Source organism: Ylistrum balloti, unplaced genomic scaffold (assembly GCF_031769215.1).
Source record: "Ylistrum balloti isolate Yb309-2 unplaced genomic scaffold, AGI_CSIRO_Ybal_v1 Utg371528, whole genome shotgun sequence".
In the NCBI taxonomy this organism is placed as follows: Eukaryota; Metazoa; Mollusca; class Bivalvia; order Pectinida; family Pectinidae; genus Ylistrum; species Ylistrum balloti.
Window position 1 is genome coordinate 1 of NW_026782788.1, and position 65,247 is coordinate 65,247.

The window sequence follows — 65,247 nt, forward strand, 5'->3', positions numbered from 1 at the left end:
AGCTATAATCACTATGCTCAGGTGATCTGTACAACGTTTCTACAAGCTATAATCACTGTGCTCATGTGATCTGTACAACGTTTCTACAAGCTATAATCACTATGCTCAGGTGATCTGTACAACGTTTCTACAAGCTATAATCACTGTGCTCATGTGATCTGTACAACGTTTCTACAAGCTATAATCACTGTGCTCAGGTGATCTGTACAACGTTTCTACAAGCTATAATCACTGTGCTCAGGTGATCTGTACAACGTTTCTACAAGCTATAATCACTGTGCTCATGTGATCTGTACAACGTTTCTACAAGCTATAATCACTGTGCTCAGGTGATCTGTACAACGTTTCTACAAGCTATAATCACTGTGCTCAGGTGATCTGTACAACGTTTCTACAAGCTATAATCACTGTGCTCAGGTGATCTGTACAACGTTTCTACAAGCTATAATCACTGTGCTCAGGTGATCTGTACAACGTTTCTACAAGCTATAATCACTGTGCTAAGGTGATCTGTACCACGTTTCCGGATTACAAGCTATAATCACTGTGCTCATGTGATCTGTACAACGTTTCTACAAGCTATAATCACTGTGCTCATGTGATCTGTACAACGTTTCTACAAGCTATAATCACTGTGTTCAGGTGATCTGTACAACGTTTCTACAAGCTATAATCACTGTGTTCAGGTGATCTGTACAACGTTTCTACAAGCTATAATCACTGTGCTCATGTGATCTGTACAACGTTTCTACAAGCTATAATCACTGTGCTCAGGTGATCTGTACAACGTTTCTACAAGCTATAATCACTGTGCTCAGGTGATCTGTACAACGTTTCTACAAGCTATAATCACTGTGCTCATGTGATCTGTACAACGTTTCTACAAGCTATAATCACTGTGCTGAGGTGATCTGTACAAAGTTTCTACAAGCTATAATCACTGTGCTGAGGTGATCTGTACAAAGTTTCTACACGCTATAATCACTGTGCTCATGTGATCTGTACGTTTCCGGATTACAAGCTATAATCACTGTGCTCAGGTGATCTGTACAACGTTTCTACAAGCTATAATCACTGTGCTCAGGTGATCTGTACAACGTTTCTACAAGCTATAATCACTGTGCTCATGTGATCTGTACAACGTTTCTACCAGCTATAATCACTGTGCTGAGGTGATCTGTACAACGTTTCTACAAGCTATAATCACTATGCTGAGGTGATCTGTACAACGTTTCTACAAGCTATAATCACTGTGCTCATGTGATCTGTACAACGTTTCTACAAGCTATAATCACTGTGCTCAGGTGATCTGTACAACGTTTCTACAAGCTATAATCACTATGCTCAGGTGATCTGTCTGTACAACGTTTCTACAAGCTATAATCACTGTGCTCATGTGATCTGTACAACGTTTCTACAAGCTATAATCACTGTGCTCAGGTGATCTGTACAAGGTTTCTACAAGCTATAATCACTGTGTTCAGGTGATCTGCACAACGTTTTTACAAGCTATAATCACTGTGCTCATGTGATCTGTACAACGTTTCTACAAGCTATAATCACTGTGCTCAGGTGATCTGTACAACGTTTCTACAAGCTATAATCACTGTGCTCAGGTGATCTGTACAACGTTTCTACAAGCTATAATCACTGTGCTCATGTGATCTGTACAACGTTTCTACAAGCTATAATCACTGTGCTCAGGTGATCTGTACAACGTTTCTACAAGCTATAATCACTATGCTCAGGTGATCTGTACAACGTTTCTACAAGCTATAATCACTGTGCTCATGTGATCTGTACAACGTTTCTACAAGCTATAATCACTGTGCTCAGGTGATCTGTACAACGTTTCTACAAGCTATAATCACTGTGCTCATGTGATCTGTACAACGTTTCTACAAGCTATAATCACTGTGCTCATGTGATCTGTACAACGTTTCTACAAGCTATAATCACTGTGCTCAGGTGATCTGTACAACGTTTCTACAAGCTATAATCACTGTGCTCAGGTGATCTGTACAACGTTTCCGGATTACAAGCTATAATCACTGTGCTCAGGTGATCTGTACAACGTTTCTACAAGCTATAATCACTGTGCTCATGTGATCTGTACAACGTTTCTACAAGCTATAATCACTGTGCTCAGGTGATCTGTACAACGTTTCTACAAGCTATAATCACTGTGCTGAGGTGATCTGTACAACGTTTCTACAAGCTATAATCACTATGCTGAGGTGATCTGTACAACGTTTCTACAAGCTATAATCACTGTGCTCAGGTAATCTGTACAACGTTTCTACAAGCTATAATCACTGTGCTCAGGTGATCTGTACAACGTTTCTACAAGCTATAATCACTGTGCTCAGGTGATCTGTACAACGTTTCTACAAGCTATAATCACTGTGCTCAGGTGATCTGTACAAGGTTTCTACAAGCTATAATCACTGTGCTCAGGTGATCTGTACAACGTTTCTACAAGCTATAATCACTGTGCTCAGGTGATCTGTACAACGTTTCCGGATTACAAGCTATAATCACTGTGCTCAGGTGATCTGTACAACGTTTCTACAAGCTATAATCACTGTGCTCATGTGATCTGTACAACGTTTCTACAAGCTATAATCACTGTGCTCAGGTGATCTGTACAACGTTTCTACAAGCTATAATCACTGTGCTCAGGTGATCTGTACAACGTTTCTACAAGCTATAATCACTGTGCTCATGTGATCTGTACAACGTTTCTACAAGCTATAATCACTGTGCTCAGGTGATCTGTACAACGTTTCTACAAGCTATAATCACTGTGCTCATGTGATCTGTACAACGTTTCTACAAGCTATAATCACTGTGCTCAGGTGATCTGTACAACGTTTCTACAAGCTATAATCACTGTGCTCAGGTGATCTGTACAACGTTTCTACAAGCTATAATCACTGTGCTCAGGTGATCTGTACAACGTTTCTACACGCTATAATCACTATGCTCAGGTGATCTGTACAACGTTTCTACAAGCTATAATCACTGTGCTCATGTGATCTGTACAACGTTTCTACAAGCTATAATCACTATGCTCAGGTGATCTGTACAACGTTTCTACAAGCTATAATCACTGTGCTCATGTGATCTGTACAACGTTTCTACAAGCTATAATCACTGTGCTCAGGTGATGTGTACAAAGTTTCTACAAGCTATAATCACTATGCTCAGGTGATCTGTACAACGTTTCTACAAGCTATAATCACTGTGCTCATGTGATCTGTACAACGTTTCTACAAGCTATAATCACTATGCTCAGGTGATCTGTACAACGTTTCTACAAGCTATAATCACTGTGCTCATGTGATCTGTACAACGTTTCTACAAGCTATAATCACTGTGCTCAGGTGATCTGTACAACGTTTCTACAAGCTATAATCACTGTGCTCAGGTGATCTGTACAACGTTTCTACAAGCTATAATCACTATGCTCAGGTGATCTGTACAACGTTTCTACAAGCTATAATCACTGTGCTCATGTGATCTGTACAACGTTTCTACAAGCTATAATCACTATGCTCAGGTGATCTGTACAACGTTTCTACAAGCTATAATCACTGTGCTCAGGTGATCTGTACAACGTTTCTACAAGCTATAATCACTGTGCTCAGGTGATCTGTACAACGTTTCTACAAGCTATAATCACTGTGCTCAGGTGATCTGTACAACGTTTCTACAAGCTATAATCACTGTGCTCATGTGATCTGTACAACGTTTCTACAAGCTATAATCACTGTGCTCAGGTGATCTGTACAACGTTTCTACAAGCTATAATCACTGTGCTCAGGTGATCTGTACAACGTTTCTACAAGCTATAATCACTGTGCTCAGGTGATCTGTACAACGTTTCTACAAGCTATAATCACTGTGCTCAGGTGATCTGTACAACGTTTCTACAAGCTATAATCACTGTGCTCAGGTGATCTGTACAACGTTTCTACAAGCTATAATCACTGTGCTCAGGTGATCTGTACAACGTTTCTACAAGCTATAATCACTGTGCTCAGGTGATCTGTACAACGTTTCTACAAGCTATAATCACTGTGCTCAGGTGATCTGTACAACGTTTCTACAAGCTATAATCACTGTGCTCAGGTGATCTGTACAACGTTTCTACAAGCTATAATCACTGTGCTCAGGTGATCTGTACAACGTTTCTACAAGCTATAATCACTGTGCTCAGGTGATCTGTACAACGTTTCTACAAGCTATAATCACTGTGCTCAGGTGATCTGTACAACGTTTCTACAAGCTATAATCACTGTGCTCAGGTGATCTGTACAACGTTTCTACAAGCTATAATCACTGTGCTCAGGTGATCTGTACAACGTTTCTACAAGCTATAATCACTGTGCTCAGGTGATCTGTACAACGTTTCTACAAGCTATAATCACTGTGCTCAGGTGATCTGTACAACGTTTCTACAAGCTATAATCACTGTGCTCAGGTGATCTGTACAACGTTTCTACAAGCTATAATCACTGTGCTCAGGTGATCTGTACAACGTTTCTACAAGCTATAATCACTGTGCTCAGGTGATCTGTACAACGTTTCTACAAGCTATAATCACTGTGCTCATGTGATCTGTACAACGTTTCTACAAGCTATAATCACTGTGCTCAGGTGATCTGTACAACGTTTCTACAAGCTATAATCACTGTGCTCAGGTGATCTGTACAACGTTTCTACAAGCTATAATCACTATGCTCAGGTGATCTGTACAACGTTTCTACACGCTATAATCACTATGCTCAGGTGATCTGTACAAAGTTTCTACAAGCTATAATCACTGTGCTCAGGTGATCTGTACAACGTTTCTACAAGCTATAATCACTGTGCTCAGGTGATCTGTACAACGTTTCTACAAGCTATAATCACTGTGCTCAGGTGATCTGTACAACGTTTCTACAAGCTATAATCACTGTGCTCAGGTGATCTGTACAACGTTTCTACAAGCTATAATCACTGTGCTCAGGTGATCTGTACAACGTTTCTACAAGCTATAATCACTGTGCTCAGGTGATCTGTTCAACGTTTCTACAAGCTATAATCACTGTGCTCATGTGATCTGTACAACGTTTCTACAAGCTATAATCACTGTGCTCAGGTGATCTGTACAACGTTTCTACAAGCTATAATCACTGTGCTCATGTGATCTGTACAACGTTTCTACAAGCTATAATCACTGTGCTCAGGTGATCTGTACAACGTTTCTACAAGCTATAATCACTGTGCTGAGGTGATCTGTACGTTTCCGGATTACAAGCTATAATCACTGTGCTCATGTGATCTGTACAACGTTTCTACAAGCTATAATCACTGTGCTCATGTGATCTGTACAACGTTTCTACCAGCTATAATCACTGTGCTGAGGTGATCTGTACAACGTTTCTACAAGCTATAATCACTGTGCTCAGGTGATCTGTACAACGTTTCTACAAGCTATAATCACTGTGCTCAGGTGATCTGTACAACGTTTCTACAAGCTATAATCACTGTGCTCAGGTGATCTGTACAACGTTTCTACAAGCTATAATCACTGTGCTCAGGTGATCTGTACAACGTTTCTACAAGCTATAATCACTGTGCTCAGGTGATCTGTACAACGTTTCTACAAGCTATAATCACTGTGCTGAGGTGATCTGTACAACGTTTCTACAAGCTATAATCACTGTGCTCATGTGATCTGTACAACGTTTCTACAAGCTATAATCACTGTGCTCAGGTGATCTGTACAACGTTTCTACAAGCTATAATCACTGTGCTCAGGTGATCTGTACAACGTTTCTACAAGCTATAATCACTGTCCTCAGGTGATCTGTACAACGTTTCTACAAGCTATAATCACTGTGCTCAGGTGATCTGTACAACGTTTCTACAAGCTATAACCACTGTGCTCATGTGATCTGTACAACGTTTCTACAAGCTATAATCACTGTGCTCAGGTGATCTGTACGTTTCCGGATTACAAGCTATAATCACTGTGCTCAGGTGATCTGTACGTTTCCGGATTACAAGCTATAATCGCTGTGCTCAGATGATCTGTACAAAGTTTCCGGATTACACGCTATAAGTAAGCTATTTTGTTTCTTCCTGTATATCGTTTTCCTTGATATAAGATTACAATTTCAGGCAGAAATTGTTATTTTACTTTTTATATCCAACAGGTTTTCTATCCTGCTGTTTTTTCTTTTGGTAAGTTTAACATATCATCTTGTTGAAACTTATCATATTACTTGTACTGTTTGAAGTATCTTACCAAAACATAATGTCATTCCTTGGATGCACATTTTTGAAAGGTAAGCACCACTCTTATCAACACTTCCATTTCTAGGATATATTTATGTGTTTACAAGTATGCCAACAACATGTTCTGGATGCAAATGGTGCTATGATTTAGGGTAATGAGGTATGAGAGAAATGGAGGATATTGATAAACGATTCCTCTGTCTGATATAATATACTGATAAACGATTCCTTTCTTATATAATATACTGATAAACGATTCCTTTCTGATATAATATACTGATAAACGATTCCTCTTTCTTATATAATATACTGATAAACGATTCCTCTTTCTTATATAATATACTGATAAACGATTCCTTTCTGATATAATATACTGATAAACGATTCCTCTTTCTGATATAATATACTGATAAACGATTCCTCTTTCTGATATAATATACTGATAAACGATTCCTCTTTCTGATATAATATACTGATAAACGATTCCTCTTTCTGATATAATATACTGATAAACGATTCCTCTTTCTGATATAATATACTGATAAACGATTCCTCTTTCTTATATAATATACTGATAAACGATTCCTTTCTTATATAATATACTGATAAACGATTCCTCTGTCTGATATAATATACTGATAAACGATTCCTCTTTCTTATATAATATACTGATAAACGATTCCTTTCTTATATAATATACTGATAAACGATTCCTTTCTGATATAATATACTGATAAACGATTCCTCTTTCTGATATAATATACTGATAAACGATTCCTCTTTCTGATATAATATACTGATAAACGATTCCTTTTTCTGATATAATATACTGATAAACGATTCCTCTTTCTTATATAATATACTGATAAACGATTCCTTTTTCTGATATAATATACTGATAAACGATTCCTCTTTCTGATATAATATACTGATAAACGATTCCTCTTTCTGATATAATATACTGATAAACGATTCCTCTTTCTGATATAATATACTGATAAACGATTCCTTTTTCTGATATAATATACTGATAAACGATTCCTCTTTCTTATATAATATACTGATAAACGATTCCTCTTTCTGATATAATATACTGATAAACGATTCCTCTTTCTGATATAATATACTGATAAACGATTCCTTTTTCTGATATAATATACTGATAAACGATTCCTTTCTGATATAATATACTGATAAACGATTCCTCTTTTTGATATAATATACTGATAAACGATTCCTCTTTCTGATATAATATACTGATAAACGATTCCTTTCTGATATAATATACTGATAAACGATTCCTCTTTCTGATATAATATACTGATAAACGATTCCTCTTTCTGATATAATATACTGATAAACGATTCCTCTTTCTGATATAATATACTGATAAACGATTCCTCTGATATAATATACTGATAAACGATTCCTCTTTCTTATATAATATACTGATAAACGATTCCTCTGATATAATATACTGATAATCGATTCCTCTTTCTGATATAATATACTGATAAACGATTCCTTTCTGATATAATATACTGATAAACGATTCCTCTTTCTGATATAATATACTGATAAACGATTCCTCTGATATAATATACTGATAATCGATTCCTTTCTGATATAATATACTGATAAACGATTCCTTTCTGATATAATATACTGATAAACGATTCCTCTTTCTGATATAATATACTGATAAACGATTCCTTTCTGATATAATATACTGATAAACGATTCCTCTTTCTGATATAATATACTGATAAACGATTCCTTTCTGATATAATATACTGATAAACGATTCCTCTTTCTGATATAATATACTAAGACAAATCAAAGTGTTTTCAATTTATTTATTTCTGAAAAAAATCAATGTCTGAATTCATCACTGACAGAATATCTTTTAACAGTCTTTTTCCACAAAATGGACATCATACATGTTTGGAAATCTCTAACACAATGATCAACTGAAGTAGACACCACACTTATGCCTGATAGGGATCAAGGACTGTTCAAATTCAATAAACAATATGGAATCTGGCAAAATAAAACATTTTGACCCATTTTTTTGTATGCAAATAAATCTACATGAAAGTCACGAAAAAATCTGTCATAGCAAATTAAAATATTTGTAACACAGAGAAGTGACAAACAGTACAATTTCAAACAGTGCATGAACATAACACAAGTCAAAAATGAACTTGTTAAAATAGAAGGGATTGTGTATAATATCAATTATATTGTTTATTACAGATGATGTGGTTTATTAGGCAGACAAGGTAGTCACTCTTAGAGTGAGCAGTTCTTCCATCAAGGTGATATCTGGTCTTCTAAAGCAAGTGGTAAGCTTCAACTATGAATACTTCTGGACACAGTAAGTGTATTGAGGAAAGATCATCTGAAATTATGTCGCCTGTTCAAACTTGTAACTTGGAAAATTGGTCACCTGTTTGGGCTTGAAACCTTGAAAATATGTCATCTGTTCCAACTTGGACTAGGTGAAATCCTACCTTAACTTTCTAAATCATGTTGATTATAAAAGATTATGGACATTTTTTGTGTCATTAAACTATCTTGAGACTGTGTTTCACACCTGTATATCACATTAAAACCACTGATTTGTATGTTTTCTGACCAGCAGATAAATTAACAGTGGCAAACAATATTCTATATGAGAACAAAAGCACCTTAACCATACAAGGTCAATTATGTTGAATTTCTGTATTGATTGCACATACCTAGCACATTCTACTTCTCTGCACTATAGTGGCAAGTTTGATAATACATGCTACATCAGCTCGGTATTTCACACCAGATCATATGTAACATGTGTGTGTGAAAATGACCTATTTACACTTATCATTAATGAGGTACACAAATGACACTCACACAGAGTACTTTTACATTAAATACACAATGGTGTGATTCTCATACTATCTCGCAAACAAAGAATATATACAACTCAAAATATCATATTTACAAAATATAAAAATCAAATTACAATCAATCATATATATGAACATCATAAATGGCAGGAACCAATACAACTAAAAATATCATTAATCACGTAACATTGCATTTCACATAAAATCATCAATACAAAGTGACTCCTAATGTGTACTGTATAGGGTCTAACACTAACACACATGTACTGTATAGGGTCTAACACTAACACACATGTAGTGTATAGGGTCTAACACTAACACACATGTACTGTATAGAGTCTAACACTAACACACAGGTACTGTATAGGGTCTAACACTAACACACATGTACTGTATAGGGTCTAACACTAACACACATGTACAGTATAGGGTCTAACGCTAACACACATGTACTGTATAGGGTCTAACACTAACACTAACACATGTACTGTATAGAGTCTAACACTAACACTAACACATGTACTGTATAGGGTCTAACACTAACACACATGTACTGTATAGGGTCTAACACTAACACTAACACATGTACTGTATAGAGTCTAACACTAACACTAACACATGTACTGTATATGGTCTAACACTAACACTAACACATGTACTGTATAGGGTCTAACACTAACACTAACACACATGTACTGTATAGGGTCTAACATTAACACACATGTGCTGTATAGGGTCCAATACTTATACTAACACATGTACTGTATAGGGTCTAACACTAACACTAACACACATGTACTGTAAAGGGTCTAACACTAACACACATGTACTGTATAGGGTCTAACACTAACACATGTACTGTATAGGGTCTAACACTAACACTAACACATGTACTGTATAGAGTCTAACACTAACACATGTACTGTATAGAGTCTAACACTAACACTAACACATGTACTGTATAGGGTCTAACACTAACACATGTACTGTATAGGGTCTAACACTAACACTAACACATGTACTGTATAGAGTCTAACACTAACACATGTACTGTATAGAGTCTAACACTAACACATGTACTGTATAGGGTCTAACGCTAACACACATGTACTGTATAGAGTCTAACACTAACACTAACACATGTACTGTATAGGGTCTAACACTAACACTAACACACATGTACTGTAAAGTGTCTCACACTAACACACATGTACTGTATAGGGTCGAACGCTAACACACATGTACTGTATAGGGTCTAACACTAACACACATGTACTGTATAGGGTCTAACACTAACACACATGTACTGTATAGGGTCTAACACTAACACTAACACACATGTACTGTATAGGGTCTAACGCTAACACACATGTACTGTATAGGGTCTAACACTAACACTAACACACATGTACTGTATAGGGTCTAACACTAACACACATGTACTGTATAGGGACTAACACTAACACACATGTACTGTATAGGGTCTAACACTAACACTAATACACATGTACTGTATAGGGTCTAACGCTAACACACATGTACTGTATAGGGACTAACACTAACACACATGTACTGTATAGGGACTAACACTAACACACATGTACTGTATAGAGTCTAACACTAACACTAACACACATGTACTGTATAGGGTCTAACACTAACACACATGTACTGTATAGGGTCTAACGCTAACACACATGTACTGTATAGGGTCTAACGCTAACACACATGTACTGTATAGGGTCTAACGCTAACACACATGTACTGTATAGGGTCTAACGCTAACACACATGTACTGTATAGGGTCTAACGCTAACACACATGTACTGTATAGGGTCTAACGCTAACACACATGTACTGTATAGGGTCTAACGCTAACACACATGTACAGTATAGGGTCTAACGCTAACACACATGTACTGTATAGGGTCTAACACTAACACACATGTGCTGTATAGGGTCCAACACTTATACTAACACACATGTACTGTATAGGGTCTAAAACTAACACTCACACATATGTACTGTATAGGGTCCAATACTAACACTAACACACATGTACTGTATAGGGTCTAACACTAACACTAACACATGTGTGTTTAAGGTCTGACCTCATCACCAACAGAAAGACATGTGCAGCTTTCTAAATAAAGTTAAGATGCAGATTTTAACACGTTTTTCAAATCATAAATTAAAGATATTTACAAATGGACATTTATCCAGCTTCCTGCTACATTTGACATTTTTGGTATCACAGACACTCCTTCACTAACATGTAATAACTAAAGTACATCATACATCACAACAATTTACATTTCAGAAAACTACTGTTCAAAAATTGAAAAAAAATCTGTAGATATATTCCAAAAAGATTTACCAAGATGTCTAGTACACGTGTACATAATCTGTATAATCTTAGATGTCTAGTACACGTGTACATAATCTGTATAATCTTAGATGTCTAGTACACGTGTACATAATCTGTATAATCTTAGATGTCTAGTACACGTGTACATAATCTGTATAATCTTGATTGAGGAGTTTCTGTATGGTTGTCAGTGAGAAATAAAATGCTTATCTCCAACTTTTGTGTATGTAAGAAATGTAAACATGTCTACATTATAGAACACTGAGAAACTCCAACCCATGTAGATACCTCAGAGACCTTCATGCAAGTATTTACTGTAAATGTACTTTATTTGGCCCAGTCAAATTTCAACACATTTTCACATTTTAGCAATTTAGTGCAATGATCACCTTACACATCCACAATAATTCCTATATAAACATCATACATAAACAGCAATTAGCATACTCCTGTTTTAGCGTACTCCTGTTTTTCACATACTCCTGTTTTAGCGTACTCCTGTTTTAGCATACTCCTGTTTTTAGCATACTCCTGTTTTTATCATACTCCTGTTTTTAGCGTAATTCTATTTCAGTGTACTTATATTTTAGCATACTACTTTCATTGTAAATGTACTTCAAGATCACCAGTAATATATATTTGTTTACACTTTCTTTTTTAATCTAAATATCAACAGAATGTGACCTCATATTGATGTGATACTTGATAAAATTGACATCTTGGTCAGGTGAAAAATCTCTAATAATTCAAAGAAACCTGTGGCATCTGCAGAATTTAATAGAAATGAGCAATCATTAAACAAATGTTCAAATTGGTCTTCAATGATTTGTATACAATACAGAACACTAAGTAAATTATTATCCTCACTGTCATGTGTAGTAATTTTCCATAAGTTTCCAGATAAGAGGTGGGACAAATTGTAAGCAAAAAGGATTGGCTAATTCTGGAATCACAAGGTTCTTACCTGACTGCTAGCTCCATGGGTGGAACATCTTGATGCCTCTATCTACAGAAGACTTACTTGGTAAATCTGATCAGAATATCTCTGAAAGCCTCATTTTCAAAACTTCCTGGAACCTGCCACAGACTACCGACATTCACCAGTAAGATGTGTGTCAGATTCAATACTATTGAACTGAATGGACTAGATTGGAACAAAGAAGAGGGAATCCTGTCAGATCTAGTAGACCATCACTAGTCAACACATGGGACTGATGGGATACTTGGTTTGTAGAGTCTGAAATCATTGAACATCACTGATGACAGAAATATAGCTGAACAACCATGCTTTCAGCTCTCAATGGTTTATACTTGTGAGTTAGTCATCATTCATCACAGATCAAGCTTATCATCATCAGACACCACATCCGACGGAAGAAGTCCCTGGGAACTGCTAGCACTGCCAAAGCTTGATACCTCAGTACTACTACTGGAGGCTACTGGCAGGGATAAACTATTTCTCACATGGAGAGGTGTGTACCCATCATTGTCTGCGTTCACCTCATTAGCACTTCTACTCAGTCCTTTGATGTATGTCACTCTTCTGTCCTCATAGTCTCTAACATGACCCACTTCTGCCTGACTTGAAGCCATCGATGCTGTGCATTCTTCCCCACTTTCCTCGTCCTGGCTCCCTACAGGAAAAACAAATCAACATCACTCATGTATCCTTATATCAGGAAGCACTGTTAACATATTTCTCTGTAGTTAGTAAACCCTAAACAATAAAGATTTTATGTTGCTTGTTACATCCTTATACATTCATGACTCAATGGAAATCTAAAAGCTGTCAAACCCTTATACATTCATGACTCAATTTAAACCCAAAAGCTATCAAACCCTTATACATTCATGACTCAATTTAAACCCAAAAGCTATCAAACCCTTATACATTCATGACTCAATTTAAACCCAAAAGCTATCAAACCCTTATACATTCATGACTCAATTTAAACCCAAAAGCTATCAAACCCTTATACATTCATGACTCAATTTAAACCCAAAAGCTATCAAACCCTTATACATTCATGACTCAATTTAAACCCAAAAGCTATCAAACCCTTATACATTCATGACTCAATATTAACCCTAAAACTGTCAGATACATTTGCATTCATGGCGCAATGTACCCCATGACACTATCAGATCCTTATACATTATTAAAACTATGACTAATAACAATTATGATTCAAGTAATGCCCTTTAGCTAGCAGCCTGTAAACAACTATAACTCAATGTTTACCCTCAAGTAAATGTAACCTGATGTTTAACCTCAAGTAACAACTGTTATTCAGTGTATACCCTCAAGTAACAATTGTAACTCAATGTTTACCCTCAAGTAACAACTATAACTCACTGTTTACCCTCAAGTAACAACTATAACTCAATGTTTACCCTCAAGTAACATCTATAACTCAATGTTTACCCTCAAGTAACATCTATAACTCAATGTTTACCCTCAAGTAACAACTGTAACTCAATGTTTACCCTCAAGTTACATCTATAACTCAATGTTTACCCTCAAGTAACATCTATAACTCAATGTTTACCCTCAAGTAACATCTATAACTCAATGTTTACCCTCAAGTAACAACTGTAACTCAATGTTTACCCTCAAGTAACATCTATAACTCAATGTTTACCCTCAAGTAACAACTGTAACTCAATGTTTACCCTAAGGAAGACAAGCCTTATCATTGTTTTTTTCTGAACAACCAGGACTGAGTATATCCTATAGATATCAAAAGATGTTGTACATTACTGATGGCATCATTCACTACAGCTTGTCCCAAAGTGAACTATCTGAAACAATTCTTAATCTGATCAATACATACTGTAGACTTTCTAATTAATAACTTGATCATTAGTGGTGTCATCTGACAAGAAGCCTAGCGACCTTGACCGTCACCTGAGATAAGCAAAATGAATATAAAGGTTAAAGGATAGTGTCATGAAACAGAAATTGTGACACTGATATAGTAGGCCAGAGTCAATACACGCATACCATCAAAACTTAATTCTTACAAAGTTATTTCCAGTGGGAAATAACAAACAATATGCTCAAAAATACAATTTTTCTGAGAATTACAATAAATTCTAAAAAATATTCCTCCCCAGGAAGAAATGTGAGACTAATTTTGGTAAAGCACCTTAAGATGCTTCCATTCATGAAGAGCATTTGCTTATACCTTATCTGGGTTTTTGAGAAGAAGTCGAAAGTGTTAAATTGTTTACGGATGCACAATGCACGACGCACAACGCCAGATGATTGGTATTACAATAAGTCACCATGAAACTTTGTCTCTGGTGACCCAAAAATAGACATCAGCATCTATTGACCACTGTAGAATGTTACATGATATCAATGGCTCTGATATACTCTATACTCTATGACATTAACATTCTACGAACCACCAGTGCAATACATCAGACTTTAGATTATAGTGTTGTTCACAAAATCTGCTTAACTGCTTAGAGTTTCACAATGCCAGGCATTACTCTGTGATGTTTGTTAATGATAACCAGCCAGGAGTAAAGCTTGCTCAGAACATTGCACCACAAAATGTCAACAAAAGATGAAATACAGACTTTAGACCTAGTATAATGAACTTATACATATCAGTTAGCAGCTACACATCTTCATTGACATGCATAGATACAAGAAAGTGGGTAGATAGATGTAGATTCATATTTGCCATACAGTGCTATACACATGTAGTGGAAAATAGGGTGATTTTCAAAGTGAAATGAACAAAAGTGTTAAAAACCCATCTATTTAAATGCTTTTGTGAAACAAATGAAATTTCAATTCATTCAAGATGTAAGTGCACAATTTACTGGTCAATGAATTTCTGAAAGCACCACACAACACAACGTATTGTCAATAATTCTAAACATGGTAGGTTTATCCCCAAATCATAAAAGTATTCTAAGTAAGATTTTATTTATAATCATGACATATAAGGAAAATTAATTATCAGGAAATCAGATCCCAGATAACATCTATTTCATTAGGTTGAAAGTAAGAAAGCCTTTGTACAGTTGTCTATGATTTTAAACTTAAAACTGTTTTGGAGTAGGAAAGCAAAACCAATGAAAACTATTTTCATTTTCACTAGATTAATTAATTTTACACAAATATGATTCAATTAACATCTATAATACACAAACTGTACATCTATATATAGTACACAAACTGTACATCTATATATAGTACACTGACTGTACATCCATATATAGTACACAGACTGTACATCTATATATTGTACACAGACTGTACATCCATATATATTACACAGACTGTACATCTATATATAGTACACAAACTGTACATCTATATATAGTACACTGACTGTACATCCATATATAGTACACAGACTGTACATCTATATATTGTACACAGACTGTACATCCATATATAGTACACAAACTGTACATCTATATATAGTACATAAACTGTACATCTATATATAGTACACAGACTGTACATCTATATATAGTACATAAACTGTACATCTATATATAGTACACAGACTGTACATCTATATATAGTACACAGACTGTACATCTATATATAGTACATAAACTGTACATCTATATATAGTACACAGACTGTACATCTATATATAGTACACAGACTGTACATCTATATATAGTACATAAACTGTACATCCATATATAGTACACAGACTGTACATCCATATATAATACACAGACTGTACATCTATATATAGTACACAGACTGTACATCTATATATAGTACACAGACTGTACATCCATACATAAAACACAGATTGTAGAAATATATTTAATACACAAACCATACACCATTAAATAAGGAAATTTGTGACAGTATAGAACCAGACAAAATCATACAGAACTATGCATAATTCAGGTACCAGATTTTGTAAATAAATAAATGAAAGTGATGATTTCAACTGAAATTTTTGGATACCAAAACAACACTTGAACATAATCATGCTTACCTGCTACCTGAATTGATGCAAATAAAGCAAAGTAAACATATGGTAAAAAAGGGATCAACTGGAAACACTACACTACAAAGACATGCAGCATTAAATATGTATCACATGGAGGCAACTTACATCATTATATATATACTGGGGAGACTGGCTACATCATTATATATATACTGGGAAGACAGGCTACATCATTAAATATATACTGGGAGACTGGCTACATCATTAAATATATACTGGGAGACTGGCTACATCATTAAATATATACTGGGGAGACAGGCTACATCATTAAATATATACTGGGAGACTGGCTACATCATTATATATATACTGGGAGACTGGCTACATCATTAAATATATACTGGGGAGACAGGCTACATCATTAAATATATACTGGGAGACTGGCTACATCATTATATATATACTGGGAGACTGGCTACATCATTAAATATATACTGGGGAGACTGGCTACATCATTATATATATACTGGGGAGACTGGCTACATCATTATATATATACTGGGGAGACAGGCTACATCATTATATATATACTGGGGAGACTGGCTACATCATTAAATATATACTGGGAGACTGGCTACATCATTAAATATATACTGGGGAGACAGGCTACATCATTAAATATATACTGGGGAGACTGGCTACATCATTAAATATATACTGGGAGACTGGCTACATCATTAAATATATACTGGGAGACTGGCTACATCATTAAATATATACTGGGGAGACTGGCTACATCATTATATATATACTGGGGAGACAGGCTACATCATTATATATATACTGGGAGACTGGCTACATCATTAAATATATACTGGGGAGACAGGCTACATCATTAAATATATACTGGGGAGACAGGCTATATCATTATATATATACTGGGGAGACAGGCTACATCATTATATATATACTGGGGAGACAGGCTATATCATTTTACTTATATAGGGGAGACTGGCTACATCATTATATATATACTGGGGAGACAGACTATATCATTTTACTTATATAGGGGAGACTGGCTATATAGAGTAGTTTTAAATCCATTGTCTCTGCAAGAACAGCTCTTCTATCCTAGATTTTTTTTATCTGTAAGATTTGATGCTTTTGGTATCACAGAATCACAATCTTCAAGTAACTTTAATGTTGTATAACACTAATTATAAAATCTAAGGCCTCATGATATATGATCTACCCATATTCTTAAAATTCCATTTGATAGCTTTTCTTTCAGTAATCAAATTAACACCATGGTCAGACTTCAAGGACATTGAACGCTTTTAACCTCAAATGTGAGTCAAATTCTTTTTAAATTCCATTACTCTAGTAAGCTACAGATGAATTAAAAGCTTTAAGATTGATGCAGAGCTAAACATGTTGAGAGGAACCACTTAGTGCGGAGGCTGTAGTAGAAATAAATCTACAATCACACTGAATTTCTATGTTTCTAATAGTTAATCACAAAACATCAAACAGAGAGTATAATCCGATAATTACACAGTGTCTTACTTTCTGTTTCATTGTTGATGGCATTGTCGTAGTCTGGATCTGGCTCTGGTTCAGCTTCTGAACTGTCTTCCCTCTCGTCATCGGCAAGGTCTTCAGCTGACAAGTGACTCTGCTTCACCTGAATAGGCTTCAATTCATAGTCACTGTCAGCTTCAGACTCTCCCAGGTCATACACCTGTAGGCCCTGTGAAAATGAACTCAGGTTTAGTATTCTGAAGCCCTTTCTACAATTGACTACTTCAACTAAAAATTTTGATTCCACAGACAGTGACATTGTTGTCATTCTCTTATTGAAGAAAAATATCAAATACGTGTCTTTCTTATAACGCTTTAACACCACAGTTTAGCAAAGGTCAGCTAAATTTCTTATAACGCTTTAACACCACAGTTAAGCAAAGGTCACCTAAATTTCTTATAATGCTTTAACACCACAGTTGAGCAAAGGTCAGCAAAATTTCTTATAACGCTTTAACACCACAGTTGAGCAAAGGTCAGCTAAATTTCTTATAATGCTTTAACACCACAGTTAAGCAAAGGTCAGCTAAATTTCTTATAATGCTTTAACACCACAGTTGAGCAAAGGTCAGCTAAATTCCTAAGTTCTTAAAACTTCAAATTCTTTCGAACCTAGGCATTTCCCTTGCATATGAAATTACCTTCCCTTGGAGACAGGCAGTTGTTACATGTAGAGAAAAAACAACATCACACTTCATTTACAGACTTGACATCAACACGAGTGCTTTCAGAACCAAAATCAGAAAGGCCCTAATAATAGTTGTCTCCTACATCTACCCTGGATTTGATGGGAGTTGTCTTCCTTACACAGGCCTCAAATCACAGGTAGGGATGTCACTCCAGATCACCATAGAGAAAATCACAGGTAGGAATGTCACTCCAGATAACAATAGAGAAAATCACTGGTAGGAATGTCACTCCAGATCACAATAGAGACAACTTCCTTACACAAACCTTTCTATCCTGTATGTACACATACCTTTCTATCCTGTATGTACACATACCTTTCTATCCTGTAAGTCTATCCTATATGTACACATACCTTTCTATCCTGTATGTACACATACCTTTCTATCCTGTAAGTCTATCCTGTATGTACAAATACCTTTCTATCCTGTAAGTACACATACCTTTCTATCCTGTAAGTCTATCCTATATGTACACATACCTTTCTATCCTGTATGTACACATACCTTTCTATCCTGTAAGTCTATCCTGTATGTACACATACCTTTCTATCCTGTATGTACACATACATTTCTATCCTGTATGTACACATACCTTTCTATCCTGTAAGTCTATCCTGTATGTACACATACCTTTCTATCCTGTATGTACACATACATTTCTATCCTGTATGTACACATACCTTTCTATTCTGTAAGTACAAATACCTTTCTATACTGTAGGTTTATCCTATATGTACACATACCTTTCTATCCTGTATGTACACATACCTTTCTATCCTGTAATTACACATATCTTTCTATCCTGTAAGTCTATCCTATATGTACACATACCTTTCTATCCTGTAAGTACACATATCTTTCTATCCTGTAAGTCTATCCTGTATGTGCACATACCTTTCTATTCTGGAAGTACAAATACCTTTCTATACTGTAGGTCTATCCTGTCTGTACACATACCTTTCTATCCTGTAAGTACACATATCTTTCTATCCTGTAAGTCTATCCTGTATGTACACATGCCTTTCTATCCTGTATGTACACATATCTTTCTATTCTGGAAGTACAAATACCTTTCTATACTGTAGGTCTATCCTGTCTGTACACATACCTTTCTATCCTGTAAGTACACATATCTTTCTATCCTGTAAGTCTATCCTGTATGTACACATACCTTTCTATCCTGTAAGTACACATATCTTTCTATCCTGTAAGTCTATCCTGTATGTACACATACCTTTCTATCCTGTATGTACACATACCATTCTATCCTGTAGGTTTATCCTGTCTGTACACATACCTTTCTATCCTGTAAGTACACATATCTTTCTATCCTGTAAGTCTATCCTGTATGTACACATACCTTTCTATCCTGTATGTACACATACCTTTCTATCCTGTATGTACACATACCATTCTATCCTGTAGGTTTATCCTGTCTGTACACATACCTTTCTATCCTGTAAGTACACATATCTTTCTATCCTGTAAGTCTATCCTGTATGTACACATACCTTTCTATCCTGTATGTAAAAATACCTTTCTATCCTGTAAGTCTATTCTGTAATTACACATACCTTTCTATCCTGTATGTACACATACCTTTCTATCCTGTATGTACACATACCTTTCTATCCTGTTTGTACAAATACCTTTCTATCCTGTAAGTCACATACCTTTCTATCCTGTAAGTCTATCCTGTATGTACACATACCTTTCTATCCTATATTTACACATACCTTTCTATCCTTTAAGTACACATACCTTTCTATCTTGTGAGTCACCATCTTTAGATGCTTTCATCTCATCAGAACTTTCATCATACCTATTGAAAATAAATATACAGTACACACCATACATCAATTTGTCCACTTGTCATCTTATAAAAATTCATGATGATAAAAATTTCCTTAAAAGTTTTGTGAAAACCAATTTTAGTGCTTAATCACTTTTTGACAAGTAATCCTAATAATAACAATTAGCATAAAAAACATGAATTAGGACAATCATATTGTAGAGCAATACTTTTAGCATGAATTAGGACAATCATATTGTAGAGCAATACTTTTAGCATGAATTAGGACAATCATATTTTAGAGCAATACTTTTAGCATGAATTAGGACAATCATATTTTAGAGCAATACTTTCAGCATGAAGGCACGGATACAAGAATTCTGCTAACACATGTACATTCACAGTATTTCATTGAAAACTAGAAAATGGTCAATTGAAATTTTTTCTCATAAAACGTGAGCTGAAATTTCCATTCTGAATGCTTTTTCTTCAAGAAATCTTTTTATTGTTTCAATATATCACCATCCACATCAAAATCTATTACATTCTGTGATACTGCTATCCATAACATCATGTTTCACAATATTGCCATCCATATCATGACGTAGTTTGTAGGAATTTCAATCCATATCCTTTTCTAACATTAGGATGTCCCTGTGTGTATTTTAGTGTTTGCCCTAGGTCTACCTACAATGGTTTGTTGAGATCCTTTTTCTTTGGAGACTTGGCTTGCTCTGAATGGGCCATCATTACAACCTGGGGTTGGTCCTGGGATTCTCGTTCCTCCTCCTCTAACATTTTTTTGTCGTCAGCTCGGAACACCACATTCTGTTGATTATCTTTTGCTGAGTCAACTGCGATCACATTCCTATAAACAAATGGTTTTATAGAGGATCTAGTTTTCCTTTCCCTATTTCACATTCTATAAATCATACAGAATGAAAACAAATTCGTCAAATTTACCCTGACCATCGTCGAAAATTATTTTGACAATTCATTTTTAACAATTTTATTTACTTATTTTATGCCCAGACCAATCAAAACCACAGTAATCTATACCTATTGCAACCATGTATAATAAGAGGATATGAATTCTGTGATATCTCCTAATAACCAAGAGTTTGAACAGTTACATGATGACGACAATCCCTTCCTCAATCCTAAAAAATTATTATAAATTTGATGTGAATCAAGAAACATTTGTGAATTTTGATAGAAGAAGATCAATAAATCATAATTCATCAAACTTTACTGATATGTGTGGAGGACAACAGTAACTTTATTGATATGTGTGGAGGACAACAGTTACTTTACTGATATGTGTGGAGGACAACAGTTACTTTACTGATATGTGTGGAGGACAACAGTAACTTTACTGATATGTGTGGAGGACAACAGTTACTTTACTGATATGTGTGGAGGACAACAGTTACTTTACTGATATGTGTGGAGGACAACAGTAACTTTACTGATATGTGTGGAGGACAACAGTAACTTTACTGATATGTGTGGAGGACAACAGTTACTTTACTGATATGTGTGGAGGACAACAGTAACTTTACTGATATGTGTGGAGGACAACAGTTACTTTACTGATATGTGTGGAGGACAACAGTAACTTTACTGATATGTGTGGAGGACAACAGTTACTTTACTGATATGTGTGGAGGACAACAGTAACTTTACTGATATGTGTGGAGGACAACAGTAACTTTACTGATATGTGTGGAGGACAACAGTAACTTTACTGATATGTGTGGAGGACAACAGTTACTTTACTGATATGTGTGGAGGACAACAGTAACTTTACTGATATGTGTGGAGGACAACAGTAACTTTACTGATATGTGTGGAGGACAACAGTAACTTTACTGATATGTGTGGAGGACAACAGTAACTTTATTGATATGTGTGGAGGACAACAGTAACTTTACTGATATGTGTGGAGGACAACAGTAACTTTACTGATATGTGTGGAGGACAACAGTAACTTTATTGATATGTGTGGAGGACAACAGTAACTTTACTGATATGTGTGGAGGACAACAGTAACTTTACTGATATGTGTGGAGGACAACAGTAACTTTACTGATATGTGTGGAGGACAACAGTAACTTTACTGATATGTGTGGAGGACAACAGTAACTTTACTGATATGTGTGGAGGACAACAGTAACTTTACTGATATGTGTGGAGGACAACAGTAACTTTATTGATATGTGTGGAGGACAACAGTAACTTTACTGATATGTGTGGAGGACAACAGTAACTTTACTGATATGTGTGGAGGACAACAGTAACTTTACTGATATGTGTGGAGGACAACAGTAACTTTACTGATATGTGTGGAGGACAACAGTAACTTTACTGATATGTGTGGAGGACAACAGTAACTTTACTGATATGTGTGGAGGACAACAGTAACTTTACTGATATGTGTGGAGGACAACAGTAACTTTATTGATATGTGTGGAGGACAACAGTAACTTTACTGATATGTGTGGAGGACAACAGTAACTTTACTGATATGTGTGGAGGACAACAGTAACTTTACTGATATGTGTGGAGGACAACAGTAACTTTACTGATATGTGTGGAGGACAACAGTAACTTTATTGATATGTGTGGAGGACAACAGTAACTTTACTGATATGTGTGGAGGACAACAGTAACTTTACTGATATGTGTGGAGGACAACAGTAACTTTACTGATATGTGTGGAGGACAACAGTAACTTTACTGATATGTGTGGAGGACAACAGTAACTTTACTGATATGTGTGGAGGACAACAGTAACTTTATTGATATGTGTGGAGGACAACAGTAACTTTACTGATATGTGTGGAGGACAACAGTAACTTTACTGATATGTGTGGAGGACAACAGTAACTTTACTGATATGTGTGGAGGACAACAGTAACTTTACTGATATGTGTGGAGGACAACAGTAACTTTACTGATATGTGTGGAGGACAACAGTAACTTTACTGATATGTGTGGAGGACAACAGTAACTTTACTGATATGTGTGGAGGACAACAGTAACTTTACTGATATGTGTGGAGGACAACAGTAACTTTATTGATATCTGTGGAGGACAACAGTAATGGACAGTTATCAATACAATCAATTCCAACCTATGATACAACTTTTGGTGTGAATCAGACCTCTAAGGATACGAACAAATTTCATAAAACGTACTCATTCATTAAATATGAAGTTAAAGTGTTTAGTAGTGTAGGGCAGACCTCAAACCTTGTCTTTGATATAGCTCAGATGTCGTAATGCATGTTAGAGTTGCCTACTTATGAATGTATGACATTCCAAGTCAACAAAGTGAACCAATTCCACAAGTATGAAGTTCCAGTGACATGTAGTGTCAGAGATAGAGCTGGGCTAACTTTTTCTTTTGATGTAGGTCAAAGGTCAAAATGTAGGTCAGAATGTAGTGTAAGAGATAATGCCCAGAGGATGGACACAACTATAACTGCCACCAGTAAGATATTAATTGCTGTAAACATTACTCTGAGTTGAAATGTTGGTATGATGAGGGTACCTACCTTTTTGATGACCGTTTCTTTTCCCTATGGTAGGTATCTAGGTCACCTGGCTGCATCATCCTCATAGACACTGGAAACCCTTTAAGTTAAATTTCAGTACAATAGTTTAGTTTCAGTAATATTTCTTTTGTCATATGCAGACTGCAAGATGAACTATGATTTTACAGTGTTTGGAATGTGGTCATATAAATAAGGATTGGGATTTCCAGATCTTTTTCATGAAGTAGAGGTTTACTGGACTGACAGAATTTGAATTTTTACTATGTCAAGACAAAAGTATCACTAGTTACAGGCATCAACTATCTAAAGCAACAAAGAGTGATTTGCTGGCCAATTTTGTTTCTTTTAACATATTGCAGTAAAATTAAATTTGTTTTAACTTATGACAGATTTGTTGAGAAAGCTCACCATCACCTGGAGCAGGGAAGAACTGATTACAGGGACCATTGAGGGCCTCAATGAGGGAAACAGCCTCATAACCTGGAGGTACCCCCTCCTGACTGACAGGGTTCTCGTCATTGCCTTCTGTCTGAAATTAATAAATGTGGAAGATTATGTGTATGTACTTAACCAGACAGATTGAGTTGAGAACACAATATTTCACAACCAAGTTAATCATTTTTATTATAGTAGGTAATTGACCTTGATATCTGCCCATATTCAGACAAGTTCTGAGAGTGACTGTGATCTTTGATCTACAGCAAGTGTGGATAAGTTTGGTCATAATATCCATATTCTAAACTTATAGGGATGTTATTGTATATGTTTGTTTATAATAATACAGAACATAAATCTGTAAACAAGCCTTGTTTACCTGCTTGTACAACAAAATGATATATCTGCATCATAATTACACAAAACTTGGCACAGTGCCAACTGCTGTACTTGTAAACAACTTCCACTCATTGCTAACACAGAATAATGTATGTAATCATCTGATGTCTAACTGGTACACAGTTTTACTGGTAAATAATAGGAGCTGGATTAAATACCTGTCACACCTGTGGGAACAGAGTTATGCATGAGAGAACACTGTCCTTTTAATTCAATGACAATACAGCTTTAGTCCCCTTACATACCACACATAGTGCATAGACAGATTACTGGACATCTACAGACAACTTGACAGCTACAGAGATAACTTGACAATCACAGACAACCTGACAGTCACAAAGAAAACTTGACAGTCACAGACACCCTGACATCTACAGACAACTTGACAGTCACAGACAACCTGACAGCTACAGAGATAACTTGACAGTCACAGACAACCTGACAGTCACAAAGAAAACTTGACAGTCACAGACACCCTGACAGTCACAAAGATAACTTGACAATCACAGACACCCTGACATCTACAGACAACTTGACAGCTACAGAGATAACTTGACAATCACAGACAACCTGACAGTCACAAAGAAAACTTGACAATCACAGACACCCTGACAGTCACAAAGATAACTTGACAATCACAGACACCCTGACAGTCACAGACAACTTGACAGCTACAGACAACCTGACAGTCACAAAGAAAACTTGACAGTCACAGACAACCTGACAGTCACAAAGATAACTTGACAGTCACAGACAACCTGACAGTCACAAAGATAACTTGACAGTCACAGACAACCTGACAGTCACAGACAACCTGACAGTCACAGACAACCTGACAGTCACAGACAACCTGACAGTCACAGACAACCTGACAGTCACAAAGATAACTTGACAGTCACAGACAACCTGACAGTCACAAAGATAACTTGACAGTCACAGACAACCTGACAGTCACAAAGATAACTTGACAGTCACAGACAACCTGACAGTCACAGACAACCTGACAGTCACAGACAACCTGACAGTCACAAAGATAACTTGACAGTCACAGACAACCTGACAGTCACAAAGATAACTTGACAGTCACAGACAACCTGACAGTCACAGACAACCTGACAGTCACAAAGATAACTTGACAGTCACAGACAACCTGACAGTCACAGACAACCTGACAGTCACAGACAACCTGACAGTCACAGACAACCTGACAGTCACAAAGATAACTTGACAGTCACAGACAACCTGACAGTCACAAAGATAACTTGACAGTCACAGACAACCTGACAGTCACAAAGATAACTTGACAGTCACAGACAACCTGACAGTCACAGACAACCTGACAGTCACAGACAACCTGACAGTCACAAAGATAACTTGACAGTCACAGACAACCTGACAGTCACAAAGATAACTTGACAGTCACAGACAACCTGACAGTCACAAAGATAACTTGACAGTCACAGACAACCTGACAGCTACAGACAACTTGACAGCTACAGAGATAACTTGACAGTCACAGACAACCTGACAGTCACAAAGATAACTTGACAGTCACAGACAACCTGACAGTCACAAAGATAACTTGACAGTCACAGACAACCTGACAGTCACAAAGATAACTTGACAGTCACAGAGATAACTTGACAGTCACAGACAACCTGACAGTCACAAAGAAAACTTGACAGTCACAGACAACCTGACAGTCACAAAGAAAACTTGACAGTCACAGACAACCTGACAGTCACAAAGATAACTTGACAGTCACAGACAACTTGACAGTCACAAAGAAAACTTGACAGTCACAGACAACCTGACAGTCACAGAGATAACTTGACAGTCACAGAGATAACTTGACAGTCACAGACACCCTGACAGTCACAGACAACCTGACAGTCACAGACAACCTGACAGTCACAGACAACCTGACAGTCACAAAGATAACTTGACAGTCACAGACAACCTGACAGTCACAAAGATAACTTGACAGTCACAGACAACCTGACAGTCACAAAGATAACTTGACAGTCACAGACAACCTGACAGCTACAGACAACTTGACAGCTACAGAGATAACTTGACAGTCACAGACAACCTGACAGTCACAAAGAAAACTTGACAGTCACAGACAACCTGACAGTCACAAAGATAACTTGACAGTCACAGAGATAACTTGACAGTCACAGACAACCTGACAGTCACAAAGATAACTTGACAGTCACAGACAACCTGACAGTCACAAAGATAACTTGACAGTCACAGACAACTTGACAGTCACAAAGAAAACTTGACAGTCACAGACAACCTGACAGTCACAGACAACCTGACAGTCACAAAGATAACTTGACAGTCACAAAGAAAACTTGACAGTCACAGACAACTTGACAGTCACAGACAACCTGACAGTCACAGAGATAACTTGACAGTCACAGAGATAACTTGACAGCTACAGAGATAACTTGACAGTCACAGACAACCTGACAGTCACAGACAACCTGACAGTCACAGACAACCTGACAGTCACAAAGATAACTTGACAGTCACAGACAACCTGACAGTCACAAAGATAACTTGACAGTCACAGACAACCTGACAGTCACAAAGATAACTTGACAGTCACAGACAACCTGACAGCTACAGACAACTTGACAGCTACAGAGATAACTTGACAGTCACAGACAACCTGACAGTCACAAAGATAACTTGACAGTCACAGAGATAACTTGACAGTCACAGACAACCTGACAGTCACAAAGAAAACTTGACAGTCACAGACAACCTGACAGTCACAAAGATAACTTGACAGTCACAGACAACTTGACAGTCACAAAGAAAACTTGACAGTCACAGACAACCTGACAGTCACAAAGATAACTTGACAGTCACAGAGATAACTTGACAGTCACAAAGATAACTTGACAGTCACAGACAACCTGACAGTCACAGAGACAACTTGACAGTCACAGGTAACTTGACAGTCACAGACAACCTGACAGTCACAGACAACCTGACAGTCACAAAGATAACTTGACAGTCACAGAGATAACTTGACAGTCACAGACAACCTGACAGTCACAAAGAAAACTTGACAGTCACAGACAACCTGACAGTCACAAAGATAACTTGACAGTCACAGAGATAACTTGACAGTCACAGACAACCTGACAGTCACAAAGAAAACTTGACAGTCACAGACAACCTGACAGTCACAAAGATAACTTGACAGTCACAGAGATAACTTGACAGTCACAGACAACCTGACAGCTACAGAGATAACTTGACAGTCACAGACAACCTGACAGTCACAAAGATAACTTGACAGTCACAGACACCCTGACATCTACAGACAACTTGACAGCTACAGAGATAACTTGACAATCACAGACAACCTGACAGTCACAAAGAAAACTTGACAATCACAGACACCCTGACAGTCACAAAGATAACTTGACAGTCACAGACAACCTGACAGTCACAGACAACTTGACAGCTACAGACAACCTGACAGTCACAAAGAAAACTTGACAGTCACAGACAACCTGACAGTCACAGACAACCTGACATCTACAGACAACCTGACAGCTACAGAGATAACTTGACAGTCACAGACAACCTGACAGTCACAAAGATAACTTGACAGTCACAGACAACCTGACAGCTACAGAGATAACTTGACAGTCACAGACAACCTGACAGTCACAAAGATAACTTGACAGCTACAGAGATAACTTGACAATCACAGACAACCTGACAGTCACAAAGAAAACTTGACAGTCACAGACAACCTGACAGTCACAAAGATAACTTGACAGTCACAGACAACCTGACAGCTACAGAGATAACTTGACAGTCACAGAGACAACTTGACAGTCACAAAGATAACTTGACAGTCACAAAGATAACTTGACAGTCACAGACAACCTGACAGTCACAAAGAAAACTTGACAGTCACAGACAACTTGACAGCTACAGAGACAACTTGACAGTCACAGAGATAACTTGACAGTCACAGACAACCTGACAGTCACAAAGAAAACTTGACAGTCACAGAGATAACTTGACAGTCACAAAGATAACTTGACAGTCACAGACAACCTGACAGTCACAGAGACAACTTGACAGTCACAGGTAACTTGACAGTCACAGACAACCTGACAGTCACAGACAACTTGACAGTCACAAAGAAAACTTGACAGTCACAGACAACTTGACAGCTACAGACAACCTGACAGTCACAAAGATAACTTGACAGCTACAGACAACTTGACAGCTACAGAGATAACTTGACAGTCACAGACAACCTGACAGTCACACGTAACATGACAGTCACAGACAACCTGACAGTCACAGGTAACTTGACAGCTACAGACAACCTGACAGTCACACGTAACATGACAGTCACAGACAACTTGACAGTCACAGACAACTTGGCAGTCACAGATAACTTGACAGCTACAGACAACCAGTTCTTAAGATGACATCCCACGTGGTCTTATGATAATGACACAGTACAACAGGCCATTAGGATGACATCCAACATGGTCTTATGATAATGACACATTACAACAGGCCCTTATGTTTACATCCAATGTGGTCTTATGATAATGACACATTACAACAGGCCCTTATGTTTACATCCCATGTGGTCTTATGATAATGACACAGGACAGTCAGTCCTTAAGATGACATCCCACGCGATCTTATGATAATGACACAGGACAGTCAGTCCTTAGGATGACATCCCACGTGGTCTTATGATAATGACACAGGACAATCAGTCCTTAGGATGACATCCAACATGGTTTATGATAATGACACAGGACAATCAGTCCTAAGTTCCAGTCCATTAAAAGTTGAAACTACTTGAAGGGAAAAAAATATTAAATGTTTATCCATACATAATTAGTCCAGACCTGGAAGAGATTCCTAAAGGGAGACAATTTATGATGACTTACCTGATGCAGAGGAACCGACTGTTTTTTCCTCATAGCTCTTATCTGAAGCAGGGCCCTGAAAGGTGAGCGACAAATTGGACAGCTGCTGGCCTGGTACCTGAGAGACTCTGCACAGGTACTACACAAACATAAGTGACGACAAGGCAGGATAAGTGTGTCCCTCATATCTGACATACAGATCACACATTCTGCACCACTGTCCTCCAGGTCATCATCAGGGTCAAGCTAAAATGACAAGGATTATTATTCTGGTTTCACTCATATTGAAATTTTCACACTTTGATTTACATAACATTAATGTTTACCAGGTAAGTTTAAATAGGTTCATAGAATAGGTTTCATTAAAACATTACACTAAGCTACTTTCACTGATCTGAGGAGCCAAAAGGGCCAAAATTGTGTCACTTCAGTAACTTCAATAAGTCTGGGTTGTGGGTCTTGAAATCAAGTTGAGGCTTCAATGACCAACGTAACTGGTGCCACTGAAGTTGAAACTACCACATATATAACAAACTTCATTTCTAACAAACAAAGAAGTTGTGACCCTTCAATATTGTGATACGATACTTTCCATGGAATCTGGATTATACTTGTCTGTGTTACCGATACTCTTGAACGACTGTCCATTTCTGTGTTACCTAGCAGTCCTGATTAGGCAGCCTTCTGTCCATGTCACCTATTAGTCCTGATAAGGCAGTCTGGTTGTTCTGTCTGTGTTACTTGGTAGTCCTGATAAGGCAGTCTTGTTGTTCCAACCATGTTACCTAGAAGCTCTGATTAGACAGTCTGGTGGTTCTGTCCGTGTTACCTAGAAGTCCTGATTAGACAGTCTGGTGGTTCTGTCTGTGTTACCTAGAAGTCCTGATTAGACAGTCTGGTGGTTCTGTCTGTGTTACCTAGAAGTCCTGATTAGACAGTCTGGTGGTTCTGTCTGTGTTACCTAGAAGCCCTGATAAGACAGTCTGGTGGTTCTGTCTGTGTTACCTAGAAGCCCTGATAAGACAGTCTGGTGGTTCTGTCCGTGTTACCTAGAAGTCCTGATTAGACAGTCTGGTGGTTCTGTCCGTGTTACCTAGAAGCCCTGATTAGACAGTCTGGTGGTTCTGTCCGTGTTACCTAGAAGTCCTGATTAGACAGTCTGGTGGTTCTGTCTGTGTTACCTAGAAGTCCTGATTAGACAGTCTGGTGGTTCTGTCTGTGTTACCTAGAAGTCCTGATTAGAGTCTGTTGGTTCTGTCCGTGTTACCTAGAAGTCCTGATTAGACAGTCTGGTGGTTCTGTCTGTGTTACCTAGAAGCCCTGATTAGACAGTCTGGTGGTTCTGTCTGTGTTACCTAGTAGCCCTGATTAGTCAGGATTACTTACCTTTGAGCGGTCAGTCTGTTTGTTCTCGATTCCGTAAATTTCCTGCAGGAGGTAAGGCAGTCCATCTACAAATTGCTTCTGTTTAAGTGGTTTGATCATGTAACTTCCATCCACAGAGCTCCTTTCTACCACAGCAAATGTCATGTGGGAGTGGTTTGAGTGGTCTGTAAGGAAAACAATTGGTGAGAATGATAAATATTACATAAGGGTGGTTGGAGTGGTCTGTAAGGAAAACAATTGGTTAAGATGATAAATGTTACATAAGGGTCGTTGGAGTGGTCTGTAGGGAAAACAATTGGTGAGAATAATAAATATTACATAAGGGTGGTTGGAGTGGTCTGTAGGGAAAACAATTGGTTAAGATGATAAATATTACATAAGGGTGGTTGGAGTGGTCTGTGAGGAAAACAATTGGTTAAGATGATAAATATTACATAAGGGTGGTTGGAGTGGTCTGTGAGGAAAACAATTGGTTAAGATGATAAATATTACATAAGGGTGGTTGGAGTGGTCTGTAGGGAAAACAATTGGTGAGAATAATAAATATTACATAAAGGTGGTTGGAGTGGTCTGTAGGGAAAACAATTGGTGAGAATGATAAATATTACATAAGGGTGGTTGGAGTGGTCTGTAAGGAAAACAATTGCTGCGAATGATAAATATTACATAAGGGTGGCTGGATAAGTGTTAACTATAATAACTATTGATGATTGTCCAATATTCAAATTTAATTCATTAATTCTGATTCAGTACATTGTTCAACTAAAAATTTAACATGAACTTTCTCTTCCAGTAATACACGAGAAGCGAATGTAGTGGTACCTACCATCATCTTCTACTACAGCATGTATCACTACAGGAATGGTCTCCTTCAGTGGGTCATACTGCCACTATCAATATAAAAGGTACTTATTTCACTTATATAACAGATAGTACTAACACTTCAATGAGGGTTTGTATTTGGATTCACTATACATATCTATACATACGTATATAATATGGATATAAAGACACTGTTAAAATCTGTATTGATTTGTAGAACTATACACTGATGTATTGAATCATTATAAACCTACATTCTATAGGTTATACTTCAAGGATGTTCTAACAGATTAATCTTAAAAAGATCTTAAGATGTTGTAGGAGTTGTATATACCTCATCATCCAAGAACTTATTGGGGTCGATGATGTGGGTGGGCTGAGAAAAGACTTGATTGGCTCCTCTTTTGTAGTGGAATGTCTCAGAGTTCATAGATTGATCTCGTGGGCGATATCTGTGTGAAGAAGCAGCCGTGAAAGCTAGTCAGTCAATGCTTAGATAGTAAATAAAATAAAACTAACCATCAAGTGACTTTAATCTTGCTTATGGTGAAAGAAATACATATGATGCCTATGTTAGCAGCATTTGCTCTCTATTTCATCAGATGATATGTTTTCTTGTTGATTTCAGAAGCATGTATTATGAATATAAATATCTTCTCCTTATCCATCAGAAATCATAATGAGACATAGGATACGTACATCAGTTGACCATTGCTGATTTCCTCCGAAGCAAAGTAGTAGATGGTGATAGCACAACGTACATCACAATCAAATGTGAACTCTATATTGTATCTACAGCCCGATGATTTCCTAGTCTTTCCATCATCTGGTAGCTGAGCAGCATCAGCTTCCTCTACTCTGTCATAATAAAATTAGTATTTTGTTTTTAAAAATGAGCTTCTACAGAATGTTTATCAGCTTCGTACACCAGATGATCATGTTGCAACTTTTTATCTTTTTTTTAAGCAAATGGGTGAAAAGTTACATATCAAAACATTTAACTATATTAGATACTGCAAAAGATATTTTACAATAATCTACTCATTTAATAGGATGTAAATGTAAATTTTATGTAGAGAAGTTTAATGGAAACACTTCTGTCTGATAGATGTAATGTAAACATGTGTCAAACACATTGTGTAACACAAATGTAATGTAAATACAGGTGTCACACAAATACAATGTAAACACTTGTCACACAAACGGTGTCATACACATGTACACTACAGGTAAGAAGATATTTCCCCCCTGAGATTTTCTGTGGTGGTTTTCTGTAATGAAGTTGAAACACATAGTAGATAGCAGTAAGAACTTAGGTCTGGGATCAGTATTAAGCTGACAACAGAAGGATGTACTAAAACCTTGTGCTACACCAAACTCATACATACTTAATTTGGATTGATTCTTGCTGACAATTTGTTGGAAATCCACTGATATGTTTTATCTTAGAACCCAAACTGTCCATTTATATGTTAGCTTAGTTTTTTTACCTGACAAATCGGAGGGAATCTTTCCTGATATTGACAAGACTCTTCAATGTCTTGGTGGGCTCATTTCCCGTAGGTGGAGGATACGGGAACTACAAGTAATGATAAATGAAATCAAAGCAGAGTCAAATATACAGCGTGCATTTTACACATGAAAGGCAAAGTGATGAAATGTATATAAAATATCTAATGAAGATTTCTTTTCAATTACAATAAATTCAAGCATTATCATTGAGTTGGTTCTTTACTTGCCTCTGATTTTGTCTCCAGTTGTGAGACTTAATCCATTTTGATGATTCTACCACTGATGAAGAATGTGGCTAGATTTTACATTGTGGTTTCAATGTACCCGAGCAATGTATTAGACAGTTATCTGGACCAGAAAGCTGATGCCTTTACTAACAAACGTTATATTACCAGACCGCTTTACTAAGTAAAACAATTTTCTGACATGCATGTTTTATTGCTTGTAAGATAAACATTTGTTTCAAACTTTGGTCATTTGGTTTACAAAAAAATATTATAATATTTTGCTACTACAGTTTCCTATCCACTTGAAAAACAGTTTCCAGGACCCTGTTTTGCATGATATGGGATAAGACTTTTTAAAAATCATTTTGGAATTTGATTTATTGGTAAGCAACTCAACAGGATTAAACTGTAAGTTGAATGCATGAATATTTGATGACAGGACTCACTACAGAAACTCTTACAAAAATTAATGATCTTTAAGTCAAAGAGATAAAGCTTTACATAATCTGAAAGAAATCTTTTAAAAGCTGACAGATGATCTTAAGACACGGTTAACATTATGAAAACAACAAGGGGCTGTAAATACCGTCAAATCAAACTACTATTCAGGACAATACATCTCCACAGTGATTTTTAGGACTCAAATACTTGAATCCTGGACCAATGCTTTTCCTTTGGGATTTTCTCATTGTATCTCTTTGTAACTAGAATCATCAAAATTTTGGAAATGCTCATTGCTGCTCAGGGCTCACTAACAAAAATCATATGAAAGTACTCATTAAGCCTACCAAGTTCGAAAGAAATCAGATGAAAACTGAGAGAAATCTTGACACAAGACTAACGTCAAGCAAAAAACAAGGGGCATTAATTCTTCCAAATACAGTTAAATCAAACTGCCATTTAGGAAAACACAATTCATTTTATGGCGATTTTGCATAACAAATTTGAAAATATTTGTTTGAAAACTATGGAAGGAGATCATCGTACAAATTCAAATTAATTACTGACCTACGGACAGACAAAAATTTTTCACATGCATATAAAAAAACATGGCTTAAGCAGCTAAGTGCAATACAATGATGTGTAGTATGTTTGTCAAGAATGAAATGACTGCAAATTACATAAGATACATATTTTTTTTTCTATAAGAAAAATTTATAAATTGTTCTGATACAGATAATTCCTTTAAACTATGTTTTTTCTTACATGTGCATCCATATTAAGGAAACTGCTTAGTCTACTCACCGGTATTGGTTTACTTCCAAGAAAATTCAGGTCAGAATTCTCTCCAAACAAGTATGCCTCAGGTTGACTCATGTCAAACCTTTCTCCACCCATTATAAAGTGAGAACCAAAATAATTACCTGTAAAGAAAAAAAAACTAATTCTGCTGAAACTTAAACCCAGGACCTCTGCTTTACTAAGTATAACATAGGGCAGCATACCTTGCCTCACAAATGTTTGTCAATAACATAGGTAAAAGGTATACTGGGTCTTGAATGTAAAATTCTTTTTCCTGGAGCATTCATGAAGGTATAAAACCAAAACACAGGATTTGTTACAAACCATCATATTATATAGGACCAAATAAGAATCATTTTTGAATGCCGTTAAAAAAAATCCAGGTGAGATTATACAACTGCCTGCAATATTCCAAATCTCTTGAGTTATATTTGTGCAATTTTCTCTAAATATTTAATATTAAAATGCCAAACTGCAGGTCATTAGGGACTGCCGAAAAAGCAAACCAGTTTATCATGATGTATGTGAAATATAGCTCGTCTTTTAACATGATCATGACCTACATGTGATACAACATGTATGCATCATCAAATAATAATGAAATGACATCTCTTTCCAGAAAAAATATTTAATGGACATGACAAAAAATTATGAAAATTAAATACCTTGGAAAATAAAGCAATATCCATTTGACAAAACAGATACTTTTAACTGTCATTCTTTGTTCACAACTGAACACTGATATTTTCTTATAGTGTTGCTTCTAAGTATGTTATTATTGCTGCTTACATAAAAGTATGATTTCTTTCACCATGATGCAGGTTTTACAACCCTTTCCATATAATCACATTGCATTATAAAATGCTATGGCCTTGCCAAGGCCAAGGTATAAAAAGGGGTGTTAATTTAACATCTCGAACAGTCAAACTGATTTGTTTCCAGAGGTGTGCTACATTTTTTCTCTCAGTAGGTACTGGTCATGGGGATCTTTTTAGTAGGTGATCATTGTTGTATCATGTGTAGTGGGAACACTAATGACACGATAATGTACATGACCCAGTTTCAGGGGAAGTTTCAAGACTATTAATTAGTGGGTGAGAGTTTCATTGTAAATATTTTATCATCATACACAAATAACTCTTGTTCAACTCCATATAATGAGTCTATTATCACTGCATTAGCTGACAGCTTTTTTTGTTACCACCTACCGAACCTAGGTTGACAACATAGGCCATAACAGACTTCGAAATCACAAATTACAAACTGGTTCCTTTGACCACTGCAAGGGACTTGATATGTTTCCATGGATATATCCAACCTGGGTTCTTGTCTTTGGGATAAAAGACTAGATGTTACCTGGGTTATCAGTGTCTTCAGGGTCAAAGACTTTGCAAAGAATGGAATAGTGTAGAAGCCGTTGAAAGTCTCTGAAGTAAAGCAGTAGAGTGTCTGGCTATAGACTAATGGAATAGGGCATTTTCTTAATGCCTTCCTTTTACAGTCACAAATGTTAGCACAATCAATTTGAATTGTTTAAGCTTACTATTACCGTTTATTATGAAAAGAAAATTCATGTATTTTATAAGAAAACTGGTTTATAAACACAAGGCTTAGTTAACTCTTAACTACGTCGGTAAAGCGTTGCAAAGAGATACAGACGTTTTCTTATCCCTCTGTATTAAACGTCCCTAAGTATTATATTGAGTATTTAGACGTGCGAAACAGCGATTTTCGGAACTCGGACATTTAAGTCCAGGACTCTTTTTTCTGTGGGGCTCAATGAAGTTTTGATAATCAACTAGATCTTTTAGTATAATGGAGCTCATCCAAATTTCGGAATTGGTGTTCTGGACTCGTCTGAAAAAAGGATCTCACAAAAACTGCCCTATCAGACAGAAATAAACATAATAACCGTGATTTTTACTAGCAACGAATAACCCTGACACCTCACCCATTTTCGGAGGATAGCGATATGCATTGTTAGAAGCATAGTCGACTTCTTCCACTCCATCATTATTTCTACTGGTAAAGGCACCCATCCTTTAATGATGGAGTGCAAAAATACCACAAATTTGGTCTTTTCTTCTCCAACAACTCGTCAAAATGGCGTGTATTATGATTCCGGTCCACTTCCATGTGTATGACGTCATGGGAACTTGCTGTAAACATAATGAATTCGCATATTTTTTTCAAACATAAGTTATTTTTTAACGGAAAATTAAAATGGCTCATAAATAAAAAGTAATCACTACTGAAAACTATAATTCATCATTATTCATTTGTGTACTCGCATTTTTACACATAGCCACGCCTTTGTTTCGAGGAATCAGCCAATCAAATCAATAATCTTGGTGACGTTTGCCTGTCAATCAAGCGAGCTCCCTTTCAACTTCCCCGATCGAACAACAACATTGGATCTATCTCGCTAAGGAAGCTGTGTTTATTTCACGCAATACGACAAATATGGAAAATTTAAAAGAACAAGTTATGATAAACCACTTTATTTCAGCGACAGGCTGCCATGTAGAGCAAGCTAAACAGTTGTTAACAGCATCAAAGTGGCAGTTTCAGGTAATGTTTTGGTGCTCTCAGGGGTTATGAAGTATCATGGCGCATGTGTTTACTTTTTAAAACGAGGTCATTGTGCCCTTTAGTCGTTTTGTTAACCATTGTTTATGCTCCTATCAACTGACGAAAACTTATATTTGTTTATTTTCAGACGGCTCTTAGTATGTTCTTTCAAGAATCGGCCATTCCTTCGTGTCGAACTTGCAACGGAAACCATACAAATGCTCACTATCCGGTAAGATCATAATATCACCCGTCTGGAGTCCATGTTGATGACATCATCATTCCTGTTGTTGTATTTACAATTTCATGTTTACAAAATGAAAAAAAAATGGTTTAGTTATAACTAACACACAGACAACAAACAGTTTGTTATCCGGTTTTTCTCTTAGTAGATTTCCTTGTCTCTCGTAGAGTAATCATAGGTTTAGACTTGGGTTATTAATGTGTTTTATTTCACTGGAACGTTCGGTTCCCGTGGAGTTGCTAGCATCTCGCTTATACGTAGAATCAAAATCGAAACCACATTGATTAAAATCTCACTACAACAATTTGAATAAATGAATGACTAACTTCTAAGAAGTCATATGTTTGTTCTCTCATGAAAAATTCTGATATATATATAGACAACAACAACTGATGATTCATTACTCATTTCATGATTACCATAACGCTTTCGGAAAAGAATTAGACTTGTCGACAGTTCTGTCACGTGGTTATATATGTATTGATACTGACTGTATAATCATATTTAAAAACTGTGGGCCAGACAACTGGCATTGTTCAGACTAAATACAATTGCTCAAAATATAAAACAATCATAAAAAAATTTAATGTGAAAGCAACTGCAAACTCATCAAAATTATTGTACTTCTAAAGATCACTTAAGAACCAAAACAATTCAATGTTTGGTGGCTGGGTTAAAATGGGAATCATGCATTTGTAGCACATTGAGAAAGTGAAGGCCAATTCAATGTAGTCATTGAGCTAATGATTATAGTATTGACATTTTGTTGTCATGTATACGATACTATGAAATAATGTTTTTAGAAGTGTTTATGTGATGTTAAAAATACAGTTTTAAGCTCAAAGAAATTTGTCCTGTTATGGTGTAAATGTGGCAAGCCTATCAAAATGGAAAGAAGAAAGAAATGTAGTTTTAAAAGATTTTGCATGTTAATACAGAATCAGTAGAGGTAGCCACATTTCTCCTTGGAAGTTTAATTTTGGGAATTAATTCAGTATTATTGTTAGTTTTAGTCTTCTTCTGAATTTTGTTAAACCTAGAGATGTCTTTGGTTGCAAAAATACATGATGTCAGTCTGTGTTGTTTGTGCAGCTGACTTGAGCAGCAGGGGCATGATCACCTGTTTCCTGATTTAGGCCTTACAAACCTTGACAAACCTTGATCAGCTGTTAACTTTGACTTTGAATAAATCAAGACGTTTAATTCAGATAAATGTCCTTCCAATTGTGTAATGTAATAATACATTGGGGTATGGTATTAAGTAATGGATTGTATAGGAAAGACAGCTATTTTCTACATTGTAAGTGCATAATGCATGGTATTTTATTGTTATTGTAGTAAATCACAAAGAAAAATAATGACAATGTTAGCCTAGGACCTCTGTACATGCATATTACAGTGTCAACATCATGTCATCCATTAAAACATCCTATAGATGTGGAAAAGTATAGGTTATTATGTCACATTTCAATAGTATATCTTATATTTAGGTTTTGTGGGGCTTTTGGCTTCAGATCCTATGGAAGTTGCAGCTCTCTTCAAGAGCCTCTTGTCACTTTTACAAGCAGTAACAATATATATCTCTGAAATAAAAAAGATTCTACCATTTTATCCCTGTACAAATTAAGATGATAAAGTATTATTGTTATTAGAACCAGTGAAGAGATGTTTTTATGTTATGGACATCTGTCACTTTTTGGTTAGGGCATACTAGGGAAGGTACCTACCCCTGTTGCTGTTTTTCAGTGGTGAATAATTAATGGAATAAATTAGTTGATCGCCTTAAGACTAGTGACCTGTCGTGGGTGTTGTCTGTATTAACATAGTTAGCAATGGCTGCCAGCAACAATATGCAAATTTAAATTTTGAGTTGAATTTGTTGTCTGTATGAAGTTTTAGAAGTAACAAAAGTGAAAATTTTCCTTTTTGTAAAAGTTAAATAGAGAGCATAGCTCAGATTTTACTATTTTACAATATAGTATTATTATTCTGAGGAAGACTCTTCAACTCTTACATTGTTTTTTTTTTTTTTTTTTTCTCAATGGTCATCAGTATTTTGTTACAGTTAGTGTACAGAAATATTGGTCTTCACATCTATAGGGAGTCTCCTAGTGTCTTCATTGTGGCCTATATAAAAGAACACTCCACTATACTGGGTATATCAGTATGCATTTTTTTTTCAAATCATTATTATTCAGTTGACAATGCCATGCCATGTGGATTTTCAAAACATTTGTTTACTATCATGAATGTGTGGCTTTGTTGTACCAGATAATATCTGCATTACAAATTTATGTAAATTGAAATAATGTCGTGATAAACTTCCTGGTTATGTTTATTGCATTTGAACTTTATAGGTTAAACCAACTCAAAATTATTCTGCTTTATCAAAATTAAAATTTCATAAACATTTAAAAGTTAATAAGATATTGTTACAGCTAGGTTATGATATCTGTAGAAACAAATGGGGGTCTTTGTTAAAAGGCATATTAAAGGAACTAAAATGATTCATTAATCAAATACTTTATATATCCATTCTCAGTATGCCTACTCAAGGAGGTTTGGATTAATCATGCCTGTTAGTGTGTCTGACACTTGGTATGACGGACATGGACACGTGTAACTTGTTCTAGTCTGGGTCAGGATCAATATGGCCTCCAGATAGAACTCACATTCATACTGTTGTTTATACTTCAGTACACAATCATACCAATCCAGTGTACTGATCATTTGGTGGTGTAATATATACATTTCTGATCAGTGATCAACGTTTGAAGAGAAGCGAAAAACACGTGTGTATACATTGTATATGCAAAAAAGTCTTCATTCACTCAAATTGTCATTATTATCCACACATAAAGAGACACGTACTGACTCATGACGGGATATTAACAGGACATAATGACACATATACAGGTAAGTATATTACCTTGACATAAACCTGGACATACACACACATGTACAGATTAGTGTATTACCTGGACATAATGACTCATATACAGATTAGTGTATTACAGGGACATAGTGACTCATATACAGATTAGTGTATTACCTGGACATACAGACACATATACAGATTAGTGTATTACAGAGACATAAACAAACATATACAGATTAGTGTATTACCTGGACATACAGACACATATACAGATTAGTGTATTACAGAGACATAAACAAACATGTACAGATTAGTGTATTACCTGGACATAATGACTCATATACAGATTAGTGTGTTACAGAGACATAAACAAACATGTACAGATTAGTGTATTACCTGGACATAATGACTCATGTACAGATTAGTGTATTACAGAGACATAAACAAACATGTACAGATTAGTGTATTACCTGGACATAATGACTCATATACAGATTAGTGTATTACAGGGACATAATGACTCATATACAGATTAGTGTATTACAGGGACATAATGACTCATATACAGATTAGTGTATTACAGGGACATAATGACTCATATACAGATTAGTGTATTACAGAGACATAAACAAACATGTACAGATTAGTATATTACCTGGACATACAGACTCATATACAGATTAGTGTATTACAGAGACATAATGACTCATATACAGATTAGTGTATTACAGAGACATAATGACTCATATACAGATTAGTGTATTACAGAGACATAAACAAACATGTACAGATTAGTGTATTACCTGGACATAATGACTCATATACAGATTAGTGTATTACAGAGACATAAACAAACATGTACAGATTAGTGTATTACCTGGACATAATGACTCATATACAGATTAGTGTATTACAGAGACATAAACAAACATGTACAGATTAGTGTATTACCTGGACATAATGACTCATATACAGATTAGTGTATTACAGGGACATAATGACTCATATACAGATTAGTGTATTACAGGGACATAATGACTCATATACAGATTAGTGTATTACCTGGACATAATGACTCATATACAGATTAGTGTATTACAGAGACATAATGACTCATATACAGATTAGTGTATTACAGGGACATAATGACTCATATACAGATTAGTGTATTACCAGGACATAATGACACATGTACAATCAAACCTCCAAACACATCACAGGGGTACACCTAATCAAACCTCCAAACACATCACAGGGGTACACCTAATCAAACCTCCAAACACATCACAGGGATACACCTAATCAAACCTCCAAACACATCACAGGGATACACCTAATCAAACCTCCAAACACATCACAGGGATACACCTAATCAAACCTCCAAACACATCACAGGGATACACCTAATTAAACGTCCAAACACATCACAGGGGTACACCTAATTAAACGTCCTCCTGGTCTGACACATATACAGGTTTTGTACACATCAGCTAGTAACAAAATACATGCTGGTATGATTATATAATTGTCTGTTTGAGAGCATTCTCTCATCAAGAAAATGCATTGAAACTATGTCACATCGTGATTTGGATTGTAAGATGCACATGTTTATATACACACAGGATATGTATTACACATGATTATATGTAAGAGATATACACATGCAAGTACATGTTTATGTATTATAAAGTAACACACACAATTATGGCATGTTATTAAAAACACATGGTTTGATAGTATGGAGTTCTATAGATACTTAAAGTGACCTTGATGACCTTGGATTGGAACTTGACACAAACTTGCAAGTTCAACCAAGGTCTTCACAAACTGCTTTCTCATAGTCATAAAGTGACCCTGACTTTTTAACCCTGTGTTTTGAACTATCTTTAATCTAAACCTCTAAGGAAATTATTTGAATTAATAAATATTATCTTAAATGAAAATTCCCCCAAATCAGTAACCCAAGAAATTAACACTAGTTTGTTCATAAAGTTTGGCTGCATTTGTTTTTAGTGATTCATGTGAGGTGTTTACAAATCTAGTAAACATGCTCTGACTGAATGTATATGTAGGAGGAAAGCATAAACAGCTGCTGTTTTGATTGAAGGGGTTTACTGTGTGATATTTGATGTACTAATTACTGGTTGTGAATGAATCAGTGTGTAATACTTTCCTTTCTGTTACAGCTCTGTACGCCTGCTAATACTCCAGCTACGCCACCCAATTTCCCAGATGCACTCGCTGCATTATCAAAACTTTCAACAACAGAAAAATTCAGCTCATCTCCGTATGCCACATCACCTCAGCAGGTTGCACATTCTCCAAAAGGGATGGAGATAGAAACACAGCGATAGTAAGAACAGGTGCGCTGTTTTATCTTCTGGAGATGATGATGGAAGAACGGATGAGGAAGAAAAAGACTTGTGTTATTCGTCCATTCTTAGAGGGAGGAAGGTGGAGGGATGTAAGGACATGCTGAGCCATGGGTGGCCAGTGGGTCCTTTTAGGATGTTTTACATGTATTGGAAACAAAGTGCTATAATACCTTAATTGGATACCTCACTTGTAGTGTATACCCGTACTACCATCAGACATTTTTGTGGAAAGACTAGTTCTTTTCCACCTAGTTATGTGTGTTTATCCAAGTGTCTGACATTAGTCTGAAATACCCTCTATAAATTTCTTGATGGTAAGTTTTATTTTCAATTTGATCACTATTGATATGATGTAGTGCTGTGTGAGGATGTGTGTGATATTTATGAGTTACTGTGATCAGAGGAGAGAACGATTGAAGAGTAAAAGTTGTTGCTTAATCATGATAGATATATTTGCCTCATATCCCGATCAGCGTTTTAGTTTGTACGGGAGGTTTGTCATTTATCTCTGCCTTTTTATGAGGCAGTCAGTGTGAGGGTGCCATTGCTGTATATGTTACCGGGAAATCACAGTCCTGACTGACTTCAGCACCTGGTCCTTCTCACTTATAGTCATACTATCATGTCTTTCCTTATTTAACATGCACCTCGTTGGTCTAACATATAGAAAACTCCTTCATGATCAGTACAGCAATTTATTTTACAAGAAATTTCTTATTGTGTGAATTTTGTTGACATTTTTATAATGATCATGTATTTGAATAGTTCAGTTGTAATGATTAGAACATTTTTAAGTTGAATTGATAGACTCTCAACTGAGGTTCATAATCATAAATTCATGTTTTTCTCCTGGAATTTGTACTTCATCATCATTGCGTACAATCAATTCATCTTACATCAGCATATGTTTTACTTTATCATGTTCAACTTGTACTGGTGTTGCTGTTTTACTTCCGTTAAGTATAAAGAAATAATCTAGGAAGCTATGATTTTATAGAACGCTTAATTATAGAAATGAAACTTGGTACATACGTACCAGTCTGAAGTTGTTGAGTTCAAAAAGGAAAAATACTGTCATTTTAGTGTCATTACTTTACCTACATTTTGATACATTCACCAATAAACTGCATCAAAATTTTATCATTATCATGAAACATTGGAAATTGAAATTGTTGATCATGTTGATAATAACATCTTAAATTCATCTGGAACCCAACAAACTTCAGCTGTAGTTGTATTTAAGCAACTCTTGGTTACATACACACAGATACTAACATAACTGCCTTTTTCAGATTTATATTCTATTTTGCCTTTATTACATATGTTTGTATGTTTTGTATTTTGTATCAGGTTTTGCTTGTTATAGATCAAATGTGTACATGTATTTTGCCCAAAGTTTTCTCATCATCTCATAGCTGGAGAGAACTTAACACATGTTAATTAGTCTCAATTTGTATGAATTTTGTATATACACGTTATTCTAAACTTATTAATATTAGACAAAGTTGATGTTTTGTTGATAAAAATATTGACAAGTCTGCAGCTCCTTGTAATATGTAAAATGATGATTGTACATGTATTAATACCATGAGAGCAAATTTATGATAACTCTATATGATATTGTTGTACAGAAGTACTTTTTCTGTTGTCATGTTCACATGTGAAAGACATTGTCAGAGAAAGGCAGTTATATATAGATACCACATGATTTCCGTGAGTAAATAAAAATCTTAACAAGACTCAAATGTCTCGATCTTTTATTGATATTTGCAAGTCTTCTCCTACAACTGGTGCATCATTAGAATACATTTGCCTCATATATTTTTGCAGTATTCAGCAGTGACAGAAAACAACTGCAGTTTTAGCATGAGTGGTAATTTGACAGAATTACTCTCTGAATAAACTTAAATATGTTGAGAAATATAAATAGTTGCTGAAAGAAGTGATTTTACATGTAATGAACAAGCTGATTTATGAAAATTCATAAAATGGCTGTTATATCCAGTGAAGTGTGGAACTTTGTATCCACACAGTGCAGTTATTTTAGCATCCATCATCAGGCAAAATTCAGCATAATTAACTTGTTTCAGGTAAACACAGATTAAACAACAAATCTGTTTGTTTCAATAGTCTGGTTTTGAATCAGTGTTGCAGGATAAATAGAATACTCGGTCAGTGTCTTAAAATATGATCTGTATTTAGGTTAAGGAGAGAAAGACAAAAGTGACTTGCCACTATGCAGCTTATGTTTTAAGACATTGACCATGTATTCTATATGTATTTTTTGTATATTGCATTTTCAATATATATTTGTGTATAGTGTAAACCTTGATAAACTTTATATGTACCTGTAACACCTGAGTGTACATGTTATTGTAACACCTGACCCCGTGTGTACATGTCATTGTAACACCTGATCCTGTGTGTACATCCTATTGTAACACCTGATCCTGTGTGTACATGGCATTGTAACACCTGACCCTGTGTGTACATCCTATTTTAACACCTGATCCTGTGTGTACATCCTATTGTAACACCTGATCCTGTGTGTACATCCTATTGAAACACCTGATCCTGTGTGTACATGTCATTGTAACACCTGACCCTGTGTGTATATCCTATTGTAACACCTGATCCTGTGTGTACATGTCATTGTAACACCTGATCCTGTGTGTACATGTCATTGTAACACCTGACCCTGTGTGTATATCCTATTGTAACACCTGATCCTGTGTGTACATCCTATTGTAACAACTGATCCTGTGTGTACATGTCATTGTAACACCTGACCCTGTGTGAACATCCTATTGTAACACCTGACCCTGTGTGTACATCCTATTGTAACACCTGATCCTGTTTGTACATCCTTTTGTAACACCTGATCCTGTGTGTACATGTCATTGTAACACCTGATCCTGTGTGTACATGTCATTGTTACAGCTGACCTTGTGTGTATATCCTATTGTAACACCTAATCCTGTGTGTACATGTCATTGTAACACCTGATCCTGTGTGTACATGTCATTGTTACACCTGACCCTGTGTGTATATCCTATTGTAACACCTGATCCTGTGTGTACATACTATTGTAACAACTGATCCTGTGTGTACATACTATTGTAACAACTGATCCTGTGTGTACATACTATTGTAACACCTGATCCTGTGTGTACATCCTATTGTAACACCTGATCCTGTGTGTACATCCTATTGTAACACCTGATCCTGTGTGTACATGTCATTGTAACACCTGACCCTGTGTGTACATCCTATTTTAACACCTGATCCTGTGTGTACATCCTATTGTAACACCTGATCCTGTGTGTACATCCTATTGAAACACCTGATCCTGTGTGTACATGTCATTGTAACACCTGACCCTGTGTGTATATCCTATTGTAACACCTGATCCTGTGTGTACATGTCATTGTAACACCTGATCCTGTGTGTACATGTCATTGTAACACCTGACCCTGTGTGTATATCCTATTGTAACACCTGATCCTGTGTGTACATCCTATTGTAACAACTGATCCTGTGTGTACATGTCATTGTAACACCTGACCCTGTGTGAACATCCTATTGTAACACCTGACCCTGTGTGTACATCCTATTGTAACAACTGATCCTGTGTGTACATGTCATTGTAACACCTAATCCTGTGTGTACATGTCATTGTTACAGCTGACCTTGTGTGTATATCCTATTGTAACACCTAATCCTGTGTGTACATGTCATTGTAACACCTGATCCTGTGTGTACATGTCATTGTTACACCTGACCCTGTGTGTATATCCTATTGTAACACCTGATCCTGTGTGTACATCCTATTGTAACAACTGATCCTGTGTGTACATACTATTGTAACAACTGATCCTGTGTGTACATACTATTGTAACACCTGATCCTGTGTGTACATCCTATTGTAACAACTGATCCTGTGTGTACATACTATTGTAACACCTGATCCTGTGTGTACATGTCATTGTTACACCTGACCCTGTGTGTATATCCTATTGTAACACCTGATCCTGTGTGTACATCCTATTGTAACAACTGATCCTGTGTGTACATACTATTGTAACACCTGATCCTGTGTGTACATGTCATTGTTACACCTGACCCTGCGTGTATATCCTATTGTAACACCTGATCCTGTGTGTACATCCTATTGTAACAACTGATCCTGTGTGTACATACTATTGTAACACCTGATCCTGTGTGTACATCCTATTGTAACACCTGATCCTGTGTGTACATCCTATTGTAACAACTGATCCTGTGTGTACATACTATTGTAACACCTGATCCTGTGTGTACATCCTATTGTAACACCTGATCCTGTGTGTATATCCTATTGTAACAACTGATCCTGTGTGTACATACTATTGTAACACCTGATCCTGTGTGTACATCCTATTGTAACACCTGATCCTGTGTGTACATCCTATTGTAACACCTGATCCTGTGTTTACATGTCATTGTAACACCTGATCCTGTGTGTACATGTCATTGTAACACCTGACCCTGTGTGTATATCCCATTGTAACACCTGATCCTGTGTGTACATACTATTGTAACAACTGATCCTGTGTGTACATACTATTGTAACACCTGATCCTGTGTGTACATCCTATTGTAACACCTGATCCTGTGTGTACATCCTATTGTAACACCTGATCCTGTGTTTACATGTCATTGTAACACCTGATCCTGTGTGTACATGTCATTGTAACACCTGACCCTGTGTGTATATCCCATTGTAACACCTGATCCTGTGTGTACATACTATTGTAACACCTGATCCTGTGTGTACATCCTATTGTAACAACTGATCCTGTGTGTACATACTATTGTAACACCTGATCCTGTGTGTACATCCTATTGTAACACCTGATCCTGTGTGTACATCCTATTGTAACACCTGATCCTGTTTGTACATCCTTTTGTAACACCTGATCCTGTGTGTACATGTCATTGTAACACCTGATCCTGTGTGTACATGTCATTGTTACACCTGACCTTGTGTGTATATCCTATTGTAACACCTAATCCTGTGTGTACATGTCATTGTAACACCTGATCCTGTGTGTACATGTCATTGTTACACCTGACCCTGTGTGTATATCCTATTGTAACACCTGATCTTGTGTGTACATCCTATTGTAACAACTGATCCTGTGTGTACATACTATTGTAACAACTGATCCTGTGTGTACATACTATTGTAACACCTGATCCTGTGTGTACATCCTATTGTAACACCTGATCCTGTGTGTACATCCTATTGTAACACCTGATCCTGTGTGTACATGTCATTGTAACACCTGACCCTGTGTGTACATCCTATTGTAACACCTGATCCTGTGTGTACATCCTATTGTAACACCTGATCCTGTGTGTACATCCTATTGAAACACCTGATCCTGTGTGTACATGTCATTGTAACACCTGACCCTGTGTGTATATCCTATTGTAACACCTGATCCTGTGTGTACATGTCATTGTAACACCTGATCCTGTGTGTACATGTCATTGTTACACCTGACCCTGTGTGTATATCCTATTGTAACACCTGATCCTGTGTGTACATCCTATTGTAACAACTGATCCTGTGTGTACATACTATTGTAACAACTGATCCTGTGTGTACATACTATTGTAACACCTGATCCTGTGTGTACATCCTATTGTAACAACTGATCCTGTGTGTACATACTATTGTAACACCTGATCCTGTGTGTACATGTCATTGTTACACCTGACCCTGTGTGTATATCCTATTGTAACACCTGATCCTGTGTGTACATCCTATTGTAACAACTGATCCTGTGTGTACATACTATTGTAACACCTGATCCTGTGTGTACATGTCATTGTTACACCTGACCCTGCGTGTATATCCTATTGTAACACCTGATCCTGTGTGTACATCCTATTGTAACAACTGATCCTGTGTGTACATACTATTGTAACACCTGATCCTGTGTGTACATCCTATTGTAACACCTGATCCTGTGTGTACATCCTATTGTAACAACTGATCCTGTGTGTGTAACACCTGATCCTGTGTGTACATCCTATTGTAACACCTGATCCTGTGTGTATATCCCATTGTAACACCTGATCCTGTGTGTACATCCTATTGTAACAACTGATCCTGTGTGTACATACTATTGTAACACCTGATCCTGTGTGTACATCCTATTGTAACACCTGATCCTGTGTGTACATCCTATTGTAACACCTGATCCTGTGTTTACATGTCATTGTAACACCTGATCCTGTGTGTACATGTCATTGTAACACCTGACCCTGTGTGTATATCCCATTGTAACACCTGATCCTGTGTGTACATACTATTGTAACACCTGATCCTGTGTGTACATCCTATTGTAACAACTGATCCTGTGTGTACATACTATTGTAACACCTGATCCTGTGTGTACATCCTATTGTAACACCTGATCCTGTGTGTACATCCTATTGTAACACCTGATCCTGTGTGTACATGTCATTGTAACACCTGATCCTGTGTGTACATGTCATTGTAACACCTGACCCTGTGTGTACATGTCATTGTAACACCTGATCCTGTGTGTACATGTCATTGTAACACCTGATCCTGTGTGTACATGTCATTGTTACACCTGACCCTGTGTGTATATCCCATTGTAACACCTGATCCTGTGTGTACATCCTGTTGTAACACCTGATCCTGTGTGTACATCCTGTTGTAACACCTGATCATGTGTGTACATCCTGTTGTAACACCTGATCCTGTGTGTACATCCTGTTGTAACACCTGATCCTGTGTGTACATGTCATTGTAACACCTGGTCCTGTGTGTACATCCTGTTGTAACACCTGAGCCTAGCTTTTATAGCTGGTATAGAAATATAGAGCTGTGATATTTACTGGTATAGAAATATAGAGCTGTGATATTTACTGGTATAGAAATATAGAGCTGTGATATTTACTGGTATAGAAATATAGAGCTGTGATCTCTACCGGTATAGAAATATAGAGCTGTGATATTTACCGGTATAGAAATATAGAGCTGTGATCTCTACCGGTATAGAAATATAGAGCTGTGATCTCTACCGGTATAGAAATATAGAGCTGTGATCTCTACCGGTATAGAAATATAGAGCTGTGATCTCTACCGGTATAGAAATATAGAGCTGTGATCTCTACCGGTATAGAAATATAGAGCTGTGATCTCTACCGGTATAGAAATATAGAGCTGTGATCTCTACCGGTATAGAAATATAGAGCTGTGATATTTACCGGTATAGAAATATAGAGCTGTGATCTCTACCGGTATAGAAATATAGAGCTGTGATCTCTACCGGTATAGAAATATAGAGCTGTGATCTCTACCGGTATAGAAATATAGAGCTGTGATATTTACTGGTATAGAAATATAGAGCTGTGATCTCTACCGGTATAGAAATATAGAGCTGTGATATTTACCGGTATAGAAATACAGAGCTGTGATATTTACTGGTATAGAAATATAGAGCTGTGATCTCTACCGGTATAGAAATATAGAGCTGACATTTATTATGGATAGAAATATATAGTTAAGAAAATTGCTGGTATAAAACATTGCTGTGATATATATTGGTCATGAATTTGTGAAAAGGTCATTTGTCAGTTGTGGACCTTCCTGGGGTCAATTTTGTGCTATATCAATCTGGTAGAAAAATATTGAAGCACGATGTTAATATACGCCATTTCTACTAGGTAGCTTTAATGTCATATGACTCAAAATCAATCATAGTGTAACAAAGCCTTATCCACCAAAAACATTGTTACAGGCCCCTGTGATAGTTTACCATACCAACTATCGTCCACTAGAAAAATTCTAACAGGCCCCTGTGGTATATATACAAACTAATGTGGAAGAACTTGAGCTGACTTAGTGACTGTTGTAGAATATGTTGGTTTTATATGTGTAACTTGTGCACGTTTGTAGACAGGTAACGCCCGGCTCGTTTAACGTCATAGATGTTTATTGTTAACAACTCGCTATCAGTTCAACAACCCTTTTCCGCTTCTGTGTGAACCAGGAAGTTGGTTTTATGTAAACGTAAGTATTAGAAATGTGACGATTACAACGAAGGCAATATTGTTGCTGGCGACTTCGAGACCATAGACCTCTCTCACCGATACAGTCTGTGTGACGGAGAACACGCATTGTAGTTGATTGAGGTTAGTGTGTCATTATACGTCACATTAATCTTGCCAACAGATGCCGGCGACTCGTTCGTTACCCCAGGATTACTTTTGATCATGCATCCCTGGCTGCAGTTCACATTGCCCGACAAGTATGATAACTTATTACACCCAAGTTGCCAACTGGTGATTAAAACGTTGCAATGTCCAGCGGTCCATCTCTACAACCTCACCTGGGAGAGACTTTCGTTTTTTTAAAACTTATAAACTGTATAAGGAAGAAACGGATTCCTATATATAGTCACAGTGCCCTTGACCTCGACGCTAGCATATCAAAGTCAGTGACTCTAGTAAACCGGTGTTCAGTTTTAAACGTATCCCAACGCTGACCATGTGTGCGAAGAAAATGGTCGGTCTTTGCAGAGAAATTCAGTCGCAAGAAGCAAGAATTATAACCGCTGAATCTGAATACCCTGACTTTATCTTTGTAGTTTGATCAGTATTAACAAATATATTTAAAAAGAACTGACAAGCGTTAGACGCGGTCGCACGTGTCGTTTTTATTAAAAGCATGTGTATTAATATCATAAGGGGGCTGGGCTGCGTCGGCCAAACATTTATCATAAACATCTCGTATCAAAGATCTACAAAACTCTCTTATCAGAGTGACTTTTCGGACCCGATGACCACTTGACCCAATGGCTGCTTTCGACCACAATAAATGCTCACCTCATTGACCACGCTTGCCCGTAGTGACCTCTAGTATTCTGGTATTCTGATACCAGTGGCTACACTAATTCAGTGGCTAATCCGACCCCTGTGATTACTCGGCTGCGTTGGCTACTTTTAACTACAGTGACAACAGTGGCTACTCTTACCCCAGTGGCTAACCTGGTTCCAGTGGCTACTCTTACCGCAGTGGCTAACCTGACTCCAGTGGCTATCCTGACCCAGTGGCTATTCCCGACCCAGTGGCTACCTGACTCCAGTGGCTAACCTGACCCAGTGGCTATTCCCGACCCAAATGAATACTTACGACCTCACTCACCAGTCACTCTTTGGCTACATTGGATACACTGACCTCTCTAACCTCCAGTTAACTACTCTGACCCCCCATGGACACTTTTCTTGGAACAGGTATGTTAGTCTTGTTTACATGACTTGTTATTGCCCCGACTAGAATTGTTGACAAGGTGTGATGAAACTATCGATCTATCTCGATGGAAAGTGCCGGGAGCGACAGGTATGTGTACAATTATGACGTCATTGGCCGCTACAGCATCGATCAGTGAATAAACATCACATAATTACATACATTTCGTGATATTAATTATCATTTCTTTGGTGATTGTGATAGATGTAGATAAAAAATGATGTACAAAATCGGGGCGTGTTATTTCATTGCTAATTGGCGTTGGTCAGTAGACAGAGAATGGAATGGATCGTTGTAATTAAAGATCGGTACAGGGAAGGCGTTGCTTTACAACGCATGGACACCACCTTAGATTGACATTAGACGTAACCAACTCTATATTGGGCATTGTACCACCTGGACATGAAATGGAAATAGAGGTCTGCCCTAGGCTGGTCACAGGGGCACGCTGCAATATAAGGTATGACTGCATCGATGTTTCAGGTACCATACTGCTACCCATGTCAGTATTTTCAAGATTATGACGATAATTGTGTAGATCGTCACGTTCTGTACCCGCTGTTGGAATGAGAATATGAATCTACCATTTTCAAATACTCCAGTACACATCATTGCTGCAAGTAACTTCTTACTTTTGCTTTCAGATAAAGTCAAACCGTAGCGCCATCTGTTTCCGTTGTGCTTATCCCTTAGCACAAATGTCCATCCCAAAATTTTCCCGTTCATCTTCATCAAAATGGTACCTATAGAAGATTTCAGGTCTGTGGTTTCATTCTTTACACACATTTTCCTAGTGTGAGTGATGAGAGGTATGTAGTAGGAATCGCTCACTCGTGATTAGTTATCATGAATGCACGCACGTGAGAAATGTCATACACATACGCAAATGAGTAATAGCACGCACGAGAAAAAGTATGATTCGTGCACACGAGAAATCATGTACGCTCACGAGTAGTCATGTGTACGCACGCGAGTAGTCATGTGTACTCAAGTGAGTAGGTGTCATTTGACACTCCCATTCTATGTGAACTTCTTCGCTTTTTCGAGCAAAATTTAGAACTCGTATGAAAGTTTACACCGTCATCTGAAGTGTGTGATGTTGCACCCTTACTGAATGGTACTTCAACCACACTTCTAAAACATACATAAACATTAGTTGTGAAAGTCTTCGAGAGGTTCTGATGTGACCACAATGCTATCAGGACGCCAAGCTGTCCGTCTTTGTAGAGAAGATTCCCGCGGTGGTAAAAGCGGCTGTTGTTACGTAAACGTGTACTTGGGTTTGGACCGAGACCAATGCGAGCTCCTGTTCCACATATAGCACCACCAGCAACAACAACACTCCCGTGAAGATGGGATCAGACGAATATCTGACCTTCTACCTAGTTATCTTTAACCAAAACAACTTACATCAATAATAATAACAGGCTTACATCCCAGTACTTGCCTTATTAGTTATTCTGCTCTCACAGATAACGTGCGTCACCCTTTTTTTATTGTTTTTTTTATGTTGTTAATAACACACTAGTTTTACCAAACGCTTCCATCGCCAGGTAATTTCTTTTCAGTTTGCGTTTCTAGAGTTCTCCTATAGCAGAGCAGCCAATACAATGCAATACAAAACAATAAAATACCATATTATATACAGTATAATACATTAACATTTTATTATAGTGTCACACATCACTAATACAATAAAAATTACAAATAGTAAAATTTAATACAAATCGATAATGTCCAGCCGTATTTGCCTTAAGAGACATTTTAGAATTTGATTATTTATGGAAATTATTAAAATTTTATGACACCAAGAACTACAGCTGTATCGACAACTTTACCATAATGAAGAAGAGCTGATGATACGCATTTAATAGAATTATTAACATCTCCATATAGTTTTCATATCATTACTTGTTTTGGGTTCTCATGGTATAAGGTCATACATGGAAGACGTTTTAGGTTCTCACAGCATTAGGTCCTACTTGGAAGACGTTTTAGGTTCTCACAGCATTAGGTCCTACTTGGAAGACGTTTTCGGTTTTCATGGCATTAGGTCCTACTTGGAAGACGTTTCAGGTTCTCATGGCATTAGGTCCTACTTGGAATACGTTTTCGGTTTTCATGGCATTAGGTCCTACATGGCAGACGTTTTAGGTTCTCATGGCATTAGGTCCTACATGGCAGACGTTTTAGGTTCTCATGGCATTAGGTCCTACATGGCAGACGTTTTAGGTTCTCATGGCATTAGGTCCTACATGGCAGACGTTTTAGGTTATCTGTTTGGGAAAGGGGCGAGGATTGGTGGGAAGGAAATGGTATTTGTGAATAAAAAAAAAGATATCTGAATGATTCAGGTCTAACGGGTATCTTGTCTGAATATCAAACCGATTGGGAAATGATTTGGTGATACACGGCCACATGTTTAAGGGGTTATCGTTTCGATCGTTCCGTTGTTTATTGTGATATTACTACGTGAATTTCAATGGATATACTCACCTGTGTTAGCCTACTTAGTTACACAGCCTAAAATAAACCATGTTTACAATACTTAACATACACAGAGAGGAGTGACACGTACTTAGGCTGACCTAGAAAGCAGCCTCATAAATACACAGCCTGGCTGTAGAACACGTTGTACATTATTTTGTATCGCATCTATTTGTGACCTTCACCCTGTCTTAGCTCATTGCACAACATGACGTGATATGTATATGGAGACATGTGTTGACATTGTCAACGTGTTTAAATCGTACAGACATTATTTTCTTTTCCAATGACTGTCGGGGAGATTTGTTTTTTGTTCCTGGTCATTATATTGAAAAATACCAATTTTGTGTCAGGGCCATGCTACATCACTAACATTACACTCCAAAAAAAGGTGCTTCATCCGAACAATTTATCATCACTGACAATAAAGTCAAAATTCAACCGGTAGTTAAAACACATTGAAATGTTTTATTACTTTGAGTTTTTTAGGCATAATATATAGAGGAGGCACTAGTACGATTACAGGATATCAGTACTTTCGGAACACCTCGTTCATATTGATCCCCATTTCACCGATTCTGAGTTTGGATGAAGATTTTGTAAACAAATCAGTTTTTTTCTCCGTAGAATTTTAAATATGCAACTGGTAGTACACAAAAACATAGTAGAACTATTTGGAAATAAACGTGTATTACTTCTGCGTTAAGTACTTAAGTACGACGGTACAGATGCCCTCAGTGTTACACAGTCAAAGGATGCCGGTCTGTATCAGTTTTCCTATAAACATCACTATTATCTTTACATTGTGTGTTAAAAACATTATCCTTGTTTGTACTTATTAAAACACGACCAATCTCCGTCTTAATCACGTGTATAAGTAATATGTGTTACTGATTTAGTCGTGCTGTTAATCATTATCAGAAGTATCTAGGAATCTGCAGTGATATTAGGGACCAACAATGCGGACATCCAGAAAGTGAGTTAGGAAAAAAAATTGTTCAAATATTATAGACTTGGAAGAACCCTTAACAATTAAATATGTGTGTATATATATATATACTGAACATATATATAATATATATATATAGAATGGGAAGTACTAACACAAGTTCTAATGATATAGACGGGGAACGATACTGTATATCTAAACACATGTTCTAATGATATAGACGGGGAACGATACTGAACATCTAAACACGTGTTCAAATTATATAGACGGGGAACGATACTGTATATCTAAACACATGTTCTAATGATATAGACGGGGAACGATACTGAACATCTAAACACATGTCCTAATGATAAAGACGGGGAACGATACTGGACATCTAAACACATGTTCTAATGATATAGACGGGGAACGATACTGGACATCTAAACACATGTCCTAATGATAAAGACGGGGAACGATACTGAACATCTAAACACATGTTCTAATGATATAGACGGGGAACGATACTGAACATCTAAGCACCTGTTTTAATGATATGGACGGGGAACGATACTGAACATCTAAGCACCTGTTTTAATGATATAGACGGGGAACGATACTGTATATCTAAACACATGTTCTAATGATATAGACGGGGAATTACACTGAAGATCTAAACACATGTTCAAATGCAAAAATAGTGAAGTACAATAAACACGTGTTCAAATTATATAAACTGGTAAGTACACTAAACACCTTATGTTAAATATGATGTATTTATTGAACAGTTTTAAAACCATATCAAGTGTATGTTCTTCACTAGTGCTACTATTCATATGAATGAATATGTACTTTATATCTCCTTTATAAATGGATTATCTTAGTATCTGTCGAATTTAAAACCACTGGAAGTATTGCTAGTATCTCCGATTCCACACTACACATTCTATATGACTTCAAGGGTTACTTCCCTTAGTTACTAGATCGAGTTTACTCCCTTTAAATGCAATTGAAGGTTTATCTTAAATGACAGAAAAAAACACCTACTGTAGAACTATATATAATATTGAACTCACACGTAAGGGCATGTGGCCGAAACAAGTAGGCTATTTGTTGAAGAATTTCGCAAGAAACCCTGAGTCATTACAGCTATACGCAATCACCGGAACCGTTAAATAACCAGCAGTGTGTGTGTTTCTGACATCTTTTTATCATACAACAATACAAAACAAAACAAAATAAAAGGAAGAAATAATATCGGTTATCATTTACTTTTCACACAGTAAAGTATACATATCATGGTATGGATGAACACGTAAAGTTCTTATTTCATTTAAAACAAAATATGATATGACGTAGAATCACGTGATCAGAACTATCTACTGAATTTGAATTATTGTTTATCTCTAACTTATTTCATTTTACAATAGCTTAACATTCATGATATCCTACAACATAAATCTGACCGGTTGACCGTTCATAATGGACCTGTATTGGTGTGATTGTCTTTTAAAACAACGTGAATAGTCCCATACTGTTCAAATCATTGTGATCCCCGACCCCTTTCTGTACTATGGTAAAAAAAAACATTATTTTTTTTTTATCTCGGCTTGATTTCACGAGACTGTGCTACATCAGTCACTCGATCTTTACATACAATACTAAAAACAGGGAGAACTTTCCACGAAGTGTGAAGATGAATGTTTTTACTATTGAGGATTTCCAATTCTTCGTAGTAATACACCTGGTTCCCGGACCCATGCTGTTTACATGTCGTAACTGATGCGAAATTTCATGGCCTATTTCCAGTATCCCGATTTACCCGATTGCTGTGGACGACTGACAGAAGTTGAGAGATGTAGGATGATGGTGATTATCTGGAAGGTTTTGATCGCAGCCATGATCTCATTCTATCTATCTCCTTATATGGTATGGAGGTAGCATTGCTTTATGTCCTTAGTCTGTATCCGGTTCTCCTTTGAAAAGGAGACATTACAGGGCAGCTGATTTGTTTGGTTTTTCTCCTACTGTTTTACAGTGGTTCTGGTGTAAATCCTCCCTTTATATTACTTTCCCCCAGTTAATTGATTTCGAGTTTAAACATAGATATTGCTGATTTGTCGGTTGTTATCTTGTTTTGACACTACTAGAAGGACCAATATCTGATGTTTTGTGTATACTTACGTTTTCCTGATGGTGCAAATATTCCTTTAACGTGTTACCTGCAAAACTGTTGTTATCTTGAATCAGCTCAAAGTCCAGAATCAGAACCGACTTAAATGATAGATATATAATTAGAAAAAGAAAAAGGAAAAAAAAAAAAAAAAAGAAAAAAAAAATCAAACTGTTTTTCAAATTTAGAATGAAACACGTCATTATCTCTTGTCGCGTGTTCCTAAGTTGGCTGTTCAGGGTTAAGTCTCAATAATTTGAACACAAATTATTATACAATTTTTAAAACTAACTTGCACGTTATTTCTTTATATCACATACCTATTCCAACATGATAAGATAAAGAGCTAGCTGGATGGAAGAGGGATAGGTGTTCGTGTTGTCTTAAAAACAAAAACCATATCAATAAAAGTATTTCAGACTTAAAGAAAATGATCGAGAATTTATAACAAAACAGGATGAAATATTGAAAAAGATACAGCTATTTTATATAGATCTTTATTCAAAACATTCCGAAAATATTGAGAATACTGACTTAAAGAAATCTTTAAAACATCAATAACAAAGTTGATTCTCTTGGCTTAATCTAAATCAATCGATTGATGTACTTGCCTTATCGTCACAAAACAGATCAAAATAATTATCTTAACGAAAAAGACAAGTTTGAACCTTAAACTAAATACCAAAATACTAAAACGGTAAGCATACTGCCGATATTATTGATTTTTAAACATTTTGTAAAAACATTTCAAAATTTGTGAACAAATGACATTTTGAATGTTTTCCATATTCAGTTCATTCAAAATATTTATCGTATAGATAACTTTATCTCTTACCCTAACCTGGCCCAGAGATCGAAACTTCGCCATTTGTGCAAAGTGTTGATTTTTGTTTTTGATGTGTACAAACTTTCACAAACAAACCCTAAGACGCATACAAGTAATGCCGACCTGTCCTTGAATGACTATCTGTCAATTATGACTAGAACGTTAAATACAATATATCATATGATCGATAGTTACTATACAAATCTTCTAACAATATTTTATAAACCCCATATACCCCACTATCTTCAGTTGTTCTTTTGGCATTATTTTCTACATTTTCTACTAAGATGGAGACTTTTATCATATAATACATCTCACCGTGGTGTTTTAAAGCATATAGTAATAACTTGACTGATGATCAAGAGTTTTAAGAATTATCAGAAAAGAAATCCGTTTGAAGGTCAAATCGTTGGTGTTGATGATGATGAAAAATCATCCCTATGATCCATGGAGGATATGTTTTATGGCCAGTCTTCTTGCGCAAAATGCACTCTAATTATAAAGAATTTCAATCAAAACTTGACCTTATTGCGCAAGCGCGCAAAACACCAACTCATCTTTCATCACTTGCTGTGTTGTCAGTGGTCCTCACGTATTTGTTCACATCATCCCATAGGGAAAGATCTAAACCGCAACATTGAAATCCGCGTTGATGAAAGAGAAATGTTGACGTCCCAGCTACCTTCCAGATCAAAGAAAATCAATGATCTTTTGGAGATATCACGTATGCTGTCAAAGCAGGAGTCTTTTTACTCTGTGTTTCTCCTCCCTGGGTGATGCAAATTGTCATGCCTGGATTGGCTGACACAGTTTCTGAAAAAACTTTCTTATTGTTCATCCTCTATTAGCACTGGTATTTACACTCCAAACCACGAGGATGTGCTACTGTTGTACTGTGTAAAAAGGAAGACGGACATTTCATGGAAACAGTGTTCAACATGTCAATTTCCAGTATATCGAAGACATTTCATTCCTTAGTAAAGCCTTAGAAATAACCATTGTTTCTTTGTGTCTTGGAGATGAACATCTTACACGAGATAATATTCTGGAGACAACACTGTGTTCTCAGAAGCATTTCTTGGCCATCGGCCTATTGTGGCCAGTAGAAGCGGAACTATTTGAAGTTCATGATCATAGCCCTGTCTGATGGTCACATACTGGACACGGTAGGACCTTTTCCTGGAAGCGATAATTGTGCGAAGATTACAAAAGCCATCATGGATAGTCTCTCCTTGCTGGAGAAAGTGGACAACGTCGTTGTTGATCGTGGGTTTAAGACTGTTTTGCCATATTTGGAATCACATGGTTTGACAACAAACATGTCGTCTTATCTAAAACCCGGACAGACACAACATGGCGACATACAAACTATTCTTGATAGATCAATAACTAAATCCAGATGGGTAGTGGAGTCATGTCACGGATGATTCGAGCAGTGGCTGTTTTTCAAAACCTAACTTACTTCCAACTATTTCATCGATGTCATCGAGGCACTCGTTAGAATAGTAACAGCTTTTCTCAGTGGAATCCGAGAATCCATATATACTAGAACACAAGAGCCAGACGCAAAGGATATGGTGCTGGCAGCCAAAATAGAAGCGCGCATTAGTGTTCACAACAACTTAGCTCAGCGTGTGAAAAATGATCCAGATCTTACCAGAAGGGCCAAGTCACTATTTGTCAAACTACATGCTACTGTGGATAATTGTGACTTTCCAAACTAGACACGGAATACCTTGGAATATCCCGTGGCACATACCATTGGCAGATGGCTGCATAAGTGAGCACCTCAGTGATGATGGTGACCACGAGATCTGGATCTATCGGCACTCTTACATAATGTTTAATGTACAGTGTTTGGATCCAGCATGACAGCTCCGACGCCAATTATCCCATGAAGAATGATCATTTCCAATGTCCTACTGGACAGAGGACCATGGGGGTATGTGCCCATGTAGCCAGTATCTTGTACTATATGATATGTATACGATACTACATGCATTTGGAAACCAGTAAGCAATTGTATCCAAAAGTTATAAGGTTCTAGACGAACCTCATGTAATATAGATTTCGCTACCAACCGTCATCTTCAAGGCATTAGGTATGGCTGACTTGGACAATTAGAACTACATTACTGTACGATGTAGACCAACACTGACATGGCCAAACAGATTCTAGGATAAAGACGCATTATTTGATTCCAGATTAAGTGGTTTAATGTGTAAAACAACTAAAACCTATCATTTAGCATTCTTGGTAGAATATTGATTCAGCAGTTGTAAGAACATTTAAATTTTGTGGTTATCAGGGAACATAACGGCCATTTGAAAGTTGAAATTTCACTTTAGTGGGTTATTAGTGTAGGTGACAGTCTCTTTGTACTAATAAAACCACGTGTGAACGTTTGATTTCAGTTCACATTACAATACTTTAATCCTAAACAGATTTTCCCCTTTGCTCGTTTTTACTTACAAAAATACGTAGCGATATCGTCAATGAATTTTAATTTCTAAACACAAAACTCCTAATTGCTATTTCTGTGCAATTCATTTTATAACGGTTGAATATGTTTTTAGCACATAATTACGAATGGATCCAATAGGAATTTGATTTTTTTTATCTTTCAGAAAATTTAGCTTAATGTAAAAAGAGCATGTTATTTTTCAAAATCCATCACATTTTAATCTCCTGTTTCCAATGTATTCAAAACTGTGACCTCTTTAATATACGGAACATGTCACTATCAGCATGTCCATGGTTAGCTTTCTTAGATAAATGAAGAAATGATAGTGTAGCATTTTCCTTCTGAGCCGTGCATCTTTTTACTTTTTGGCAAAAAATGGACGCTATATTCTTGCGTACGTACATGTTTGGACTTAAATGCCTATTTGTAAACGTACAAGCTGATGTACTGCTTCTACTGCCATTTTGAAACTCAATTTTCGACCCTTTCGCTCATAGGCCCCTTGGGCGGTTGCCATATAATTTATCATTTTCGTTGAGCGATAATTGGTTTCTGCAAAACGTCATTCAGGGGGTTTTGAAAAGAAGTCAACATTTAACTTGTTTACAGACGTACAGCGTACGACGCACGGAGGACGACGCTAGACAAAAGGCGATAAGGTCATTTGAGGCATTGTTACAGGTGACCTAAAATGAAAACGCAATACATGTGATTTTTAAATATTTATTAACTAACATTCAAGTTGAAGTGATTTGTAAATTATAAACGAAAACAGGCTTTTGTCTATCTTAATAATTTTCTTTTAAGCAAAAGTCATCAATTAGTACTAATAACCACATATCTTATAGCAATTTATCTTTATAGTAAATGAAAGTTAGTTTATCTTTACAATAATTTATCTCTGATGTAATGATCTTTTATCAGTGTGGTATCGATCATCTACATCTGTAGTAATGATAATTTGATCACTACAGTAACGATCATATATCTATAGTAACGGTCATATACCTATAGTAACGGCCATTTATCACTACAGTAACACGCTCTATTTCTATAGTAACGGCCATTTATCACTACAGTAACACGCTCTATTTCTATAGTAACGGCCATTTATCACTACAGTAACGCCCTCTATTTCTATACTATATTTCTTTACTTTTAGTACCATTGAAATAATTTCTATTGATCTTTTGACTAGTCAAGCACTGCAACAGATATTCAACCCATCCCCCCCCCCTCACAACCCTCTTCCCCACCCTTGCCTCATTGACATTTGTACAGTGCTATCATGGTCACCTTTGACACCAAAAATAAATCATACAGGATATGTCTTTTTTAATATATCAGCAGAACTGAGTGAAAATTGTCATTAAAATACCGGATATGCAAATTGTCATTAAAATACCGGATATGCAAATTGTCATTAAAATACCGGATATACATATTGGCTTTTAATGCCGGGTATGCAGATTTTAATGTTGATATGTACTGCATAGAATATGGTGTCAATAAGGACGTCCATGCCATACCGACTACAAACGTTCAGTAGATACATATGTTCGGGAAATTCTCATGTATTTTCTTCATGTCGGCAATACAAAATATATACTCTTACAACACAACCAAGTGAAAAATGTATGCAAGACGTTTCGATGGACGTTTGGGAGATCAGACCCGTATCCACCCTAGTGGACAAAGACAACAGTAGAACCGAAAAGTCCTGTCAATTCTATTACCATCTCAAACATACTATTCCTGTCTTCGAAACGACACACATTGGTATCAAACTGGTTGAGTTATAACAACATATGTTCATTAGCGGTGGACAGTTTGTAGACAATACCTCGAACCAGCCTTAAAAATAAACCGGTAATACTCCCTTTAGTAAATACTAGGTGTAGTGACGTAACATAGACAATTATGATATCTACATCGCACGTGTTCATATGGTCATTATATTAATACATACGTGCAGGAATGGTTATTATATTAACGATAACAATAAATCAGAACTTTCAAAGTAAAAGGCACCAAAACAATATTTATACAAAGGAGGTATGTGTAAAAACTTGGCTCAGGGAAATATTTAAAAACTATTGCATATCAAGATATAATGCATTTGTATGTAAATCCCTACAAGTGACATAAGTCCATACTTCAAAAACATTACTGGTGACATGTAATGTATATAGTAATTACATAATGTGGTCTGAATAACAACTATATGTTTAAATACATGTTTTTATACAATCACAGTTGTTGTATGGGATCCCACATTCTCGGCCCCAAACAGCTGTCAAGTAATCGCTTTACTGAGAGAGTGAAACAAAGGGCGGTAACTCTGGAAGATCAGAATAGGTATTCCATTTTATAAACTCTGTCAGATACTCTTGGGCTTTCATATTAAAAGATAAATGAAAGACTTAGCATGCATCACACGACTTTGTACACATTTAAACAGATACACGTCAACCTATGTACACACTATAACAGATACACGTCACCCTATGTACACACTATAACAGATACACGTCACCCTATGTACACACTATAACAGATACACGCAACCTATGTACACACTATAACAGATACACGTCATCCTATGTACACTATAACAGATACACGTCACCCTATGTACACAATATGGCAGATACACGTCACCCTATGTACACACTATAACAGATACACGTCACACGACTTTGTACACACTATAACAGATACACGTCAACCTATGTACACACTATAACAGATACACATCACCCTATGTACACACTATAACAGATACACGTCACCCTACGTACACACTATAACAGATACACGTCACCCTACGTATACACTATAACAGATACACGTCACCCTATGTACACACTATAACAGATACACGTCACCCTACGTATACACTATAACAGATACACGTCACCCTATGTAAACACTAAATCCGATACACATCACCCTACGTACACACTATAATAGATACACGTCACCCTACGTATACACTATAATAGATACACGTCACCCTATGTACACTATAACAGATACACGTCACCCTACGTACACACTATAACAGATACACGTCACCCTACGTACACACTCTAACAGATACACGTCACCCTACGTATACACTATAATAGATACACGTCACCCTATGTACACACTATAACAGATACACGTCACCCTACGTATACACTATAATAGATACACGTCACCCTATGTACACTATAACAGATACACGTCACCCTACGTACACACTATAACAGATACACTTCACCCTATGTACACTATAACAGATACACGTCACCCTATGTACACACTATAACAGACACACGTCACCCTACGTATACACTATAACAGATACACGTCACCCTACGTACACACTATAACAGATACACGTCACCCTATGTACACACTATAACAGATACACGTCACCCTACGTCCACACTATAACAGATATACGTCACCCTACGTCCACACTATAACAGATACACGTCATCCTATGTACACTATAACAGATACACGTCACCCTATGTACACAATATGGCAGATACACGTCACCCTATGTACACACTATGACAGATACACGTCACCCTATATAAACACTATGACAGATACACGTCACCCTATATAAACACTAAATCCGATACACGTCACCCTACGTATACACTATAACAGACACACATCACACGACTTTGTACACACTATAACAGATACACGTCACCCTATGTACACACTATAACAGATACACGTCACCCTACGTACACACTATAACAGATACACGTCACCCTATGTATACACTATAACAGATACACGTCACGCTATGTACACACTATAACAGATACACGCGACTCCATGTGCTCACCGTAAGATACACGTGATACAATCTGTACATTGTAACAATGAAAACACTA

The 65,247-nt window shown here is 36.6% G+C and overlaps 2 protein-coding genes across 3 annotated transcripts; one reads left to right on the forward strand and one right to left on the reverse strand.

Annotated features, from left to right (window-relative positions):
• Positions 1 to 8,130: 8,130 nt before the first annotated feature.
• LOC132562842 (probable E3 ubiquitin-protein ligase MGRN1) lies at positions 8,131 to 37,165 on the reverse strand. Of its 2 annotated transcripts, none has more exons than XM_060227616.1 (14): positions 37,011 to 37,165; positions 35,063 to 35,181; positions 33,569 to 33,657; positions 32,778 to 32,936; positions 32,413 to 32,530; positions 32,083 to 32,146; positions 31,257 to 31,420; positions 29,892 to 30,116; positions 24,520 to 24,634; positions 24,106 to 24,184; positions 21,238 to 21,414; positions 20,516 to 20,576; positions 18,051 to 18,234; positions 8,131 to 13,178 (listed from the first exon to the last, which is right to left on the reverse strand). In XM_060227616.1, exons 1-14 carry the CDS (start codon positions 37,096 to 37,098, stop codon positions 12,877 to 12,879), a joined length of 1,944 nt encoding a protein of 647 aa, XP_060083599.1. In that variant the 5' UTR covers positions 37,099 to 37,165; the 3' UTR covers positions 8,131 to 12,876. The 2 variants fall into 2 exon arrangements, with proteins under 2 accessions (XP_060083599.1, XP_060083598.1); XM_060227615.1 differs by having other exon boundaries at positions 24,514 to 24,634.
• A 281-nt stretch (positions 37,166 to 37,446) lies between these two features.
• LOC132562829 (UBA-like domain-containing protein 2-A) lies at positions 37,447 to 44,866 on the forward strand. Its single transcript, XM_060227603.1, has 3 exons — positions 37,447 to 37,630; positions 37,779 to 37,862; positions 42,939 to 44,866. The coding sequence occupies exons 1-3, from the start codon at positions 37,523 to 37,525 to the stop codon at positions 43,104 to 43,106; spliced, it is 360 nt and encodes a 119-aa protein (XP_060083586.1). The 5' UTR covers positions 37,447 to 37,522; the 3' UTR covers positions 43,107 to 44,866.
• Positions 44,867 to 65,247: the final 20,381 nt, after the last annotated feature.

Coding starts and splice junctions, on each gene's coding strand:
- LOC132562842 (XM_060227615.1), bottom strand. CDS start 37,098: ATGGGTGCCTTTACCAGTAGAAATAATGATGGAGTGGAAGAAGTCGAC. Junction 31,421..32,082: donor TGCTGTAGTAGAAGATGATG/GTAGGTACCACT, acceptor TTTTCCTTACAG/ACCACTCAAACCACTCCCAC. Junction 30,117..31,256: donor AACAGACTGACCGCTCAAAG/GTAAGTAATCCT, acceptor TTGTCATTTTAG/CTTGACCCTGATGATGACCT.
- LOC132562829 (XM_060227603.1), top strand. CDS start 37,523: ATGGAAAATTTAAAAGAACAAGTTATGATAAACCACTTTATTTCAGCG. Junction 37,631..37,778: donor CATCAAAGTGGCAGTTTCAG/GTAATGTTTTGG, acceptor GTTTATTTTCAG/ACGGCTCTTAGTATGTTCTT. Junction 37,863..42,938: donor ATACAAATGCTCACTATCCG/GTAAGATCATAA, acceptor TTTCTGTTACAG/CTCTGTACGCCTGCTAATAC.